Source organism: Pyrus communis, chromosome 7, assembly GCF_963583255.1.
Source record: "Pyrus communis chromosome 7, drPyrComm1.1, whole genome shotgun sequence".
NCBI lineage: Eukaryota > Viridiplantae > Streptophyta > Magnoliopsida > Rosales > Rosaceae > Pyrus > Pyrus communis.
Genome location: NC_084809.1, coordinates 27,690,457 through 27,751,179, shown reverse-complemented (window position 1 = coordinate 27,751,179; position 60,723 = coordinate 27,690,457). Strand labels below are relative to the sequence as shown.

At 38.5% G+C, this 60,723-nt stretch overlaps 2 protein-coding genes and 1 pseudogene across 6 annotated transcripts; 2 read left to right on the top strand and 1 right to left on the bottom strand.

Annotated features, from left to right (window-relative positions):
• Nucleotides 1-11,104: 11,104 nt before the first annotated feature.
• Nucleotides 11,105-15,093, top strand: LOC137739664 (phytoene synthase 2, chloroplastic). 5 transcript variants are annotated; one of them, XM_068479322.1, is made up of 8 exons: nt 11,105-11,533; nt 11,719-11,833; nt 11,919-12,496; nt 12,634-12,684; nt 13,344-13,516; nt 13,836-14,071; nt 14,427-14,619; nt 14,777-15,093. In XM_068479322.1, exons 3-8 carry the CDS (start codon nt 12,052-12,054, stop codon nt 14,960-14,962), a joined length of 1,284 nt encoding a protein of 427 aa, XP_068335423.1. In that variant the 5' UTR covers nt 11,105-11,533; nt 11,719-11,833; nt 11,919-12,051; the 3' UTR covers nt 14,963-15,093. The 5 variants fall into 5 exon arrangements, with proteins under 5 accessions (XP_068335423.1, XP_068335425.1, XP_068335421.1 ...); XM_068479324.1 differs by having other exon boundaries at nt 11,709-11,833; nt 11,960-12,496; XM_068479320.1 differs by having other exon boundaries at nt 11,709-11,833.
• Nucleotides 15,094-25,253: 10,160 nt separating this feature from the next.
• Nucleotides 25,254-26,159, top strand: LOC137740775 (F-box/kelch-repeat protein At3g06240-like). The gene has a single exon (XM_068480582.1). It carries the CDS (start codon nt 25,254-25,256, stop codon nt 26,157-26,159), a length of 906 nt encoding a protein of 301 aa, XP_068336683.1.
• An 11,093-nt stretch (nt 26,160-37,252) lies between these two features.
• Nucleotides 37,253-45,869, bottom strand: LOC137740774 (notchless protein homolog; annotated as a pseudogene).
• Between the last annotated feature and the right edge of the window lie 14,854 nt (nt 45,870-60,723).

Below are 60,723 nucleotides of genomic sequence, written 5' to 3'. Positions count from 1 at the left end.
GAAAATAAAGCTCGCGCCATCATTAGCGCCCCACCACCAACGACAAAGAAGCAGCTCCAGTCGTTACTCGGGCAGATAAATTTCCTCCGTCGCTTCATCGCCAATTCGGCGGGTAAGATGAAGGCATTCTCTACGCTCTTGAAACTTAAGGATACCGACAAATTTGAATGGCGCGAAGAACATCAAAAGGCATTTACACAAATCAAGGTGGCTCTTTCAACCCCACCCGTGCTCGTTCCACCATGTCGCAACAAACCCTTGAAATTATACATTTCGGCAGCTACTGAATCCATTGGTTGTCTCCTCGCTCAAGACAACAATGGAGGGCGTGAACAAGCGATCTTTTATCTTAGCCGAAATCTGAATTCACCAGAGCTCAATTACTCCCCTGTCGAAAAACTGTGCTTAGCTTTGTTTTTTGCTGCGTCCAAGCTTCGGCATTACATGCTCCCATCAGTAACGCAGGTCATCGCCCAAACAGACGTAATTCGGTACATGCTCACTCGGCCTATTGTCAAAGGCCGCATCGGGAAATGGACGCTCGCGTTATCCGAGTTCAGTCTTCAGTATGTACCCCAAAAGGCCGTCAAGGGGCAAGCTCTCGCCGATTTCTTGGCCCAACACCCTTCTCCTTATGGTTCTGAGGGAGACAACGTCGATATCGGTTTCATCACCACGCGTGATAGTCATTGGACTATGCATTTTGATGGTTCCAGCACTTCGACCTCGGCGGGTGTGGGAATTGCAATTCAATCGCCTGACCACTGCCGATGGTATTTTTCCCTCAAGTTGGATTTCAGCTGCACCAATAATCAGGCCGAATATGAAGCCCTCATTATCGGCCTCCACGTTTTACACGATCTACGGGCCTCCCGCGTTCTCGTCCTCGGTGATTCCGAACTGGTGATTAACCAGATAAACGGCCTGTTTCGTTGCATGAGTTGTACTTTAGCGCCCTATCACATGGTCGCCACCTACCTGGCCGAGTCGTTCGAACGGATCACATTTGAACACATTTCACGCATCCACAACACAGACGCCGACGAACTCGCCCAGATCGCCTCCGGAGCACAACTCAAGGGGGGCAAGCTAGGCCGAATTGCAGTCACAAGTCTGCGCTCATACCCAGCCTTGATTAATCGGCAAACTCTCCAGCGCGCACACGTAATACGCACAAGGGTAATGTCTCTCCCATCCTTACTAGAACGAGGAGATCCCGTGGAAATATGTGCTGTCGAAGTAGAACCAGATGATTGGAGAAGGACGATGTTACGATACCTCGATAACCCCAATGGGAAACATGACCGAAGAACGAAGGTCCACGCCACGAATTACGTGTCGTACCAAAATGAGTTATACCGCAAGGGCGAGGACGGGTTACTACTATTGTGCCTCGGCCCACAAGAGGCCACCCAAGTAATGGCCGAGGTACATGAAGGAATTTGTGGGGCACATCAGTCCGGACGAAAGATGCGTTGGTTGCTCCGACGACACGGTTATTTCTGGCCCAATATATTAAAAGATTGTATCGAATATGCACGGAGATGCGTCCCATGCCAAATTCATGGACCTGTACAGAGAGCCCCGGCCGAATTACTACACTCGGTCACTAAACCTTGGCCGTTCAGGGGTTGGGCAATGGACGTAATTGGCAAAATCACGCCATCATCAGGGGCAGCGAAACACGCGTGGATAATGGTAGCAACTGACTATTTCACCAAGTGGGTCGAGGCAAGGTCATACGCCGAATTAACTGCTAAAGAAGTATGCAACTTCGTAGAAGAGAATATTGTGACCAGATTCGGCGTGCCAGAAACGATCATAACTGATAATGGCACTATATTTACGGCCGATAGGTTTAGGGAATACGCGGCAAGTTTGAATATCCGACTGGAGCAATCTACGCCGTATTACCCACAGGCAAACGGGCAGGCCGAGGCAAGCAATAAAGTGTTGATCGGCATCCTTGAAAAAATGGTAAAAGAGAAACCAGGGTTGTGGCATTTGAAGTTAAATGAAGCATTATGGGCATACCGAACTTCACCCCGGTCGGCTACTGGAACCACTCCCTACGCGTTGACTTATGGACACGACGCTATGTTACCAGTCGAATTGAGTATAAGCTCGTTGCGAGTAATTGAGCAGAATGATTTGTGCAGTATTGAATATAGTCAAGCGATGCGACAAGAGTTAGAAGACTTGGAAGAAAGTCGAATCGACGCGGGTAACTTGTTGATAGCACAAAAGAAAATTGCCGAGCGAGCATATAATCAGCGTGTAAGACAAAAAACGTTCGGCGAGGGAGAGCTGGTTTGGCAAACTGTGTTGCCTGTTGGAATAAAAGACCCCAGATTTGGCAAATGGTCGCCAAATTGGGAAGGGCCATTCATCGTTCACAAAGTCCTCGGCAAGGGGGCATATCATCTAAGAGATCGGACGGGTTCAGTTCACAAATTACCGATTAATGGAAAGTTTTTAAAGAAGTACTATCCAATTACATGGGAAATGCAAGAGTAAGACCATTGTATTGAGAGCAAGACGACCATTGTATAGCAAAACGACCATTGTATTGATAACAGAAAATCATTACAAGTACAAATACAATGATGAACTCCTAAGGGGTCGAGGGGAGGTAAGTCTCAAGGGCAGCTTTCAGCTCCAGCCACTTCGCCTCGCTCAAAATTATCTCAGCCTGCCGCGTTTTCTTGTTGCACTGCAGTTGCTGGATACGTCGTGCGCCGGCAGCGAAGGCCGTCAGCCGAGCCTTGTTAGCCTCAAAATCCTTCTCAAGCTCGGAAGCAGCAGCCGACCTTTGACGTTGAAGGTCAGAAATCTGACGCTGGAGGTCAGAGATCTGGAGATCAAACTCGGTCAGCTTTGCTTTCTTTGCTTTGAAAGCCTCCATCTCTACTCGGCCAGCCTCATGCGCAACCTTGGCCACCTTCAAATCGTCCTCGGCCTGTAGGGCACGCTCAAAGATAAGAAAGTGTTGCCGAGTCCGCTCCAGGAGGTCGGTCAGGAAAGAGATGCCCTCCGGGCTAAGGTGACCACCGCTGGCAAGGTCATTAAGACACTCCCCAACAGAGTCAAGGCCCTTGCTCCGGAGAGCTTGGGAAGCAGTCAGAGATAGGACTTCGTGCAGCTTCACGAAGACTTCGGCGGGCGTGTCTTCTGCCGATTCGGCCGGAGCTGCAGAGGAGCCGACCTCCCCGGTCGTGCTTTGAAGCAGAGCGTCAAGTTCCACTTCCCACGATGGCTGTGCGCATAAAAGGAAAATGTGAGGGAAAGTAAGGCGTGATATGGTGCATAAAGAAAAAGGGGATTGTTTTAGACCTGCTGAGAGGAGACTTCGGCCATGCCCTCTGGGTCATTGCTCGAACCCAGGGAGCTTAATGGCCGAGCCCAGTGCCTTAGACCGCTACGCAATTCACGCGGCCGATGGAGTTTATCTACATTTGATGGCCACGACGGCGGCCAGGAAATATAGACAACGCCCCTCGGCGCGTAAAATTGCCGGTGAAATGAATGTTCAGGCACCTGACATTTAATATCGTTTCAAAAACAATGTCACAAAAACTCAAAACACAAAAGAAACAATACTTACAAAGGCCGAAGAGACTTCCTGTGGAGGAATGGGAGGGTCTTCGTCCTGCGGGTGGATCGGTGACTCAGCCGTGGCCTCAGGATCGACCATGGGTCTCTTGCCAAGTTCCGCCGCAGTAGGACGTGGTCGAGCGGTCACCTCGACTACAGGAGGAGGATGGACAGGAGAGTTGACTGGTCGACGGCGGCGTTGCAGCGGGACTTCGTCACTCTCGCTCTCGACATCCTGAACAAAAAGAGAACAGTTAGCATTACGATCAGAAACCTAAGGAAGCAAGTGAAAACAGAATTATACCTCCAAAACGACCGGTGGAGACAAGGGTGCCTCAGGTGCCGCGACCGACTCCGAAGCTAGAGCGGGTGCGGCGTCTGGATCTGCCGGGGAAACGGCTGGAGGATTCGAGGTTGGGGAGGCCGCGGCTGCCGGCACAGATGGAGAGCCGGCGGGAGCAGGCGTCCCAGTAGTATCACTGGGAACGATATGAATTTCCCGGTCACCCTTCTTCGCCAATTTCTTGACACGTTTAGAAGGGCGAGGGGTCTCCTCCGCAGGCTCGGCCTCTCGGTGGGGGCGCTTGGAAGGCACCGATCGCTTGGTGACAAGGATTGCCTTCTTGGGCACTAGCTTCTTCCCCTTTGGCACCGCAGCGACTACTTCGACCGCCTTCGACCCACGACCCCCTGGAGCAAAGTAATTAATAACAGGGACGAAAGATAAAACAAAAGGAGGAAAGAAACGGAAATACTACCTTGGGCCGACTCCTTAGGGTGAGTCGAGGATGCTGATCTGGGCCGATCGCCGAAGATTTTCTTTACCAGATCTTCGGCCGGGGCGCCGAAGAAGTCTCCGGTATATTCCTCCCACCAATCCCCGAAGGTGTCAGTTCCGAAAGACTCAGGAACCGTCGGCCGAAGCCGAAATTTCTTGCACTTCTCCTGGAACTCCTGGTCTGACGTCTTGCATTCCCTTTCAGAGGAACCAGTAAGACGTCCCCGACTTAGGAGCGACCGAGAGGCGAGCAGGGGGACTGGACAGCCTTGAAGATAGCCGAGCTGCCGGGCGAGAAAATGAGGGTGATAAACCTCCCAGCTGGCTCGGCGAGCATCGCAACCAAGAGGAAGGTCGCGAGCCAAGACAAACGACCCCCAGCGCTGGCGGATGCCCGCATCCTCAGATTCGGCCCATGCTGCCGTAGGGAGTCTAAGCGAGGATGGGTACTCCTGGCGCCGACACACCAAGAACTCGTCATCCGAGAGGACGTCGAGGCTGAGGAAGTGTTTGAAAACCTCGGCTGCCCGGTGAGGTGGCGCTGGTCGAGAGGCCAGTTGAAGGCCGAGGGCGGCCGTTCGCTGGAAGGCAGGAACCTCCGGTCGAAGGGTGGAGAAGTAGACCTGCAACCAGAGTTGGAACACCCAGAGGGGTCCGTTCTGGTGCGGGTCGATCTTGCCAATGGTCGCCTCGGCCAGGCAGCGGTAGAGGTTGGCAAGGATGGCTGGACTGAGCGCCAGCAAGCGACCATTAGCCAGTGCCTGGGCCACCGGCATATTCTCCACCAGGCATTTATTTGACCTGGTACAACAGATGAATTTGTTGTACCAGTAGAAGAGGAAGGCCTCGTGCTCTCCCTTCCTAAGACCTTCTTCGCCTCGGCCGGCGAAGTGAAGAATGAGCGTGTTATAGTTGAAGAAATTCTTGTGCAGCTTCTGAACTTCTTCCCTTGAGGGCTCCCGGTCGTCCCGGCTTAGCGTCTCGACGGCCCTTTCGTCGAATAGTGCCTTCAGGTCGAGAGGAGAAGGGTATCCGGAAAGGGCAGCGTCAATAGGAAGGCCGGTCGGGGAAGTCCCAAGGATGGCCGAGACGTCAAGGATGGTGGGGCCGAGTGGGCCGAAAGGCAGGATCATGGTGTTGGTGGCCGAACACCATAGACTCAGGGCCGCCATAAGCAGCTCCTTATCCATGGCGACCTCCATGGTCGACAGGATGATGGCATCATAAATACCCAAAGCCTTCCATTCCTTGGAGAAGAATGTGCTCATCCGGTCGACCCAGGCAGCCCAAGCCGCAGTAGTCGACGGCCAGGCTCCCTGAGGCCGCGCCAGAGTCCATTTCGACCAGTCGAACCCCTGCAGCAGGGGTGTTAGGCACTGTTCCTTGAGCAGGTTAGTGACAGACGACGGCACTGTGTCTCTGAAAAGGGGACCCAGAATTTGGTGGGTCGTGGTCATGTCTTCTTCAAATCGTAGTGTCTTGACGGCGCTCCGGTCGACGAAATCTTTGCACTTGTTGATCTCATCAGAGAACTTTGAAATGAAGGAGGCCATTTGTGGAGAAGTGATGTTTCTGGAAAAAGAAGGTATTGCAGAAGAACTGGAAGGTTTGATTTGAACGAACAAGGATGAGGAATTTGAGATTTTAGAATTTCTGAAAGCGTAAAAGGCAAATGGCAGAAATATGGGTATTTATAGGCCTTTCAGGATGAATATCAAACGTCTGGGATTCAAAAGGCACTGGTTCAAATTGGGGGGAAATTTAACCGGGAAAGGCTCAATCATTTCGGATATTTTGGGAAACTGCGAAGAGGGGATCGAGGAGTCGAAAATCCAGGACGCACGATTGCGTGCGACGCCAGTTTTAAGGCATTAATAAGGATGAGACGTTTCAGTTAGCGCACGGTTTCGAGGCCCACGATTGAAAGTTTTAAGAGCGGCGGAGAATCGACACGTGGCCACGCTTTGGGGGCAGCAAGAAAAGTGCAATCATGCTTCATAAATGCACAGGAATAACGGTCATTAAGTTCAAAAAAGCAATAAACGTTTTCGCTTCTTCAAGGTCGAGGCCCGACCAAGAGCTAACAGTCGGCGACCTCAGAAGCGAGGGGGCAATGTTTGGGCCCGAAATATTATTGCTGGGCCGAGCAGCAGGATGTGCTCGGCCCAAGGAGATGATAAATACTATGGGCCGAATAATAAGGCCCGGGCCAGCTGGCAGGGTCGGCCAGATCCCATCAGAGGTAATCCAGATAAATAGAAAGGTCGAGGAAACCTGATGCAATTAGGATTCTCGACCAGCAAGGAATGAAGTCCCGAAAAGAAGGAAAATTCAGAATCCCAGTAGGAGTAGGATTGTTCGAGGAAGAGGCGAATTGGGAAAAGGACTCCCGATCCAAATCGGAGTCAGATTCAAGGAATGGGGGACTATAAATACAAGAAAACATGCAACAGAAAAGGACCTTCAACTCAGCATACAATTGCCCTGCGCAAAACCTCTCAATCACCTTGAGATTTTTCCTTTTCTTTTTCCTGCCGACACACCTTCAGTTTGGATAAACAGCACTGTGGAAGCAACCGGCGAGCACCTTCAGTTTGGATAAACAGCACTGCTGCCGCAGGATCAGCCGACCAAGAGGCATCTTCAGTTTGGATAAACAGCACTGCGTCGAGGCCGACCGATTATCTATCCAAGTCTCGGTCGAGGAAGGTTTTCGAACCTTTGTTGGCAGAGGTCACCTTACTAAGCTTTCTCGGCATAGTTAGGTGTTACGAATTACATTGCTCGGCGTACTGGTTGCCGAGTGGTTTTATGATTGGATACTCACAGGTAAGTTTCAGGGTTCGGCATTCCGACGGCCGAACTACGTTTACCATCAAGACATATATCACGTTCGAGTACCTGTGCCCATACACCTTGGTCTCGATTCGACGTGCTTATACTCTCACGAATATAATCACAGTGACCGAATCGGGCTCCGACGGTTATTGAACTCCGCAGAATTGGCAGCCTTGTCTTCAGGCTGTAGAACTCAGAGACCGAGAGCGTTCCTTCCTCGGTCGCAATCGCAAGATACAGAAGTCAACGACGCGCTCCAAGCGATATCAACAAATTGTACTCCTCGGCCGAGCTCGGCCGACGAGTTGGCACGCCCCGCATTCAACCGAAGGACGTAGTTAGCTTACTAGTTGCTCGGCCTGCGCGCCACGTAGGTCTTGTAATTATTAGGGTCAACAGCTTCTGGTTGGACTGAGTTGTAGAGGGAGATAGAGACACAGAAGATCAGGTCAGCGAGGTGTGGGAGTCGTCCGATGTAGATGTCGGCTTTTTAGTCTGACATAATTTTTTTTCTTTTGGTACATATAACATAAGCTACGTAAAATATTATTTTACGCATTATAATAACATAATTGATGTATCTTACTTTTAAAGTATATACACGAGTTATAATTTGAGTATGAAAACTTTGATAACAAATACATCAAAAGATCACCATCCTACAAAACAATAGTTGACGTCATCAAACCATGGCAGCATCATCAAAGAAAAAGAACCCCTACAGGTTAATAAAAGAAAATAATCTGGAATAGAGAGTTCTTGATAAATGAACAAGTTCACAGAACCTGGACCATCTCAAATTTCTGTGCCTCAATTTGGATCGTGACATATCACATGACACAATCAACATTTTGCTGGTAAAAGTCATCTTCACTGGTTCCAAGTGTTTCTTCTCCAATGCCCTATTTTTAAATAGCACATAGATTAGAACCACCACATGATGACTCAATGGTTAGGACGAATTTTCGACTCATATTTCACACGATTGGTTTTTAATTCAATTTTTGACGTGTGCGAATTACACGATGGTGATAAGAAAAAGGCTAAAATACCTTTGCGATTCCTCTCAACTCCTGAAAGTATCAACTGCCGTGACTTCTCCACCGATCGATTCATTTTTAAGAAAAATACCACATAAATTAGGCACACTTCCACATGGTTGTACGACTAGTTAGCTAACATGAGATCAAATGCATGGTTATGGATGTAACTCAATACTAGTATTACGATCTTAAACGGAGTATAAACCAAATTATTATGAGTGACCGGATCTCTTCTAACAAATTCATCCATCCGAGCTCTTGAAATTTGATCAAACGGCTACAAAATAAAAGATCCCTTTAAAAGTTATAATAACTCTAACTGTTAGATCAAAATTTTAAGAATACAGATTAGTGAACTTGATGAACTTGATGAAAGACATCCGAAGAGGATGACTAATCACATCTCATCTGTTAAGCGTAAATATATGATATTATTAGGGAAAAAATGTGCATGGTGACGAATTATTGGTGGTACATATAACAATAGAAGGCCAGAGAAAGTGCAAAAGGACTACGTGTCCAAATAACCGACATTGGAACCCTCAACCGAAACTTGTGGACAATGGGCCCCCAACACCAAGCTATGTGAGTCCTTTCCGACGCAATTTTACACTCCATGTCCAATACAAATACGCAAACACTAAAAAAAAAAACGACAATCGCAATCACATCCCCGCCCTCACACTTTTTGTCTTCGAATATTTAGTTGGGCAAATAATAAACGACAATCACCCACCCAGATGACTTCACACCACAATGCTACAGTACGCCACACCGTCCCTCACACTTTCTCGCTTAATTTTTTTGAGGAATATTCTTTTTAGAGGTTTAATGAAAAGTTCACGTTACTGTTCATTTTAACGAAAAATCACATTTTTACACTAAAAGGTCAATCCTGGTACTATTCACTTTACTCTTTATTTTGTCGTTATTATTAAAACTCAAAGTTTTCAAATCATTTTCATTAGTTTTTATTATAATTAATGTATAGTCTTAGTTGCGTTGCACGCTTGATTAGAAATTTGTCACGTGTTCATGAATCGGTCCAATAGCCACTTTGCATGTGGCATCACTATTTACATGAGTCTTTCTTTTTTTTTTTTTCTTTTTTTTTTTTTTTTTTTTTTTTGGAAAATATTATGTGATGTTATCATTCACTTAGATTGTAACAAATATATTTATTTTAATTATACTTTAAAATAAATATATAAGTCATGGTAGTCTACTCAAATTATAAAATGTGAAACAAAAACACGGCACCACCATAGAAACACCTCGTGAAGGGTTTTTTTGTCAGAAATATCTCCTAGTTTTATAGCAAATTTTCAATGTACCTAAAATACAATTACGTAACGTGGTATTCTTCCATGTGGCTTATAAGATGTGAATTACAACGTGAAATGTATCAACTTAGTCGAACACTCATATTGACTCGTGAAATGTTATAATACCTAACTTGGATTCATTTACACACAACTTTTTCCTCTCCCCTAATCAAGTGAAAGGATTCAATTGCATGCTCAGCATTTGCCACGTGGACTATCCCACCCATCACCTTTCTCTTGTTTGGCATTTGATAAGGTTATCCTGCAGTGATTGGGCGGCTTTTCCGCGTTGTCATCCTTATTGGATTGCCATTTTCTTGCTTTCTGGATAAAGTCGGACTTTTACTCTCGGGTCTCTTGTCCGGGTACGGGTCCGGACCTTTCTATAAATCACCGACTTTTCAAAGTTATAAATTATTAATTTGGTCCACCTATTTGGAATATAAACAGTGTCATATGTGGCCGACATGCTATTTTTATACTTTAAAACAAAGGATTAGAATTCTCTCCTATTTTTTTTTCCATCCATTTCTCTCACACTTTTTATTTTATTTTTCTCTTTATATAAAAAAAAATTAATATAAGATATTGACGTGTTTTAACTGTGATCGTTGGGAAGGGGAGGGAAAAAAAGAGGAAAGAGAATCTTACTCCTAAAAAACAAAGCATGTCTCTAAATTGTGCTCATAACTTTGCATAGAAAACAAAGAAAACTAAAGAAAAGTCTAAAAAAACTTTAATTTTAATGAAAAATGACAAATAAAGGTGTAGTACCAGGAAAAGGTAAAAATGTAATTTTTCGTTAAAAGTGAACAGTATCGAAAGTATTTTGTTAAAACTCCCTAGAAACAAAACTTATGAAAGTAATATGTTAAATTTTTGAAATCACTAATTGCAATAACAATATATCATACAATATTGTTATTAAATGTGAAGAATTATAGAACTTAGAAATGGAGGAAGTAATGAGAATTCGATCGTTCATTTTTTTTAGGTGTTAGTAAATGTGAAGAATTCAGGTTTTTTATTTATTTTTTATTCTTTAAAAAGCATTAGTTGGTGGCTTTACGCGACAATTATTTTTTGAAGGCCACATGTATTTCAGCATACCCTCAATCAACATTGTATGATTCATCAACGCCAACAATTGAGTGTTGCAAAATAGATGTAGAGAACTCTTTAGTTGTTGCGAAGTATTTGATTATCGAGTATTTTGATTTATAGGTGTTAGTAAATGCGAAGAATTCATATATTAAAACATTCCATAGATACTTAAAAAAAAGTGCTACCATATCCACACATTTGTTTCATTAAACGGACTTATGTAAATGTTCATGATAAATGCCTATGAGGTAGTTGGAAAAATAAATCAAGCAGCGGAACTAGCAGCACTCTAAAAAAAATAAATTTCCAAGTCAACCCGAACTTGCAAACGGGTCGAGTTGAAATTGAAGGAAACTTTAAAGGGATGGAACATTTGCAGCATTTTATTTCATGCCCCCTCTCGTATGATAAAAGGTTGCAACTGGCATACCAAAAAAAAAAACCAAATCCAAAAAACCAAGATTTGAGGGAGTGAACAAGAAACAAATGAATCAGCAAAATCTCAGTTTTAGGGTTAAAAATATATAAACAAAAATTAGAAAACCAGAAGAAAAGACATTTTTGTAGGAAATTGGAAAACAGAGAAACAAGTCAAGAACCAAACGCATTGTAGTTGGAGAGAGAGAATCTAGAGAGAGAGAGAGTCTGGAAGAGTGGAGAGGTGAGGTGTCGGGTTATGGAGGAAAACGTCTTAATGGCCGTTGTTAGTTTGTATTTTTTAGGGGAAGATGGTGACGCTTTGAACTTGGTTTTTTGGAAGCTGCTGCTGCTGCCTTTTCTTTAAGTAGACAGTGGAAGTGGGTCTCTAAGCAAAAGCAGCAACCAACAAACCCAACAAACCCAACAAACAGGTAAAGAACCCATAGTTCTACTTCCCCTCCTTGATGCCACAAAAGTGGGCACATTTTTTGCTTACAAATATTTGTTTCAGGCATTCAGTGATTATTTGCTTGTCAAGTTGTCGACCATTTTAGTTTCAATTTATGTTGTTGTTGTTGTTGTTGTTAATGCTTTTTTATTTACAAGTGAAACAAAGATCGAGTTACAGGAGTTAAGTGGCGAAGTTTGAGTTTTAAGGGAGAAAGTGAGATTAAAATCGAGTTACAGGGATTCGGGAGCCTAATAAGAAAGCCTTTGTTTTTGTGTTTTGGGTGAGTGAGGAATCAAGTGGTTAGAGCTTGTTTGGCTGTTTTTTTTTTCTCCATTTTTGTGGGCTTATACCTTGCTTTCAAACAGGATGATGAAACTGAATGAAATGAGTTTTTGTGTGAATTAAGGTTTGAGAAACAAGTGTAAGACGACAAGACATATCTGGCTAGAGTTTGTTTGGTTGGTGGGCTGAGGTTGGTGTTTCCAAGTTGAAACAAACATGTCTGTGGCATTAGTTTGGGTTGTTTCCCCCAACACCGAGGTGTTCAAATTCTATGGGATTTTAGATTCATCGAGGTTTGTTTTGGGGAATCGAAGTTCGATTAGAGCAAAGATGGGTGGGAAACAGGATTGGAAATCTTGCTCTCTCAGCACAGATGTGAAGTATTCATCAGTAGGAGGGTCTGGTTTAGGGAGTGAAGCCAAATTTCCAGTTTTATTAAGCATGGTGGCCAACCCGCTTGGAGAATCAGCTGTCTCGTCGGAACAGAAGGTGTATGACGTGGTGCTGAAGCAGGCATCCTTGGTTAAGAAGCAGTTGAGGTCTAATGGATATCTTGATGTGAAGCCGGATATTATTCTTCCCGGGAATCTGAGCTTGTTGAGTAAAGCTTATGATCGATGTGGAGAAGTATGTGCAGAGTATGCCAAGACCTTTTACCTCGGTTGGTCCTCTCTTGCATAATTTTTATTTTGGCCGTTTAAAGGCATATTGGTTGAACTTTGCAGCTAAAGTAGTGGTCTGACTGCGATTACTAATCTTTTGGAGTTACCTAATTCTTTTTCGCTTTACACTTTTCAGGTACTCTCCTTATGACGCCCGAAAGAAGAAGGGCCATCTGGGCAATATATGGTGAGTGACTATAACCGTTATTCTGATACTGTGGACTGAATCCTAAATGAAGCGTTTATTCCTTTTGGTAGCACAATATATTCCATATATTTGGTAGATAGATTACCTTTACCAGAGAGCGAAACTGTGAGATCATAAAAGTCATACTTGTCCGCTGAATCTGTGTTTACGAAGAATGATTTGATTATCTTCAACTTGTCTGAATTCAAATTCAATATAAGGACAAGAGGTCTTGAAAATTCATCGTCTTCTAAATATTGAAGACCAGCCTTCACATGTCCTATCTGAATGATCCATGAAAACATGTAATGTTCTTCTTTTCTCCTTAAATGAATAATTTGCTTGCGACATGTGAACGCCTGCATTGCTACAAAAATTTCTTCTCAAACTTCGAAAACACCATGCACCACCATCGATGTGAAACGAAGTTAATGTACTTCCTGTCTGTGAGGAGAGAGGGACAGAAAAGAGGTTGAGAGGAGAAATGGGAGGAGTAGAAATTGTACTGCAGCATATGACAGAGGCGGTCAGGAGATTAGTCGTTTCTGTTCTTCTCAGATAATACATTTTCTATGAAACATATATTTGCCATGGATGCTTACTCTTCATTTCAGCACAAGTGACAAAACATATTGCCTTATGATCTCTTGCACATACAGTGTGGTGCAGGAGGACGGATGAGCTTGTTGATGGGCCTAATGCTTCACACATAACACCCACAGCTTTAGATAGGTGGGAATCGAGATTGGACGATCTGTTCCAAGGCCGTCCATTTGATATGCTCGATGCTGCTTTGTCAGATACGGTCACCAAATTTCCGGTTGACATTCAGGTTAGAATTACTGCTCAAAGATTATATAAAGTCAAAAGGCCTAAGTTTTTTGCTTTCATCTTTACAGACTTCGTTTTTGCATGTGTGATACAAATTTTGTCTTTTTATCTTTCTTCTTTTGAAACTGTATCTTGAAATGTGAAAAGGAACTAAGAAACATTTAAGTTTAATACATATCCATTTTCATCCACCGAAAAGTTCCCTTTCCAATTTGATTGATAGTTAAATCAAAACAACAGGAAAGCTTGTGAATTTAATTGAAAGCTTTGCTTTTTGATTAACTTCTGAGTTCTGACTCCACCTTGTGCTCTTTCTGTAGCCATTCAAAGATATGATAGAAGGAATGAGAATGGACCTCAGGAAGTCAAGATACCAAAACTTCGATGAACTATATCTTTACTGCTATTATGTTGCTGGAACTGTTGGATTAATGAGTGTTCCAGTTATGGGCATTTCAACTGAATCGCAAGCAACAACGGAGAGTGTATATAATGCTGCCTTGGCGTTAGGAATTGCGAATCAGCTAACAAACATACTCCGTGATGTTGGGGAGGAGTAAGCATACAACATTAACGATTTATAACTGAACATTTTAGTCATGTTAGCAACATTGTTGAAACAAAAATGCCCAAAGCTATAGAGTAAGCTGGTATATTCAATTGAAGATAGCTCTGACAAAGTCTGATACTTCAGCTGCTTGCTTTCGAAAGTCACATAAGACTGCAAGACACGATTCTCTAACTTTAGTTGAATTAGAGCGAGAGAAGAGACAGAGATGCAAATGGAATCTTATAACAGACTTCATTCTCTTACTCTCTCTTGATCTCTTACTCTCAATATTAGTAGTAGGAGCTCTCACTTTCATTAATGTTGTAGTTTGTATCCCACTGACAAACATTCTCTTGAGCAGTGCAAGGAGAGGAAGAATTTATTTACCCCAAGATGAGCTTGCAGAAGCAGGACTCTCCGATGCTGATATATATGCTGGAAAGGTCACAGACAAATGGAGGAGTTTCATGAAGGATCAAATAAAGAGGGCAAGGATGTTCTTCGATGAGGCAGAGAAGGGAGTGACAGAGTTGAGTGAAGCCAGCAGATGGCCGGTAAGCCTCACAAGTTTAGTAAATATGAAACAAAAACTGACAAAGATATTAGATCCTACTTGGTTCTAGTTAACCTTTCACGAAAAATTATTGTGTCTATCCGATCAACCGTCCAAGTTTTTCTAAAACATCTGATCAAAACATTCAACCGTTGCAGGTCTTGGCGTCGCTACTCCTATATCGCCAAATACTGGACGAGATAGAAGCTAACGATTACAACAACTTCACAAGAAGGGCTTATGTAAGCAAAGCTAAGAAACTACTTGCTTTGCCTATTGCATATACTAAATCGATAATTCGCCCCTCAAGAACCTCTCCAGAGCTTAGTAAATACAATCTTTGACAACAAAATGCTGGAGTTGCCTATATATGTATAGAGATTGAAAAGCAGAATCTGTATATTATAAATTGTATTGTTGCAGCCTGTATTTATAAAACTGAAGGGTTATATTTATTCCAGTTCAAAGCTATGCACCCGTTGATGTTTGGTGGTAAATTAACATCTTGATGACCCCTTCAAGGGGGGGAATTCTTGTTTTTGCCTAGAGGATCACGTCACGTGTATGCCCATACAATCAAGTGGATCTTTGTGAAAGTAGACCCGTGATGGACTAAGGACTCTCTTTGGTTGTGTGTTTGGGAGATTACGTGATCTTTTGCGTGACCACACAAATCTCTTCTATTATATCCATAGAAGCATAAAGATCCAAGTTGCCGTACGACCCATATTGACGTTAAAATAGTGAAGGGTGTGGGCAATGAGCATAAGACTTGTAACTTGTGCGGTTAAGAAGCTTTATTTTTTGCAAAGTAAGGTATGTATTTTAGTCCACCTATGCCACACTCGTCAAAAGATTAAAAAAAAAAAAAAAAAAAAAAAAAAAACCTAACCAAAAAGGAAGGATAAAAAAATAGTAAAATACCAACAAGGGAGAAAAATTGAATTAAAAGGGCCAATAAGGTGTGGGTGGGTAAATGGGAACTGTACCGTCTTAAAAGGTTGGAAGGGAAGTGCATGAACAACACAAACCCCGAAATGAAATTGAAGAACTAAAATATAAACACGCGCTAAAGAATCATAGAAACAAAAACTCAGAGAAAAACCCAACCCAGAGCAAAAACGAGACTCTAACTCCATAGCTAAATTAAGGTCGGATGTGGTTCAAATTTGTCTTTAGCGAAAATCGAATGTAAGACATTTAAATTACAACTGAAGAAAAATACTACTAAATTGTAGTACTAAGCAGTTGTTATTGCTCAATGTCGATCTTTCATCAATTGGATGCTCCAAAAGCTTTTACTCATGGAGATAATAGCTTTTACAAGTGATACATGTTACCTCCACTTGAAAGGTCATCAGAACAATATCCCTTCTATGGTTTGAAGTAGGCTTCTCAAAATTAATTTCCCAAAGCCATTCACGATACGAATTATTTCATCTAACCCAAAATCCGACACCTCATTTTTTTACCCGACAATGTTATTTTGTTAGGTTTTTGGTTCATGTTGGACAATATTTATTTTGACAGACATTGCTAATATTACCGAAAACTTTAAGCTTATAATTCTTTCTTTTTTTTTTTAATTTGTTTTTAATTTTATTTTTGTTAATATTCTAAACGATATGTCTACTCTAAATACTTCAGTAAGGAGAGGGAGAGGGAAATAGTTGGAACTTCGGACATAGTAAAGTTAAGAGAAAGACCGTATACACTAAGATAATTTACAAATTGCTAAGCTTACAAATATTACACTTAGTACTATAGTTTAATGGTATTCCTCTTCACATGTAAATGAGAGGTCTTAGGTTCAATTCTCGTCAAAGGTGGATTTGAACAACATTATTGTTAGCTCATTATGAGGTGAAGCCTAACCCCTCTCACTTAGTGTAAATAATATCGTTTGTTTAAAAAAAAAAAAAATATTACACCTAACAGTATCACATATATATCGTTTTTTTTTTTTTTGGGTTAACACTATCGCATATATTTTCAAAGTTGGATGATGGTTACATAAGGATTTTGTATTGTTTATAAAGAAAAATGGATTTTGTACTTTGCTTAATTACTGCTACCTTTTCTTTGGTTGTTTGAATTTGTTCCCTTTTTGATTGGAACTTTGCGTATTGATTTTGTTCCTCTCCACGTCGCATCATCTCTTACTTTGGGTTTTTGCCTTTCCTCTCTTTAATGAAGTTCGAATAAGCCCTCATTGTGAAGGTGTATATCAGTCACCAACATAAACTCACGGGACGATTTTGAAGTACAATTATGGTTAATTAGTGATTTTAATATCCCTTTTAGCCTCACACACTCCTATATAAGAGCGCAATAAAAAAAAAAAAGAAAAAAAGAAAAGTATTCGATTTGGAGTATAGATTGCTATAAAATGGAATGCATAAATTGCAAGACAAAAATAGTCATAAGTACTATTTCTTTTAGTGTATCAGCAGGAAATTTCATTTTTATTAAAATATTCGAGTCGATTGCATAGCACCAAACCAAACGTACATTTTGCTAAAGGTTCGCAATAGTCTACAAAGATATGCATGCATGTATAATGTAACTCAGGACCAAAGTCAAAATTAGACTTCAGCTGAGTAAAATTAGACTCTCAGTATAGACACCAACATAGGCTAAGTACTCGCAATTCAACCCCATTTCAGTAGCCCTAATTTGGATAGACTCGGGATCAAATAAAACCAATTTCTGGGTGATCTGGATTGTCGCCTTTTATAGCCAAATGAAGTCTTCCATTTGCTTCCATCTCTAATGGCCATGCTAGTTTAGAGTATGGAAAAATAATTGTCTGCATCATTTTCCAAGTATCCACTTCCAATACGCTTATGTCACAGTACAAGCCAAGCATATCTGTTCTTACTTGGAACAAGGAGATTGAGTTCTCAACCGCTTGAATGCCGACGTCAGTGGACACTTCGACCGTTGTCTCAGGAAGCAAAATCTTTTGAAAAACCTCGCTGCCAAGATCAAAAGTAAGGATGGAAGGGCTATGTTGAGATGGCTCCTGTTCGGGCGAAGATTTCTTTGGAGAAGGATCCTCAGACCTCAGTACAGCTCCCCAAGGGATTGGCACTATGGATGTGTAGTCAGGCTCTTGGTTGTTGAAGTGCTACAAGAAGAGGACAAAGTTAGTTCTGAAAGGTGCCTTTGTGGGGCCTTAGGTGTAGGCCTTGAGGCTCGCAATCAAAACTAACTGAGAGCTAGGCATGCCACTGCTATCTCAGTATAGCAGATGTAGAACAAGAGTGTTTTAAGTCGATTACTTGCGCCCCAAGTTACTCGGACTTCTTGTTATCAAAAAATTGTCGTGGATGGGTTAAGTCCACATTAAATTCTTTTTCTTGCCTTGCGAACAAGGACTTTTAGTTCGTAGTCTTGTATGTTCGAATGAAGGGAGTCCAGATCCCCTTAAGTCATTTGCTTGGTTCTTGATTGATTTTAATGATAACATATCCATTAATCTAACCAGATCCAAATGCAAATAAGACTCTTAAAGTAGGAAAACAGGTGGATATGACTTGAATACATACTAAAGAAGGCATTAAGTAATAGATCTACAAATTTAGAAAACAAACAAAGAGCTTCGGGCAAGATTTCACCTTGTCTGTCAAGGTTAAACCTCTTGCAATCACTTCTCTTTGAATTAACAGGGGTTTATATGCTAAAAAGGGATGGATGGTAAACAAGTTTATACAAGGGAATCGATATTACACCACTGAGGGAGATAACAGAGCTTTTAAACTAGACAAGAGATAGCTTGTCGCTAAAAAAAACTGAATTTGGATTGATTTCAGCTTTTGAATGCAAATCTGGCTTGAGAGCAGAGTTTGTATGTTTGTTTGTTTGATTGGTTGAGTGTCGTTGTCTCTGGGGCCTCTTCCTCCTATTATAGGCAAATTAGTCCTATTGCTGTAACTTTGTTCTTGCCCGAAAGCACTTGGAGGGTAGTGAGTCATCAACTTTTTACTTGGAATGCCACTAGAAAGTATTCTTTGGCTGGTAGTAGGTTAGTCTTCATCCATTGTCACTTCAATAGTAAGCACGTGGCTTGCATTTTGGCTGAGAAGGCCTCAATTTGCCTCTGGGCTTGATACTAGGCTTCAGGCAAGTCCTCTTTAATTTGGCACCCCTGTGCTTTCCTTCATCTAAGTCCAATGTTCAAATATTAACCTAAATAGCTCCTTTGTGATCCAATAGACAACTCTGTTCAGGAAAACGCACACAGATTGCAAAGTTTTGACATCATTTGAAACAGCAGACACCGCGATAATTGTCCTCCAACGATTCAGTCTAAGATTGTAAACCTCAATCCCAAAGATAATTTTGTTGCATAGAAACCTCGCAACCCTCACAACCCTGTAGTCGTCAACCTCACCATGAAACCCAAACCCTAGATGAACGAAAACAGTTGTATGTTGAAGGCTATTGGGAAGTCTTTTCAATTTTCTGATTGATGGGTTCCAAAGATATACCGGATTCAAGATGTAGAAGCATACCTGATTCAATTATTCCAATATTTGAACCCAAACAAATGCGTGAATCAAAGATCCCTAAAACCATTCCTTAGCTTCATGTGGAATTTGCCGCAAATCAAAGAGAATGGTCGTCTTTTGTATAGCGTTTTTGTTCTCAGAGCCGAAAGGGTTTGTTGTTCCAATGGTGATGGTGGTTTCGGCTGCATCTAGAGTTTTTTTTTTTTATTTTATTATATAGAGTTTCAGTTCTTAGGGTTTTCTTTTCTTTATATACCCTGGGAGTGCAGTAGCTAGCTGCTGTTTTTTACTTGCTTCTTCCACTGTGTCCGTATTAATTTGTAATTTAAAAAAAAAGAAAAATTATTACCATTATAGAGGTAAAAAACTAATATTTCTTTTAGTGAAAAGCTCCATGTCAGAGCGCAGTGTAAGAGAAAAATGTTGAAGTGTCCTATGGAGACAAATCTGTGAAAGGAGGAGATTTCTTTGGTGGGGTAAGAGTTCTAAAAGTAAGCATTTAAAGAGAAGGGAATGGTGAAATTATAAAATAGTTGTTTAATGTTTTTCGATTTTTCTTTTTTGTGAATGATATTAACGGGAAGGAGATTTAAACTTAGAACCTAAACAATTTAAAAATGCCTGCTAAAAAGCTAAACCAACGGGCTCTTAATTTTTCATAATTATGACAATTTTTGAAAATCAATTTTAGAAAACATTACAAAACATGCAAGTACGTGAATCAGGATGGCAAAATAGCGTGTTGATGGTGATGGTGAGTCATGTGTAAATATTTTTAGTTTTTAGTTTTCATTATTTTTTAATATTTGAGAAAAATTATAGAGTGCTACATATAATGGAGTGTCGTTGTTGTTATTCAAGGTTTGATTGTTCGTCAACTAAATATTCAAACGCTTTTTACTCATGAAGATCTGAATGAAGAACACATGTTACCTTTACTTAGTTACAACAGTTTTTTAAAGCTCTCAAACTTGCAAAATGATTCTCATGAACCAAACAACTATTGGAATTTTTTTGTAACATGTGGGTATGGTTAAGATGAAGGATGAAATATTGCTTCAAAGCACGTAGTAACTACACTATCTTTCAGACTTTATTCGGCTCCACATCTAATGTTTCTCAAAGTCTAATTTATCAGACTTTATTCGACTCCACATCTAATATTTCAGACTTTATTCGGCTCCACAATGAAACCCAGCCTTACACTTATTGTTTCTCAAAGTTTTGCACATTCTTAAGACAAGCCCCAAACTCACAGAGATTATAGGAAACACTCAAGTTTATACCAAGAACAAAATTTGCATAGAATTATCCTTAGTACTCTAGTTTTTCAATGACAAGGTGGACGTATTAGAAGGCTAATATTTCTAATACTTGTTGGGGATTTTGTAGTGTATTTACTCTTATTTTCTTTTAGAATTTGTCCTCTATTTATAGTGACATGCCCCAACCTCGATATCCTCACATACCAGGGTAGGCACGTGCTGACCGACATTTGAGGGTGACGGCCATTTTAAACATGCATGCAAATAAAGAATAAGTAATTAGAACGATTATGCCAAAGGATGAACGTGTTCAGAGCATACACTTACTAAAAATAATATGGAAGAAGTACTAGAAAAATATACGAACAAGGGAATGATACCTATACTGACGAGACTCAAGGATACCTATGCTATAGAGTCTTGACGCCGGGATCGATGCCTCAATTCTAACTCCTGAGGGGGCGCAAAACAGAAAAAGTGAGTGGACCTCTTTATAACTTATATATATTTTTTTATAAAATATTGGCCTAGCATGCACTGCATATTTTATGAATGGAGCATGATTTATAATATGTTTTATGGATTTTCATACTTATGATTTATTTAGATTTCTTTTACGGAATAATTATGATTTATCGGATTTTTATAATACGTACTAAAGGTTATGAATCATTGGATTTTTGGTTGTGAAATTTTATGGATTCACGTAGATGTTTGTTATAGAATTATGATTATCGTTTATCATGGATTTATGAGACGAGGTTTGAGCTTTTGAGCTCTAATGTTTGATACGAGAGTTTAAAATACAACATTCACATAGAAGAAGCTAAACATGAGATAGAGGAGATGGATGTATGCTATTTTATACAGCTTCACCTTTGGGTGATAGAGAGGTTATTCAGCTTCACCTTCAGGTGATGGACAGGTACTGCCTTCAGGCGACTATGATACCCCTAGTAGAGTACTTCACGGATACGATTTACAGATGTTTTACGAATGTTTTACATGGCATGCTAGGGTTTTTATAAAACCTATATGTAGTATTATATATGTGTTTTCAAAACAGGGGGTTAGTATGTTCTGAAATAAATTGGTTTTTCGTATTATTAGTATTATTATAAACTTTGGTCCACTCACCTTTTTGGTTTTTGCACCCCCTCAGGACATAGCGACGAAGAGTACAACCCGAGCTTCGAGGCGTTTCCCTACTAGTGACTTGCCTCCCTCCATTTGAGTATGACTTCCTTTTATGATCATTTTTCACTTGATGCCTTACTTTCTCTCGCATTTTCATGTTGTGGTATGCTCTGGACATATTCGTACATATTTATTCAGATTTGTGAACATTGGATACTTGGTTTCTTTCGTGTTTAGGTTGGATTTCAATTACTTCTATTTTAGTTTGTGTTGCATCTTCCATATGAATGTTAGTTCTGGCATATTTTTGAATTGATTGTCCCTTGATTCGCTCATAGTTTCACACTCATGGCTTTAGTCATCCTTGGGTGGCGGCCAACACATGCCATCTAGGTGCCATTTGGATATTTGGGTTGGGATGTGTCATATAGAGGTACCATAAGTGTGTCATTATGAAATGGTTAAACAATCATTCAAAGGCTCATATTACTTGGTTTGTAATCAAGAGGCACCACTTCAAAGTTTCATATTACTTGGTTACACAATCATTCAAAGGCTCACATTACTTTGGTTTGAAATCAAGAGGCATCACTTCAAAGGCCCATACTACTTGGTTGAAAAATCATACAAAGACTCATATTACGAAGTGTGGCTCTAATCTATGCCACCAAATTCCAACATAATTTGCATTCTGAAGATATATCTCACCTTTTTCGTTAATGTTCTTTAATTTGCTTCATTTTTAGGGAACGGTCTTACTAATATTGGAATTACAAAACCACCTAATGATATAAATTTGGTTTCTTGGATCATGTAAATTTGGAAATGTTTTACAGTCTGTTGAAAAATATGGGTTTTTTTTTGTAATAAAGTAATATCCACAAATTAATAACCTAATTGAACCGTCAAATTGAACAAATTGGGTGCTATCGTATATGTAGTTTTGTTCAATTAAACTTGCGAGTTGAAGATAAGCAGACTCAAACTGCTGACATCCACCACAGGATAAATTACCACTTCTCAGGCCCCATGCTTTTGTTCTACACATTAAGAAAAATTTATTTGATTACTGGCAAGCAAATAAAATCACTCTTAAAAATTGGTCATGCTGTTGTAGGTAATTTGTTGGAAATTGTCTTGGACAAACTAATCTTGTATTTCTCACTGGGGCAGTTCGACTTCAGGTGAAATATGTCGCTCTGGAAGGGGACTCTTAAATCTTAGTCCAAAATCTGCAGAGACAAGTGCAAATTTTATGGCAAATTCAGTCTCTTATACAAGACATATGAAATCTTTCAAGACAAATACATGGCTTAGCTAATTTAGGTCATGTATTTGATATGTACGGTTTAAAGATCCGTAGAGAACTTCTTTGTAATGTTTTTCCTTTTTAAAAAGAATTAAAATAATCTATAGCCTAAAAAAGGCAATTAAAAGTCCAAACAGCGTGAACCAGTTCAAACTCATTACCTTAAAAATCAAGGAGATCGAGAATTCACAGAGAGAGAACATGTATTTTTAGAGAGAGAAATCGCAAGTTCTGTAATGCACAAATAGTACACAAATGAGTATTTATACAAAATTATTGTTTTTACCATCTATTTATCCCATCTCTACCTCTATAAAGAGATGACACAAACATATGGTAAGTAAAACACTACTCGTCTCTATAGGTTTGTATGGTAGCTTAACAATTAAGCAGATCCCTACCAACTATAGGCCCTGTTTGGTATAGTCTTTGCAATAGAAAAATGTTTAGTAAAGCTAAAATATCTTGTTTATTAAAAGCAGTGGTCTTTAGATAGCACCGTTTAAAAGCAGCATGTAGATTGCTTTTAACAACTGTTTTAATAAAAACTGGAGTTAATTAAGCCCTTAGGGAACCTTTTCAATTCCTAGAATACCTTCATTAGTTTTATAAATTACATTATTCTATCCTTTACACGTACATTTTAGCCCTCGGAGAATACAGTGACCACCAGTACCAACCACTATAAACACTAACCTTATACCACCATTGTTGCCACCACCACCACAACAACCGTAACTACCACCACTACAATCACAATCACCACCAAAACCACAACCACAACCACCATCACCAACATTGCCACCACCATTGTTGCCGACACTGCCATCACCACCACTATAACTACAATCATAACCACAAATGCCACCACCGTCGCCTCTATCACCATATTTACCTCTACGCCCAACCATCACACCCCATTAATGGCACTACCACCATACCCCCACCATAAATGCTACCATTGTCACCATTGTCATTGCCACCACCCCCACTACAACTTTCATATTTGTCATTATATACAATTATATCACTTTCACATTAAAAATATATCAAATGCTTTTACTATGCTTTTCATAATCACAACACTTTTAAAAATATAGTTTACCAAATGCTAATCTTTTCTATTTTACATTTAATTATTCTTAAAACACAACAAAAATAGTTTTTTCTTAAAAAGCATGTCAATATCAAACTGACCCATATATAAGCTGACATGGCCAACTAAACTAATCCAAAGATGACACCCATACAGCTATTACAAATCGGTCCAATTCGTTGGTATTCAAACCAAAATAACGCTAGAAAAATTAATTTTTCAAAACCAAATTTTGTAAACAATATGACGTGATTGTTGATGCTTAGATTATTAATAAGTGTTGATTAACGTGCTTATTTTTTATTAGTGACATATTACATATTTTACAAATTTGATCTAAAAAATTGGTCACCTAGCACTACTCATTCAGACAATCTCCATCTTCTTCAAAACTATAAATAAAGACGAGAAAAACATGAAGATATGAACAAAAATGGCAGCAGCGGCAGAGACAAAGAAAATCAGAGCAGCAATAGCTTTTCACGAAGAGACATTTATTTAGATTGATCTTTTTTGGAATTCTCCCAATACTTGGGACAACTCCTACGACCATAGGGCAACAACATAACAACTGATCTGAGCCGTACATGTGGCAGAACATCTCATGATCCAAAATATTGCAAATTACATAAACGAACTTCAAACTTGACAGCAAAAATAGAAGCAGAGTATTAACTTTTAACACGATTCAGCAACCAAGGCAAGCTGACAACCGATACAAAATCAAAGGAAAAAGACCCCGCCCGAACGAAAAGGCAAACAAAGGTTGAATGTGAAGGAAGCCACCAAGGGAAGACGGTGAAGCCGATCAGCTCCTGAAAACCAAGAAGTGGGGTTCGGGGTTCTTTCAGTCTGGGCGCGGATTCGATCATTCAGTGTCTCTTGGATGCCCGCATTTGCATGATTGATCAACAAGTAACAGTTAGGGTTTCGAATTGAAACTCCGTAGGCATACTTGAGGTATGATATACTTCTCGGGCATTTATCTGATTACTTTGTTCGACTGGATCATCCAAGAACTGTTGCGTCTTTCATGAGCTTTTCTTGATTTGGGTTTCTCGTAATGGTGCATGGAATTTTCGTTCCAAAATGCTTTGTATGTTCTGGTAATTAGGCCTTTTGTTTAGCTTCATCATGTTTGTCCTTAAGTATGAAAGAAGACGAAGAAAAAAACATATTCCGGAAGAAATCTTGTTTAAAATCCTTGCAAGATTACCTGTGAAATCTCTTTTACGGTTCAAATGTGTCTGCAAATCTTGGAACGTTTTAATTAGCAGCCCTGACTTCAAAACCGCCCATCTTGGAAAAAATATAATGCGAGATTCATACGATTATCTTCTTCTCCGCACTGCAAATTATCGCTTTTCGCTCTGCTGTCGGGATACAGTTGCTAAGTGTTTGGATTTAGAGCTTCCGGAGCAGGAGAATATAAGTTTACGCATTAATGGTTCTTGCAATGGATTGCTTTGCCTCTCTAATCATGTAGGTCGGTGTTTGAGGAATCCTATATATCTATGGAACCCATCAATCAGAAAATTCAAGAGGCTACCGAAAGGCCTTATTCAGCACACAATCCGTTTCGATGCAACTGGATTTGGGTTTCACAGTGGGGAAAATGACTATAAGGTTGTGAGGATTGTGAGCTTTCTGGGGAAGAAATGTATCTTCGAAGTTGAGGTTTACAGCGTTAGATTGGATGCCTGGAAAAGAATTAGCGCAGTTCCTCCTCTTTCACCTAATGTCTCGTCTTTCAACACTAACTCATTTGCATACATTGATGGTGTTGTGTACTGGATTGTATTGGACCATTCTCAGCAGTGCACTTCCATCCTTTCTTTTGATTTCGTCGGTGAGGTTTTTCAAAAGATTGTGCTTCCTGATAAGATGGGCAAAGGCATAGAGTTTTTTCACACCAGTATTGGCGTGTTTGAGAAATTAGTTTCTATGTTCCATTACAGACAAGATGGGAAGGATTACTACTGTGACATATGGGTTCTGGAAATGGAGACTTGGAAAACGATCCGCACGATTGTTCTTCCAGAACGTGGATGGATAACGTGGCCATTGGGTTTTAGAGCAACTGGTGGAGTTCATATTGCTATGCTAAATGGAGATTTCGTTTTGTATAATCCAGAACCACGCCAAGTCAAACCCCTTGGAATTAAACTTCATGACGGGTACGTCGGTTCTTATAGTGAGAGTCTGATTCTTGTCGATTGAATTCTTATTTCTGTGTCGTGAATTCTGTTTTCGGGTGTTGTAAGTCGTAATGTGCCTTCGGAAGAATATGTTTTAACACTCTTTTCTCGCAGACTCTGTCTTTGTTGTGATGTAATCCAGGATTAGAGTGTCCAACTGATGGGTCCTTTCCATGGTAGTCTAACTTTTACTCGTCTAATTGTGAGTTTGCAATGGAAACTTGAAGCAATAAAATACAGTGTATAACGAACTGTTCCTTGTAAGAGTAAGTGGGAGTCAGTACTGTGACATATATATGGGTTGTGGAAGCGCCAATGATCTGTAGCATGATCGTTGGGGATTAGAAAAAATGACATTCCGTTGGGTTTTTAGTGCACGGTGGACAATATTTATTTTTGTGAGCTATTATTAGAAAATTTCATTTTTTTTTTTTAAAACAGGTCCAATAACTATTATCTTTTTGTTAAGTTTTTAATAACATTGAAAATTTTAAAGTATGTAATATACTAAATCATAAGATTTAATCCCATCAACTATGTTGTATTCCGTCTTTTTACTTATTTAATATACCTATATCATAAAAAAAAATCAACAATTTACCTATATTACAGATAAATCATTTTTAGCTACCTATATTATAGATATTTTTTGCTTGTAATATACCTTTTCAAAATTAGTTGTATTCAGTTCTATCTTAAATATGTTTCACTTGAAATTTTTTATAGTATTCTTATGATATAGGTATTTTAAAATTGGACTCAATTTAAAATATAGGTTGAATTTAAACCTAAATCTAACATTGCTAATAGTATTGAAAACTTTAAGCTTATAACTTTTTATTATTATTATATACGGTAGAGCAGATGAGGAAGAACAGAGATGGTTTGAACTTCAGATATAGTGAGATTAAAGTATCACGCTTATGTCTTTTTATTTAATTTTTTTTTCGTTTTGGAAATTGTGTATTGACTTTGTTGCATCATCTCTTGCTTTTGGGGTTTTGCCTGAACATTTCTCTTTAATGAAGTTCGAACTTTCTTTGGATTGCTTACATTGTGAATGTGTATTTCAGTCACCAACATAAACTCACGATTTTGAAGTTAAACTATGGTTTGTAATTTTAAATTATTACTTCTTTTAGCCCCATAAACTCCCGATTGAAAAAAAGAAAAAGAAAATATTCGATGTGTGGTGTAGATTGCTAAAAATGGAACGCGTAAATAGTAATATAAAAATAATCATAAGTATTATTTTTTTGTCATTAATGCAAAGTATCATTATGACCAAAAAACATTACTAAGTAATATTAATGGGAACTGGATCCCCTTCTGAGCATAGGGACCGAAGCCAGCTGAGCAGCCCATCTAGGCCTTTGAAATTTGTTTCAACGGCTACAAACACAGAATCCCTCTAAAAGTTATAATAATTACAGCCGTTGGATCAAATTTCTAGAGTCCGGATGGGCTGCTCAAGAGGCTCCGGTCCCCATGCTCAAGAGGGGATCCGATTCCATATTAATGTATCAACAAGACAATATTCATTTTTTATTAAAACATGTTACTCGTGATTACACAACACCAAACCAAATCTAAATTTTGCTAATGAAGCGTTCAAGATAGTCTACCAAACATATGCATGCGTACATAATGTGACTTGGAACCAAAGTCAAAATTAGACTTCAGTTGAGTAAAATTAGGCTCTCAGTTTAGACATCAGCGTAGGCTAAGTACTCGCAATTCAACCCGATTCCAGTAACCCTAATTTCGATAGACTTGGGATCAAATAAAGCCAATTCTGGGTGTATGATCTAGATTGTCGCCTTTTATAGCCAAATGAATGGCTGGTTTGGTATTGCTGTGATTTGAAAAAAAATCACTTATGTTGTGTTGTGAGAATAAGCAGCTGTGAAATAAAGTAGCAGAGTATTTGGTAAACTTTTTTGTAAAAGTGCTTTTAAAAAAAAAAAAAAAAAGCAGTATTATAGTGTTTGATAAACTTTTATGTAAAACAGATGTGAAAAAAAACCGGTTTTTCAAAGCTGGGTTTTGCAGCTTCTTGTTTTTGGCTTTTTTCACCTAAAATTGTGAAAAAAAATTGAAGCTAAATGTTTACCAAACACAAAAACAGCTTCCAGCTTTTTTTTATACCATCTTTTTTCAGAATCACCTCAGTACCAAACCAGGCCGAAGTCTGCCATCTGCTTCCATCCCTAATGGCCATGCTAATTTAGAGTATGGAAAAATAATTGTCTGCATCATTTTCCAAGTATTCACTTCCAACACGCTTATGTCACAGTACAAGCCAAGCAGTCTGTCTGTTCTTACTTAGAACAAGGAGATTGAGTTCTCAACCACTTGAATACCGACGTCAGTGGGCACTTCGACCGTTGTCTCAGGAAGCAGAATCTTTTGAAAAACCTCGCTGCCGAGATCAAAAGTAAGGATGGAAGGGCTATGTTTATGGCTCCTTTGTGATCCAATAGACAACTCCGTTCAGGAAAACGCACGCAAACTGCAAAAAATTGACATCATTTGAAACAGGAGGCAGCGCGGTAATTGTCCTCCAACAATTCAGTCTAAGATTGTAAACCTCAATCCCAAAGATACTTTTGTTGCATAGAAACCTCGAAACCCTCACAACCCTATAGTCATCAACCTCACCATGAAACCCAAACCCTAGATGAACGAAAACAGTTGTATGTTGAAGGCTATATTGATGGGTTCCATTGATATACCGGACTCTCCAAGGTCATAAATGCAGAATTAGAGATGCAAACCAATCCATTACACGAACCGTGAACGACGAAACCAAAATCATGACCAGGAAGCTCTAAATCCAAACGCTTGGAAAATGTTTCAGCATCAAAGAGTGACAAGCAATTGCTCATGTCAGTGTGGATGAGTAGATGATCACAAGAATTTTGCACGACATTCGTTTTAAGATGGGCTTTTATGAAACTAGGGCTAATAATTAAATTGTTCCAAGATCTGTAAACGCATCTGAACCGCAAAAGAGATTTCACGGGTAATCTTGCAAGGATGTCAAACAAGATTTCTTCCGTTAATAAACTGGATCTCATCAACAAAGGTTGAGCATCTCTTCTATGCCCTTTTACATTCTTACGGGTAGACATGATGAATACTCAAATGAATAATCAAAGAATTCAAAGAAGCAAATTCCAAGATTACAATTCTGGATATCGTAAGCACAAACAAACCCAGCTCACCAAAACGCAACATAAACAGATCGATATCCAAGATGTAGAAGCATACCTGATTCAATTATTCCAACATTTGAACCCAAACAAATGCGTGAATCAAAGATCCCTAAAACCATTCCTTAGCTTCATTTGAAATTCGCTGCAAATCAAAGAGAAAGGTTCATCCTTTGTATCGTGTTTTTGTTCTCAGAGCCGATATAGGGGTTTGTTGTTCTAATGGATGGTGGCTTCGGCTGCTTCTAGAGTATTTTTTTTTTATATAGAGTTTGAGTTCTTAGGGTTTTCTTTTCTTTATATACACTGGGTGTGCAGTAGCTAGCTGCTGTTTTTCATTTACTTCATTCTTTCACTGTGTCGGTATTTGTAATTAGCTAAAAAGAAAAATTATTACCATTAGAGAGAGGTGAAAAACTTATTTTCTTTTAGTGGAAAGTTGCATGTCTAAGCGCAGTGCAAGAGGAAAATGTTGAAGTGATTCTATGGAGAAAAATCTGTGCAAGAAGCAGATTTCCGTGGAGGGGCAAGAATTCTAAAAGTAAGCATTTAAAAGAGAAGGAAATGGTGAAATTAAAAAATAGTTGTTTAATGTTTTTCGATTTTTTTTAGTGAACGATATTGATGGGAGGGAGATTTAAATTTGGAACGTCGGAAATTTGAAAATACCCTTTAAAAATCTAAACCAACGGGCTGTTAATTTTCATATTTATGACAACTTTTGAAGGTTAGTTTTAGAAAGCATTACCAAACATGCACGTACGTGAACTATGACAGCGAAAACGGGTATGTTGATGGTCATGGTTAGGTGTAAATGTTTTTGTTCTAATTTTCATTATCTTTTAATTATTTGAAGAAAATTGTAGAGTTGTACATATAATGGAGTGTCATTGTTGCTACTCAAGGTTTGTCTCTTCGTCAATTAAATATTCGTAACGCTTTTACTCATGAAGGTCTAAATGAATAACACATGTCACCTTCACTTAATTACAGCAATTTTTTAAATCTCTCGAACTCACAAACTGATTCTCACCAAACTACTGATGGAGGAATTTTGTAACATGTGGGTTATAGTTATGATAAATGATGAAATATTGCTTCAAAGCATGTAGTAACTACGCCATCTTTTAGACTTTATTCGCCTCCACATCTAGTGTACTAAGGATATGTGAATAAGCATATGAATACAATGAAACTCGGCCTTACACCTATTGTTTGTCAAAATTTTGCACATTCCTAAGACAAACCCCAACACGAGAGATAATAAGAAACACTAAAGTTTATACCAAGAACAAAATTTGCATAAAATTGTTCTTAGTACTTTGGTTTTCCAATGAAAAGGTGGACGTAGTAGAAGGCTATTTTTTCCTAATAATTGTTGGAGATTTTGTAATGTATTTCACTCTTGTTTTCTTCTATAATTCGTCCTCTATTTATGGAGGTATAAACAATCATTCATATTACTTGGTTTGCAATTAAGAGGCCCCACTTCAAGAAACTCATTTGTATCCATTCTCAAATTTCTAGAACGTGTTTCATGAGTGATTTTGATACCATATACAAAGTGTTGGAAGACTATAAATAAATTTGAAAGGATGTGTGTACCTTTTATGTGGAAACTTGAATCTCAACACGCTCCTACAAACACGAACAACTGCATTGACCCTCCATGCACGTCTAAAACCTCGTAGGTCATTGGGTTGGCTATGATATGTCAAGTTGCCCCTTGGTTTTTGTCTCCCAAGACCTAGAGCTGAAAATGATAGATCTAAAGACCTAACTAGAATATTTGAACTGTGGAAAAACTTGTGTTTCTTGTGTTTTCTCTCTTCCCCAAAGTTTCCTTATATAGTGGTTGGGAACAATGTACAAAGACTGAAAAGCCCATCAAAATCCCAAGTATATTCTAATATGAATATCTCTTGATTTTCATCTAATTATCACATAGATAATTAGAAGGTTAATATCCTCATGTGGGTGGAATATCCTTTGATATTTATTTATCCCATAAGATAATCATACATCTCCCTCTCTCCCACATAGGGTGTGGCATAGTCTCAATCAACACACTTAGTTCACATCCATTCTAGTCTATCTCCTCATACAGGAAATGGGATGCGCGACCTCTCTAGAAAGAACGTACATAACCACAAGCACTGCCATTAAGCTATCACTACACTAACAACAGTGCATCACTCGGATGTTCATCGCTTTATGCCCCAAACTGTTTGTCACACACCAAACTTGACATTCTTTATCCCTCGTTATGAAATAGAAAACAATGTCATATCTTACAATTATCATGTATCCTTGTCTTAGTTTGGTAACAAATATCAAAAGACGCCGCACAGCTAATGAATCACATGACATGGTGTTATCTTCGAATTGTCTTCCTTAAGCTCTCATGTCAGTCTAATTAGATTTAACTGCTTGCCTAGACACGTCTCTTTGGATAGTAGCTAACTTGACCGTCTTAGATAAACGTGCTAAAGTAGCGATCATTAAACCTTATCTTTCTAACATAGACTTTAGTTCAAAAGGCATAAAGGTGGAATCGTATAGATTCCTTGTGGTTCACACAGTGATTGAAGCAGGGATCAATTTATCACTCCCACTTTCAGTCGGTTATAGCACATACAATATGATTTGTATGTTATGGTGTACCCTTATTTGAATGAGTGTGTCACATGTCCATTGGACACCATACGAATCTTAGTCTAGTCGTTACACAAGCGCCTAACCTAAGTCTTCTAGCCTAGTCGCCTTCTAGACGCCCACTTAGATACTCATATCCTGCTTTACAAGCTTTAGCATGAAACAAATCTCATGTTCGATTTCTGTTAAGTTTCATCTTAGACATTTCTAAGGTGATGTTTACCTTGTGCATATTGGTACGTTCAACATACACGTGTCCGGTCTTGCAGTCCAATGCATTGAGGACACAAATGTCTCATCCTATTCGTTATCTCAGCGTCAAGGTGAATCGTTCGTGTGAAAAACCGATTCTAGCTTGGTGACACTCATAAAGATGTGTGAACAATCATTTCAAAAATAAATAAATATGAAATGAAAAACTTCAATGCCTTTTTATTCAATAATAAAGTCAAATACAAAAGAAAAACACATCAAACCCTACATAAACCCATATTCTTTACATGAGTTAGAAACGAGTTTCTAATCATGGATTTAGTCATAGGATCAGCGAGCATATTGCTGGTCGAGATGTTTCAACACTACTTCAACCTTGGTAACCTTGTTCCTAAAGAAATGATATCGTATATCTATGTTCTTAGATTTGCCATGATATTTAAGATCTTTAGTGTATGCTAAGGCCGAAGTACTATCACAGTAGACAAGTACAGCTTCTTGAGCATAAGCCTTAACTCCCATCTGTCGTAGAAACCTCTTAAGCCAAACAGCTTCTTGAACAGCTGATCCAATGGTAACATATTCTGACTTCATTGTGGACAGAGCAATACAAGTTTGCTTCTTGCTACACTAAGAAACAATTCCACCTCCAAGGACAAAAGCATAACCTAAGGTGGATTTGCGTTCATCTATATCGCTTGCTCTCTGTATCACTATATCTTCTCAACTTCATATCCGTTCCTTGGTAACATATGGCTAAATCTTTTGTTCTTTGCAGGTATCTCATAACCTTCTTGACGGCTTGCCATTAAGCTTGTCTAGGATTACTTTGATAGTAGCTTACCATGCCCACGACATGGCAAATGTCCGGACGCGTGCAAAGCATCACATACATCAGACTTCCTACTGCAGAGGCTTATGGGACGTTTGCCGCTTGTTCTTTCTCTTTCTTAGTCTTTGGACACAGTTCTAAGGACAATATCGTGCCTCTTTCCATAGGAGTGTTTATGGGTTTGGAGTTCTCCATCTTAAATCATTCAAGTACCTTCTTAATGTAAGTCTTTTGAGACAAACTTAGAACTTTCCTTGATTGATCTCTTGTGATTTTAACTCCAAGCGCATAATGTGCTTCACCCATATATGTCATCTCAAAATGGGATGACAACCACGCTTTCGTGGTTTCTATGGAGGTTTTGTCATTTCCTGCTATTAGGATGTCGTCAACATACTGAGAAAGTATGATAATACTTTTCCCAGATTTCTTAAGATACTCACAGTGGTCTTCCTCAATCATCTTAATACCAAATGAAGTGATTGAATTGTGGAATCTAATGTTCCACTGTCTACACGCTTGCTTGAGGCCATATATGGAACATTTTAGGCGGTAAACTTTGCGTTCTTGTCGCTTGGCCTCGAAGCCAAGAAATTGATCCATGTATATCTCCTCTTCTAGTTCTCCATTGAGAAATGTTGTCTTAACATCCATTTGGTAAAGTTCCAAATCTAGTTGAGCAACAATAGCTAAAATAAGGCGAATAGAGGCAAACCTCACCACAGGGGAGAATGTTTCTTCATAGTCTACACCCAATTGTTGAGTGTATCCTTTCACCACAATGTGTGCCTTATATTTGTCAATTGAACCATCCGTCGTGTGTTTGATTTTTAAAACCCACTTGTTTCGATGCCCAGGCGGAATGTCAACTAACTCCCAGATAGTACTTTTGTCCATGGAGCTCATCTTTTCCTCCATTACAGTTATTCACTTTTCTTTGGCCGCTGAAGACAACACTTCTTTGTAAGAAAAAGGTTCGTGTTCCTCTGAAGGTATGCAAATGTAGGTCTCTTCATCAACCTCAAAATGACATTTGGGAATGTGGCCTCTCTTGCTTATTCGAACTATGTGACCTTCAATTTCAGAGGGTACGCTCCCATCATTGGGCGTATTCTCTTGAGTGTTTATGGATACATTACACCCACTAGGTTGTGTACTCTCACCCGGATCAAGTCCTCCTACATCATATTCAATGACCATTAGATTGGAAATTAATTATCCTCCTTCGCTCGAAGATGTTACGAGTTCTTCATCTTTCCCTAACTCATGGAGATCAAGGTTTTTGACAGTATCACTAAGTTTTGGGAAGTCATTCTCTATGAATTCCACATCACGTGAATCAATCTCGGTTCTCCCTCCAACTAGATGTTCACCATACATCACATAACCTTTCGAGTTTTCACAATATCTTATAAAGATATGTTTATTTGCTCTAAGACCCAACTTTCCAAACTTATGTGATTGATTATGAACAAATCCAGCACAATCCCAAGGATGCAAATTACCCATATTGGGTTTTACCCATATTGGATATGGTTCAATAAAGAATGATTTTATTTGCTTAGATTTGATTGATTCTTGCTCTTCTACTTCTTTAGTAACTATTATTAAACATGTTAATTCTGAAACATGGCATGCTAGACTAGGGTATATAGGGCAAGATATAATGACAAGGTTAGTTAGAGAAGGCTTGTTGGTGTCACTCACTATTGTCAATCAGCCTGTATGTGAGCCTTATTTAGCTGGCAAAACAGTTAGAAAGCCTTTTGGAAAGGTTGTTCAAGCTACTCAACCGTTAGAGTTAATCCACTCTACATCTGTGGACCAATAAGTGTGAAGGCCCATCATGGCGCCTCTTATTTTCTAACTTTGATTAAAGATTACACGCGATATGGTTATGTGTACTTGATCATTCATCGGTATGAAGCTTTAGATTGTTTGAAATGTGGTATCAGAGCGTGCTTAATGCGACCTCACACCCCATACGATGGTTTGTGAACAGATTTCAAACACTTTTACCCACCTGGGTCGAGCTCCACTTCCATCAACCACCTTAATGCCGAGCTTAGTAGCGTGAGCAGGGCATTAAGGTGGTCAATGTTAATACAAAGTGTTTTGGAAAATTAAATGTACGGATGACAATTTAACAGCCAAAATCGCTTCCCGCGAGTAACTGCACCAAATAGGGAAAATTTTAAGATGAAAATTCGAGTATTTAATGGATATGGGTAACTGCGGGGTAGATAATTATTCAAGGGTAAAGTACAAAAAACTACTTCAACTATTGGTGTCACGACACTCTCATACCTCATCTTTTAAAATTGACAATGTCATACCTCATCTTTAGAATTTGGTCCGATGTTATACCTTTCGTTACTCAACCGTTTACTTTTCAATTAAATGCTGACGTGGCTTGATTCAGGGCCCACTTTCTATTAAAAATCATTAAAATATTATTAAAAACTAAAAAACTTTATTCAATATTTTTTAAATATTAAAATCATAAAGAAAAGTAAGGAAAAAAAAAAAACAACCCTCAGTTCGTCCCTCCCCCTCCCCCCCTCCTCTCTCTTCTCCCCCATCTTCATCTTCTTCCCCCCACCTGCAACCCCACCGCAACAAAAAAAAAAAAAAAAAAAAAAAAATTCCAATTTGTCTTCCCCCCACACCCACCCTCAGTTTGTCTTCCCCCCTCCCCACCACCCCCCCCCCCCCCCACCACCCCCCTCTTCTCCCTCCTGCAACCTAGAAAAAAAAAACTCAGATCCCGTCGGCGGGAAAATGGGTGCGCGGAGAAGGTGGAGGATGGGTGTGGAAGAGGAAGTGGAGAATGGATGTCCCTCCCCCTCCCCCCCTCCTTTCTCTTCTCCCCCATCTTCATCTTCTTCCCCACACCTGCAACCCCTAAAAAATAAAAAAATTCCAATTTGTCTTCCCCCCGCACCCACCCTCAGTTTGTCTTCCCCCCTCCCCACCACCCCCCACACCCACCCCCTATTCTCCCTCCTACAACCCAAAAAAAAAACAAAAAAACCCAGAACCTGTCGGCGTGAAGATGGGTGCAGAAGAGGATGTGGAGAATGGTTGAGAGTGGTGGATTTGGCGGCAAGGGGTTGAGTTTGTTTTTTTTTTGGGGGGGGGGGGGGGGGGAAGATGAACTAGGTTCGCTTTGGATATTTTGTTTTTTTTTTTTTCCTTCTTCTTCTTCTTCCTCCTTCTTTCTAGGTTGCAGGGGGTTGTGTTTTTTTTTTTTTTCCCCGGGGGGGGGGGGGGGGGGGACTGCGTTGGGTTTGGGATTTTTTTTATTTTTATCCTTCTTCTTCTTCTTCTTCCCTCGAGGGGGGCGGGGGGGGGGGGGGTGGGTTAGGGGGTTAATGGGTTTTCAAATTTTTTTTTTTTTTTTTTTTTGCTTGAAGATTAAGCAGGGAAGAAGATGAAGATGGCGAGAGAGAGAGAGGGGGGTGTGACGAACAGAGGGATTTTTTTTTTGTTTAATACTTTTCTTTATTATTTTAAAAATATTTAATAATTTTTTTTAGTTTTTAATAATATTTTAATGATTTTTTAATAGAAAATGGATCCCAAATCAAGCCACGTCAGCATTTAACTGAAAAGTAAATGGCCAAGTAACGGAAGGTATAACATTAGACCAAATTCTAAATATGAGGTATAACATTGTCAATGTTAAAAGATGAGGTATGAAAATATTGCGACATCAATAGTTGAGGTAGTCTTTTGTACTTCATTATTCAATTTTGGTATTGGTGATGGTGATCGGGATACTGCCCCGCTTTTATTTAAAATATATAATAAAATGCAAGCTAACTGATACATATGATGCGACGGCGAAAATCTTTGTGGCCTGTCTGTGGCACAAATACTCTATAATTTGCCGGAGCCCCCAATCTCAAGCCCCTCATATCTAGTTGCTCGGCGGTAAAATTCGCCGGCGACTGTGAGGCCCTATTGTCTTCAAATTATTCCGGCATCATCTCCACCACGGAACAGCAGCCAAGTTCTAGATTTCCCACCGTGACGGGCTACAGCCACCAAAGCCCCGCAAAAAACCAATCCAGCCCACCCTTTCTCCTCACTGCAGAAGCCTTCTTACAGTCGCCGCCACCTTATCCCTTTCAAATCTCCCGCACCTAATATTCTTGATGCGTATGTAAGAAACAACAAAATTCATGTTGCATGTAATTACTAATTGCACTTTCTTTTTATTTTTCAGTTTTAGCGAGAGTTATTATTTCAACAAAAATGAGCATCGAATCGAGCATGAGAGCTACAAAATGAGATAAGCATCTATTGGCATGACAGCAGAAGACAGGAATCAGCTGCAGGTATACATTTCCAGAGTACGAACGTAAAATATTAGTTCAGGGTTCGTTTCCCTCCAATATAACCAAAAACAAATATTAGTTCAGGAAAGAAATATATAAACTACTTTATGGCACAACTCTAATGAAGAAAACTTAGCTGCCTAGCTAGTCCACATCAGACAGCTCCGAAAATGCTCAACCAAGCAGAATGCTTGCACCCAATGCATCAAAAACTTTAATGCTGATTTAGGAGCTTTTCATGTCAACCTTTCTTGTGACTGATACTTAGATTCCCAAATCCTTGTTCGTATCCCTGTAGTCGTATATTATACATTATGTATACGGTGCCAAATACTTCAACGCACAATTACTACCATTGTGTATTTCAATCATGTAGTTGCTCATACTACGGCCTACCATTAATCTAGCCCATCCATAGCTTCAGAACTCTATCCTTACCACCAGAAGCAACCTTCCCCACCATCTGGACTCCAATCGACAGCAAAAAACCTTTCAAAAACAAATTCAACATTCAAAAATGGGTCTTACCATAGGTCAATATAAAGAGGGCACGTTTACTCTGTGCATAAATCTTATCACGGGTGCATTTATCTTCCTTCATTCGTGGCATTAACTGCTGTGTCCTTACATAACAGGTGAAATGAATATAAAGGCCAGCAGACAATAAAACACAGGAGGCCTTGGGTTCCCTCAAAGTAGCCCAACTTGTCTTTGTGAATATTCAGAGGAGTACAATTAGAAGACTTGCGTAAGTACACATGCATTGATGTACGTTAGGGTCAATGATTTAGTTGATGTCTTCCTACAGTTTGGAATTGGTATCTGTTTTTGGGAATCTTCCTATATCTCTATGTTTCCATCCTCCTCCAAGCATGCTTCAGTAACCGAAACAGTGTATCAGTGCCTTTGAGGTGAAGGGAAAATATATACCTCATCTGCATGACCTGGAAGGTCTTGTTTTAGTGCCCGTGCCCTGATATCCCAAACCTATATGATTGAAAGAAAAGAATCAATCCCAAAAAACTCCACCACAACCAAAAAGGGCATAGCACGCAGGCAAAGGTACACAATAACAAAACAAGCGTAAGGAATCTGAAGTTAGTTGCTCAAAAATTGGTGTTCATACGTGATGGAAATATTCAGTAATCAGGAAACTGAAAATAGAAATCAAGGTTATACCAATGTACATAACCACAAACTACCAGGTCAAAGCTAATAATCTGCCTTGCAGTGGTGAAATCATTAACAGAAATTAAAAGATAACATTTTATTTTTTGGATGTATGAAAACAATATCAGGGGTTGATAGGGTTTGGTATCAAACTCAAGTTATTTGAACGTCATATGGAAACTAATATCTAGTTTACCAGAACTGGGATTTAAACCATTAGTAAAATTTGAGATGATTCTTTTCGTGACATGGAGAATTATCAAAATACGAAGAAACCACATGTCAATTATTTTTTCCACTTACACCACATTACATTTCGTGACGTGTTTCTAATGCAATGTGAAATCTTACAGTCTCACTCTTTTTAATAGGAATCCTTATCACCACCAAACAATAAAAAGTTCATAACCAGTAAATGGTTTACCTTGAGAGTTGAATCTTTGCTGCCACTTAAATGTAGCCTACTGTCTGCCGACCAGCTGTGAGGCAACATGTAATAATTAGCCATACAACATAAGCATTCGAAAAACAGAAAGAATTGATATCAATTCAGACCTGATCTGGTAGACAGGTCCAACATGGCCTCGCAAAGCTGCAACAAATTTTCCAGTAGTACCGTTCCATAACTTGACAGACCTATCAAATGAGGTACTTGCTATCCATTGCCCATCAGGTGAAAAGCAGACGTGGTTTACAAACTGATACCAAGAAAACATTTTCATAGATCCATTATAAAGCTTAAATGAAAAAAACCTCCAACTACAGTAATTATAGCTCTAAGTTTAAGGCTTGTGCTGCAACATAGATGCATTGTGCGTATTTTGGTGACTCAAAATTGCATCAGTTCATCCACTATGAAATAAAACATCTGACTGAAAGATGAAAATTGGAAAATTGATCCGAATTAACTTGCAGAACTAAAGATGAAATCAATAGTCTGTTGATTGGCATGTTTTTTAAGTTGTAGTAAGAGGCGGTGAGGAATAAAAGAAATTGCATGTTTGGTTCCTCAGAAAATAGCTTCGTGTTCCATAATAATGAAAAATATGTTTGCCCAAAAAAAAAAAACAGAAATATGTTACCAAACAAGCTCTCACAATTTGACCAATAAAAAAGCTCTCACAACTGGCTAAAACATAATAATGTATAGATAGCTGCAGACCCTGCAGGAAATGCTTTAAAACAATGTAAGATTTGCCTTTCATTTAACCAACTAAATTCACGTAAAATGCAGTTTAAAAAGACTCAACTTTACAAGTGTGGGATGGGAACTGGGATGAAGCACTGAATATGTGAGCATCAAGGATAACATTCTTCTCAGGAGGTTAAAAGTTGACAGTTCATCATTGAAATCTTTTCAAAGGATGGAATCCTAAATTCATGGCCCAAGTAGCTAACTCTCAATGATTGTATAGTAACTCACCACAGGAGAGTTAGGAGGATGGACCATTATGATTTACAAACAAAGAAGATGTAACTGTCAGACCACGCCTAAAGCTAAAATTTGACACCCCAAAAAGAGGAATGGAACTTAAGTAAGCCTTCATTAACGAAAAAAACTCAGGTAAGCTGACAAACAAGATTATTTTAAGTCATAACTCATAAGCAAATTGATACAGAAACACAAATTGAAAAATTAAGGTAGCATTGCAATCCAAATAAAAATTATCAGGAACTTGGACTACAGTTAACAACCGAGCATAGCATTCAAAAATATTTTACCTGTTGGTGACCTGTCATGCAAGTTTTAGGTTGTTTGCTGACAAAAGGTTCCCATAGAAACATTGTAAAATCATCAGATTCAGAAACCAATCTTTCAGGGGCATTGCCTTTCATTTTGTTATATCTTTCCAAAGCTGCCTATATGTCAGAAATTGAAAATATAATTAGTTTCATGGATGGGGAATAGTGGTGGAGACACAGAGAGAGAGAGAGAGAGAGAGAGAGAGAGAGAGAGAGAGCATATATCAGGAGAGGTTATCACTTTTAGTCAGCTAACTGTAACCTAATCACAACACTGACATGTGGCAATCAATGTTATTAAAACTCTCAAAAGAAAAGCTTCAAAAAATCTGTCTTCAAGCTTTAGTGAGTTCTGAAAGAATCAGCACCGTAAAATCCATAGTATACACTTCTTCAAAACTAGTATTCCACCATAAGATTGTTCAATCAAAGGTCAAGACCTTGCAGTTCCCAATTGAAAAAGAATGCAATACGGAGATTCAAAGGAAACATTTCTCAAAGAAAACAGATCTTGTCCTCCCCAACATTAATGTCAAAGATAAAAACAAATGCCTGAGTGGCAGGCCTGAATCCTTAAAATTAGTGAAAGGGGTACCGAATTTGTTCTCTTTTGATACTAAAGTATCGCTATGAAAAAAATATAAAACCAAATTACTCGTTATAAATGAAACATATGAGACCTGAACAAAATAAACAATATCAAACCAAACAAGATTAATGCAACAACTAAAGCAGATGATAAACAATTACCTTCTTCATTTCCTCTGGAGACAAATATTGCTTGCCAGTGTGATCAAATGCTCCAGTACGAAGAACATATTCAGTACTAAATGTAAGAGAGTTAACCCAATGACCGTGACCCTAAACAAACCATACAAAATATCAAAGGTCATGAAATGTAAAATACAGATATTAAGATGCAAGAGCGTCAACAAGCACCATTCCACGGACAAGGCATATTAAATTAGACAAATAAGCATATTACTAACCATCAGTGACTTAAAGGGTATAACGAACAACAGAACAATCGAATTACCAAATTATAAACTAGAATTAGAAATTCAAATTACTAATAAAAAAGACGCACACTAAGAAATCCAGAAAACGATTGATAAACAAAATAAGGAATACGAATAGTCTATATGCCCTCACAAAGAAAGGCCTGAAAGATGAGATGGAGTTAAAATCCGTAAAAGAAAACCACTATATTTAAGTCAAGAAGCACTTATCAGTATCTAAAACATCTACGAAATTAACACATCCACACATAACAATAAAGCATATAGAAATAAGTTATAGGGTATGGACAATAAACAACAATTTACAAGAAAACTATGACATGAGACTACACCAAACAACTGACTGGAGAGGAAAATAAATGAGGTGATCACAATGTCAATAACTAAATTACATATTTACAAAGGGAATGAGCAATGATGCAAAAAAAAGAGGTTCCAGACTAGCACGACCTCTAGATGTAATACCTACCTTCAGTTCACGAATTAGTTTTCCTTGAGTGGTCTCCCATACTTTGATAGTACAATCCTGGGAGCTGTGACAGTTAAGATAGAGATAGTTGTTATAAATCTGTAGCCAACTTCAGCTCAATGATATCGAAAATATAAGAGCTACTTGTATTGTCTCAGAAGTCTTGGCCAACAATTCTTTTCAAATAAAGAATGTCAATAATCTTTTCAAGGGCATCCAATCAGTTTTCTTTTGTTTCTAAGTAGAAGGGGTTTAGAGAAAGGCTATTGACAAGATCTAGAATTATAAGAAAATTCAAGGTCTTCTTACAACACAAGGGAACAAGGTGTAAATGGATGTATGCGTAAGTGGAACATTTAAATTGATGAACATCATTATTATCCAAAAAGTCTATGTAATTCGTATAAACATGTTGAACATAACTAACAAATATTTCATTTAGTTTTATTGAAAGAAATAGGAAAAATAATATACCCTGTATATATGACACCATCTCCACCCCATTTAACACAAGTTACTGCAAGGGTGTGGCCACTAAGACATATAACAGATTTCCTCAATGTAACATCCCATATGCGTGCATCGCCATCCTTGCTAGCACTTACAAAGCGTCAACACAGAGCGCTAAGGTGGACTGGTTCCCGAGAAATTCCAGTAATCCATTTCTTGTGGCCCTAACAAATGAATAAAATAATACTTTCATCAAACAATTATCATAGAAAACACATACTTCCCAGTAAGGGATTGTCAAGGAAAAGGCAATTTTCAGGAACCCTCTTCTTTATTTAGTTGTTCTCATATAGTTGTCATCATGGCATCATGTTGATGGACCCTAAATGGGCATACAGACAGCCTTATATGTTGATTTAATCTAAATTTCAAATAGTAAATTTCTACATCCAAACCCAAGGCAGAAGATGTCAACTTTCATGTTATAAAGATGTCAAAATTCATGACACATAAAACCATTAATTACAAATGACAATATGTTACAGGGTATTTATTATGTATTAAAAAAGTATACTGGCACTCTTTGCTTCACTCTTTATGGGAATTGGAACTCATTACTTTATAACATGCACAGAGAAAAAGATAAGGCATGTATTCCTGTTAGTTTAGCTTTTGAGCATTTAAGTATAGCAAGTTCCTGAATGTAGAAGAGTTTCTCCATATATGCATCACAAGCAACAGATTACAATGTGAAACAAACAACAGAGAAGTTTATAATGATCAGTGATTGAAGCATAGAGACATACAACAAGTGGATTGCCTGATGGCTTCCCTGTCTGTGGATCCCAACATTGAAGTTCTCCAGACTTGCTGCCACTAACAAGATGCTTACCATCAGGTGACCATGCAATAGATAGGACCCAATTCTTATGTCCTTAATAAAACAAGGTCCACTGTTAGTGCAAGTAATAGAACGACAAGTTATGAGAATGACTACCCTCTTAACTTATAATTTATTATTTTTATGGGAAAAAAGTTTGAAACTTATAACTCATAAAATGTAATAAACTTTAATCTAATGTGAACCGTCAAGTGAAAAAAGAGTTAAAAGAAAAAAAAAATTGAAAGAACTTTATTCTCACTAAGTATGCAGCGCACCACAGCAAGGATATGAACTACAGTCTATGTGACAAAGCCTAACTATAAGTAATTGCATTATCAATCCCTAATCCCTACTGTAATCCAGAAAAGTGTTCTCAGATATCCAAATCATCTGTAATTCTTTTTCCTTTTTTTTTTTATATGAAAATTTTATCCGCTGTTTCATATTACTTTTCAAAGTTTTCGTAGTGTACAAACATAATGTAATGTTCAAAAGGTATAAAAACTAGGAATGTGAAATAAAACTTCGACTCTGAACCTGTACATGTGTGCAATGGCGTCTGAGTATTAAGGTCCCATAGTCGGACAGTTGTATCACCAGAACCGCTAGCCAACTGTTGGCCATCAGGACTAAAAGCAACTGAGACTACAGCTTCTTTGTGACCTATAGTGACAAAACATAGCTTTGATACAATAATAAACAAAATTATATTCTCAACGGCATAGTAGTAGCCAAAATTGGCATTCTGTGAGCCAATCCAGAAAAGGTTGATAGCATAAATTACCAGCAATTGTTGCCGAACAATGATGAACAGGACGAATTCGGAAAACAGCTTGTGGTTGATAAACTATGTTGAGTACCTTCTCCACAGAAACTGCCAAGGTTTTTCACCAGAAAAGAGTATCAAATGAAAAAGCGGCCCCAAAATCTTTCAGTTGCCGTTGTTTAAGATATACACAATCATGGCAGCTGAAATGCTGACTAAAAATTTTGCCAATATCTAACTCACTTTTCTTCTTCTCTGCATATTTTCCAAGTGACTCAAGAAGTTCCTGATCTTGTATATAGAAAGCATAAGGTACCCTATCCTCCTGAACGAACCCGAAACACAGACTTCATTACTTGCATGAGCGTGGAAAACCACAACACATGAAGCAGGATCCAAAAAAATATCGCAAATCACTTCTTGCTAAAATATGCTAAATTTGGAAAAACATACTCATACAGGGATTCAAAGATTCAAATTTATATATAATAACGCCCACGAAAATTTTGTAAATTTCAAAAGTCAGCACCCACTATTGTTAGTTGTGTTCAACTATTCGTACCATACAAAATTATATTTTTGCGATCAAAACGTAAATTGCTACAATCCCATCAGCCCAAGAGACATGCTTCTTCAGTTTTTCATACAAAATTTAAATTACAAATTGAAATTCTGCAACTTTAATGAGGGGAAGTACAAAAAATTAACAGCACGATGCAAAATTTGTAAAGTAGTAAAAAATGATTATACATTTTTAAGAAGCTGATTGACGATTTGTTGAAGGTGTTGCGGCTCAGTGTTCAGAGGAAGGTAGACGGAGCTTCCTAATGGAGTCCCATCTGGGTCCGTCAGAAGGCACAACAGTCTTCCCCTCTGCTTCTTCCAGCTCCATGGCCATTGCTGATGAAATGTCCAAGTTGGAGAATCGTTCTTTTGTAAAAGTTGAGATTTTGGGGACTATATATAGCTATCGGTTCTGCGAGTTCAGAAATTGGGGGCGAGGGGTTTAGGGTTTTAGGGATTAGGGTTCGTCAGATGCAGCGGTGATAGCGGCTTATTGGTTTCACGTCGGTGTCTTGAGTTCGACTCCTCCAACCAACAAATTAGCTGGGTTGTTCATAATTCATTGCTCCTACACTCAACAATATGATTTTTTTATTATTATTATTTATAAAAATTATATTGAAGAGAGGGTATTCGAACTCCATATCTGATGTAAATTTAATCTCTTATTACAAGCCAATTTCAGGAAATTTTTTATGAGGCCCTATGTTTGTAAAGTTTTCTTTTTTTAATTTTTTTTTTTAGAGAGAAGTACAATTTTTATTGAAATAAGGCAAATATGTACATCAATATGGAGGATGGGGTGCACTATGGACTTCAATAAAACCTTGCCGAGAATTTCAATCCGGACAAAAGGAAAAGAATGTTCCGCATAATTAACAATATAACCATCCTACATACAATACAATCATCACAAATTAATTAAGTAACACCCTCAGTTGAAGCATCTTGGACTAAAATTGGTGGGTATCCACACCAAAGCATCTCAGCCACACATCCAAGTCCAGCACACATGAGTTTATCCGCTACTTGATTTGCATCCCGACGAACATGCAGTAACATTGTCTGATGAAGGGAACCTAGAAAATGATTGATGTCATTAATTAAAGGCCCCATGTTTAATGTATCTACACCCCGATGTTGCATAGCTGCCAAAGCTATTGCAGAATCTCTTTCAAAACAAAAAGGCCTCCCATCTGGAAATATTTCCAACATGAACAATACAGCCCTTCCAGCTGCCAAAAATTCCACCTGAAGAGGAGATGTAGCGTGATCAACAGAAGCCGAGAACCCAACTAAAAAATTTCCATTGTGATCCCAAATGACGACTCCAACACCACCCTTGCTTGAGTTTTTTTTACCAAGCCATCGAAATTACACTTTAATAACTCCAAGGGTGGAGGACTCCATTTTTATCGGTCATAAGACCGTGATACCTTTGGTTGTTTATGAAACTGCTGGAAAGCAACCATCCACTCCTCTACTCGCAGCCCCACCTCCCTTGGTGCACTCTTAACTCCTCTTCATATCAGGTCGTTCCGTACCTTCTACAAGCTCCAACACGATAGGGGAGGGTCAAGGCCGTCTGTGACACCCATGCCTTCAAATTAAGTTCATGAACTTGATGCACATGTAGGCCCAGGGCTGCAAACCAAACTGCAGCTACTAAAGGGCAATCCCTGACGACATGTTCGACTAATTCCGAGTGTCCTCCACACACCAAACATTCCTCCTTATTGATGATTCTCCTTGTTTATAGGAATTCCTTTTGAATTATTCCTCTAACTGAAACCAGTTATAATCTTTGTAGATTTTAGTTTGTATCTTTTGAATTTTGAACTTCTATGTAAGTAGGGTTAATTCAAACCCTGATTGTAATCTGTAAGTGGTTATAAATACATGCATCCCACGTATTCAAGGTGTATGCAACTGAAGTGAAATCTCTGTGTTCTTAAGTTTACATGGTATTGAGCCTTACCATCTAATGACAATGATCCTTGTTTTTTTTTTTCCTCGCTTCCAATGGCTGAAAACAATGGTGCTTCTTCTTAACCATTCAATCCCGTTTCCCCAAACAATCTCACCCATCCTTTTTCCTCCATGACTACTATGGTAAACATTAAGCTAAACAGGACCAACTACCTATTGTGGTTGGCCCAAATCCTTCCTATTCTCAACCGTCGAGATTTAATGGGGTATGTTGATGGCACTCTGGTGTGTCCCCCGAAGCACATGCCTGGTGTGGCAACTGTTAATCCTGCCTATATCTCCTAGATGTAGCAGGATCAAATGATCCTAAGTTGGATCAATGGCTCACTTACTGCATCGGTTTTGTTTGTTGTGGCCACAAGAGAAGTGCTAAAGCAACCTGGGAAGTGCTCGAGCAACGGTATGCTTCTTCTTCACAAAATAGGATTTTATTTTTGAGGAATGAATTACTGCAGACAAAGAAGGGTGATCTTTCGGTAACAGATAATTTGGATCGCATAAATATGATTGCTGAGAACCTTGCCCTCAAGGCAACCTGTGAGTGACGATGAATTAGTACAGATTGTGTTGAACAATCTTGGACCAGCTTTTGAGATGACAGTCAGTGCTGCTCAAGCTCGTGATACACCTATCACGTATTCGATTCTTGAGGCGCTATTTTTGACCACTGAAGGAAGAATGCTAGGGCATGTTGCTCATGTGGTGGAGCAAGCTTCTGTTACGGCCTTTGTTGCTGCAAGAGGAATAGGTGGAGGTCGCGGTCATGGTGTTGGGCGTTGTGTTTCTCCCTCCAATCGTGGTGGAACGTTGAATCAACGAGGCTTTAACCCTCGTAAAAACAACAATCAGCGCTATGCTTCTAGAAATGGGGAACGATGTGCGTCCACTGGTAAGCACATTGTCTGCCAAATATGTGGCAAACCTAGTCATCTGGCTCTGGATTGCTATCAGTGAATGAACGCTGCTTTTGAGGGCCGCATTCCTGCCAAGCGTCTCTCTGCAATGGTATCATCTCCTATTACTCTCAACAAACAACAAAATGGTAATTGGTTACTAGACACAGGAGCCAATGCGCACATTACTCCGAATCTGCAAAACCTGGTAAACCAGAAAGAGTATAATGGTAATGATGGTGTTGGTGGTGTAGGTAAAGACTCTAATATTTTGATTGCACATTATGGTTCTAATAAAATTAATACTGATGCTTGCTCATTTAATTTACAAGACATCCTACACCGCCCTAAAGCCTCAACTAGCATCATTTCTGCCCACAAGTTTACATTAGACAATGACTGTTATTTATTAATCTTCCCACATTTTTTTCTTGTTAAGGACCTCAAGACTCGGAAGACGTTTTTCCGAGGGAGATGTGAGAACAGCTTATACCCGTTTTCAGGTGGCGGTGGACAACTTCCAAATCCAGTTAAAGTCTTTGTAGAGTTTCGAGTTTCTGTTCAAAAATGGCATGCCCGTCTTGGTCATCCAGCCAGTTCAATAATAAAGTTTTTAATTGCAAATAAATTGGTTCCAGTTCATGGTACCTCCAATGTAACCTTTTGTCAGTCTTGTCCATTAGGAAAGAGCACCAAGTTGCCTTTCAAAGTGTCAGTGTCTGTTTCCAATTGTCCTTTGCAGCTTTTACATTTTGATGTTTGGTGTTCTCCGATTATTTCCAATGAAGATTTTCGTTATTATGTCTTGTTTATTGATGATTACTCAAGATATTCCTGGATTTTCCCCATGAAAAATAAATCTCAAGTCTTTGAAATATTTATCCAGTTTAAGGCCAAACTTGAAAATATGTTCAATTTAAAAATAAAAGCCCTTTAATGTGATGAAGGTGGTGAATACAAAAACATTGCCTTTCAAAAGTTTTTAGCACTTCATAGGATTTCTCAAAGATTTTCGTGCCCTAAACATCCAGAACAAAATGGACTTGCGGAGTGTAAACACCGACACATTATTGAAACCAGTATTGTGATGTTTTCTCAGTCATACATGCCTACTAAAATTTGGTTTGATGCTTGTTGTACGGCAACATATTTGATAAATAGGTTACCAACCTGTGTGTTGTCTAACAAATCACCTTATGAGAAGTTATTTCATAAACCACCAAACTATGATACACTAAAAATTTTTGGTTGTCAATGTTTTCTGTGGTTAATGCCTTATACAAAAATAAACTTCAACAAAAATCCAAATCATGTGTTTTCTTAGGTTATTCATTGACTCATCAAGCCTATAAATGTATGGCTTTGTCCACGAGAAAAGTTTATTTGTCTCACCATGTCCTGTTCAATGATGACTTTTATCCTTTTCAAGGACTCACATCTTATTCTGAAAGCGTTCAAACACAAGGTACTTCTTCTTCACCAGATCTCTTATTTAATTTTCCTTTACACATGTCTCCTTCTTTGACCACGATACCTACTCCCATACAAACACTCACTATCCCTCCACCACAAATTTCAACCACATCTTCCATTCCACACCAAATAGTGACCCAACCTAATCCTACATCTTCACCTAGTCAAACTGACACCACATATGTGACACAACCTAATCTTACACCTTCACCCATTCAAGCTGACAACACCTATATGACCCCACCTAATCCTACTCCTTCACCAATTTAACCAGACAACACCCATGTGACTTTACAGCCTATTCTTGTAAGTTCTTCTCCAATGTTGAATGAACAAGCTACAGTAATTCAAGAACTCATGCTAGTGCCTCACGTGACTCCTATTGAACCACCACACTCCATGACCACACATTCCAAGTCGGGAATACACAAACCAAACCCTAAGTATGCTATACATGTGGCTATTAATGATGTTCTTGTTGAGCCTACTTGTTTTACTCAGGCAGTCAAATATCCAGAATGGAGACATGTTATGGTCCAAGAGTTTAATGCCTTGCAGCATTGTTGAACATGGAGCTTGGTTCCATACCGGTCAAACATGAATCTTTTGCCCAAGAAGTGGGTGTTCAAAATAAAGAGGAATGTCGATGGTACCATTGAAAGACATAAAGCACGTTTGGTTGCGAATGGTTTCCATTAACAGCCTGATGTGGATTACACCGAGACCTTCAGTCCTGTTGTTAAACACAGTACCATAAAACTTGTTCTAAGTCTTGCAGTATCGAAAAATTGGCATGTTCGACAACTTGATGTGCAGAATGCATTTTTGCATGGATATTTAAGTGAAGAAGTATACATGAGACAACCTGCAGGGTTTGTTGACAAGCAGTTTCCTCACCATGTTTGCAAACTGCAGCGTTCCATTTACTGGTTAAAGTAAGCTCCTAGGGCTTGGTTTCAACATTTTTCAGAATTTTTGCTTCAACTCAGCTTTCAAGAATCAACATGTGATTACAGTCTCTTTGTATTTAATCAGAAAGGTGTGTATCTCATCCTATTAATCTATGTCGATGATATTCTACTTACTGGGAATAGTCCACGACAGATGGCACATTTAATTACCAAGCTACAGACCTTGTTTTCCATGAAAGATTTGGGACCACTCCACTATTTTTTGGGTGTTGAGGTGAAGTATTTTGGGAATTGCATGCATCTCAGTCAGTCCAAGTATGCTTTGGATCTTCTCACATGCACAAAGTTCACTAAAGCTAAGCTTATATCAACTCCAGTTTCCTATGGCCAGAAGCTATACGTATGATGGTGAGGCATATCAAAATCCAGCACACTATAGTAGTGTTGTTGGAGCATTGCAGTACATTACTATTACTTGTCCTGATTTATCCTACTCAGTTAATCAAGTATGCCAGTTTATGCATGCACCTAAACTTGCTCACTGGAAGGCTGTCAAATGTATTCTTTGTTTGCTTGAAAGCCACACATACTCATGGACTTCTCTACAAACCTAGAAATGTTAGGCTGTCTGTGTTTTCTAATGCTGATTACGCTGGTAATCCAGATACCAGACATTCCACGAGTGGCTACTGCATTTATTTGGGTCCCAATCTTGTTTCTTGGAGTTCAAAGAAACAAAAGACAGTGTCCAGGTCTAGTACAGAGGCTGAGTACAGACAGTTGGCTTATACTGCAGCTGAGTTATCGTGGCTTCGATATCTTTTTAAGGATCTACATTTGCATCTTAGTCAACCAACGATTTGGTGTGACAATGTTTCTTCTATTGCACTTGCCTCCAATCTTGTCTTCCATTAGCACACAAAACATCTTGAGGTTGATTATCATTATGTTCGAGAAAAGGTTGTTCGTGCTAAATTAATAGTCAATTACATTTGTTCTCAAGATCAGCTAGTTGATCTGTTTACCAAAGGACTGTCATTGTTGCGCTTCAAGTTGCTGGTATCCAAGCTTTCTGTTCTTCCACCCCTAGTTAGCTTGCGGAGGTCTGTTCGACGAAGTCAGCCGTTGGTGGTAACCAATGCTTCTTGAAGAGTCGTGCTATGCTTAGGAGTCTTATGTCCTTGTTTATAGGACTTCCTTTTGAATTATTCCTCTAACTGAAATTGGTTGTAATCTTTGTATATTTTAGTTTGTATCTTTTGAATTTTGAACTTCCGTGTAAGTAGGGTTAATTCAAACCCTGATTGTAATCTATAAGTAGTTATAAATACATGCATCCCACGCATTCAAGGTGTATGCAACTGAAGTGAAATCTCTGTGTTCTTAAGTTTTACAGATGGAATAATCAAATCACATATAAAGGGGAATGTCCCTGCTCTCATATTCTAAGTTCTGATATACACCAAACCATATTCCTTGGCAAAGAACATATCGTATACTGAGAGTAGAAGACTTCCCTTTCTTCCATTCCATCATGTTTTCATCTAAAAGTAAGTGTTCTCGACATCACTGTGGTATTGGTTGTTAACATATGTGTAGAATCATGCGAGTATAACTCATTTACATATGCATGCATGTACATGCTTATATATATATATATATACACACACACACATATATGTAACCCTAATAACATATTGATCTAAACGATATTCTTACAATCTCATCGCTTCAGCCCGCAGGTATAAGACTTATAACCTTGAAGAAATTATCTCGAGGCAACCAACCATCTTTCCATACCCTTATCGACGCCCCATCGCCGACTTGCCAGCGCACACCTTTGGAGATCACCTTCCTTGCTGCTGCAATGCTACACCAGCAATAAGAAGTGTTTGTAGTCACACCGGCATCCAAAAAATATGTATTTGGAAAGTATCATGCCTTAAACACTCTATATGCAAAAGAATCAATCTTAGAAGTGAATCTCCAAGCTTGTTTAGCTAATAGTGCAAATTAAAGGCATATAAGTCCCTAAAGCCCAACCCGCCTTCAAATTTAGGCTTGCAAAGCGTCTACCAGTTAGTCCAATGAACCTTCCTTCTCCCTACATCGCCATGCCACCAAAACCGAGCAACCAATTTATTTAAATCTTCACAAAGAAATTTTGGAAGAAGGAAACACAACATAGAGAGTACACCAACAGTGCTTGGGCAACGATCTTGACTAGTATTTCTCATCCCGCATTGCTTAATAATCCTCCTCTCCATCCATTCAACTTATTCCACACCTTTTCCTTCACATAAGCAAATGTTGCTTTTTTTTACTTTTGTATGAACACAGGTGACCCCAGATATTTGTCGTGGACCTCAACTTTATAAGTTGAATCTCTTACACCAATATGCATTTAGATGGTACAAGGAGTAAAGTAGTTGAAAACGTTAAATTGCGGGGTGACAAAAAAAATGGGATAAATTTTGGGGTAAAGCGATAAGTTATGTTTGATTGGGAAGATTTCTTATAGTTATTTATTTTCTCTTTTGGGCCCTAAGTTGATATGTCATGGTTATTTATTTTCTCTTTTGGGCCCTAAGTTTGATATGTCATGGACTAAGTATAGTCTAATAAATAAATACTTCTACTATAACATGAGTGGAACATCCAATTTTTGATAACTAAATATATGCTTTATGACATTTGAAAGTGGTTATATTTGGAAGAAAAACCTGCTTTTAGAGTCATTAGAGAAACACATGTCGCTTGCTTATTCATGATATTTAAACTTTAAATCTATCATAGTAAAAATGAACATTACTAAACCAAACCGTAGCATTAATTGGAAACCCCAAATCAACCGTAAGTTAGTGTAGTTAGTAAACTATGGATTTAAGCATGCAAAATTATATAATTAAATCGGTCCACCATCCCTAACACATTTTAGGCCCAATTTTCATAGAAGCGGATGAATAGATTCGTATTAGTTGAGGCCTATAAGTTGGGGGCTTCTTAAGGCCCGCCAGGCACAAAGAAGAAAAGTTCATGCAGGCCTACAGGCCCATTAAGGAGTTGAGGTTGAAAGAAATTGATTTGGTTCTAAAGATGTTAGATGATTGTCATCAGAGTCACAAACGGAGGCTCTCATTTCTTAATATTTTATTATTTCACTCTATCTCCATTTTCCATGCGGCATAAACTACAACAATGAAACGGCTGCATTTTTATTCACTATCCTCAAGTAGTGATAATACTAACCACCTATTTAACATTATTGGGTGTGAATTTTGAGATTTGTGTCTATCTATTATAGATCTTGAAATTTAAACTCATCTGTCGGTTATAAATAAGGGTAAGCATCACTATCACTTGAGGGTGGTGAGCAAAAATATTCCCATACTGAAACTTTAGAGACGTGTGTGTGTGTGTGTGTGTATAAATATACCAAGCAATGGATGTGTTAACTCTCTGGACTCAAGTTCGAATCCTTCTTCCTTAGAGCATGTTTATTTACTAGGAATATAAATTGATTTCATTTTATTTCTTGAGTCCCATACATTTATAAAAACATAGGAATGAAAATCAGTTCACTTCTAAAACTCTCGCATACGTTGAATTACTAACAACTAAGGAATCACAAAGGTGTTAACTTCCTAAAATCCATGATCAAATAACTAAATAAGAAATACATGAAATGTGATAAATGAGGGGAAAGGAATAATCCACTTAATTCCAAGGTTTTGGCTAAAACAACGTCCACCCTTCTTCCAAGCTTTTAGGCACGATTGAATATCATGGTCAATGTTTCTTTTAGACACGAAAACAGTCTAAATTTGACTCGACTTTCACCAACCAATTATAATGTTTATCATTTGTTGATACATGTATATATCAGAAGACAAATCACCATATTTTATTTAGAGTCATACAAAACACACACAGGTGATTGTCAAATAAGAAAGAGCTTCATGAAATAAAGTTCGAAACATCAAATATCGCAATCCATTAAGTTCAACATAAAGGAACTCGCTAAGTTTTTTCTGCGATTTTTTCATGAATCCATTTCATAGTTAAGTAGTGTGCCCTATACAAGTGATATTGCAACCAGCAGATTAGTTGAGTTGTTCATAATTCATTGCTCTTATATACAAAATAGTGACTGGATAATATGGATTTTTTTTTAAATTTATAAAAGCGATGTTGTAGAGAGGGTATTCGAACTTATGATATCAAATGTAAATTGAATCTCTTAACCAACTAAGCTACAAGCCATGAGACCCTATGTTTGTAAAGTTGAATCTCTTACACCAATATGCATTTAGATGGTACAAGGAGTAAAGTAGCTCAAAACTTTAAATTACAGGGTGGCAAATAAACAGGATAAATCTTGGGGGTAAAGCGATAAGTTATGTTCGATTTGGTGGTGGTTTTTCTTATAGTTATTTGTTTTCTCTTTTGGGCCCTAAGTTGATGTGTCATGGATATATAGTCTAATAAATAAATACTCTTATTATAATATGAGTGGCACAACAAAAAGTGTTTTTTTGATAACTTTTTTTTCAAACAATAAATTTGTTAGATTAGATATGCTTTATGACAATTGAAAGTAATTATATTTGAAAGAAAAACTTGCTTTTAGAGTTGTTAGAGAAACATGTCACATGTTTATTCACAAGATTTGAAACTGAAATCTATTACTTACAAGTAAAAATGAATATCCTAAACCACTTCTAAACTGTCACATGTGTTTAATTACGAACAAATAAGGAATAAAAAAGGTGTTAACTTCCTAAAATCCATGCTCAAATAACTAATAAGATATACATGAATTGTGATTAATGAGAGGAAAGGAATAATCCACTTAATTCCAAGCTTTTGGCCAAAACGACGTCTTCCCGATTTCCAAATTCCAAGCTTTTGGCTAAATCGACGTCCACCCAATTTTCAAGCTTTTAGGCACGACAGAATTGTCATGGGTCAATGTTTCTTTTAGTCTCGGAAACAATCTAAGTTTGACTCGACTTTCAACAACCAATTATATCATGTTTATTACCTGCTGCTATTCGTACATGTCAGTACACAAATCACCATGTCTTATTTAGAGTCGTGCAAGACACACGCAGGTGGTTGTCAAATACGAAGGAGCTTCATGAAATACTAAAGTTCGAAACATCAAATATCGCAATCCATTAATTTCAACAAAAAGGAACTCGCTAAGTTTTTCCATAGTGTTTTTGAAGCACTGTAAAAAAATTGTTGTGTTATTTTGAAACACCCTGTTATGAATATAATGCATGACTTTTTCCATTGCTATTATTTTATCAGAAAATGCCATGAGTAAACATGATTTTGAGACTTGTTGTAGGTTCGATCCTCCTTGAACCTTGTCGGCCGATTCTCCAATTTGTGGTTCTTCGTGAGACTCCAAAATAGAGGTCCTCTAATTCTCGACACCTCTAAGATCTTGAGGTTGTGGTGATTTGAGAGAGTTTGATGAGAGGCTAGTACAAAGTTTCTCACTCTAATGGAGAGAGTAAAGGGTATATGCTTTGATAGGACAAAATTAATCTCCATTCGAAGTCTAGGCTTAAAATCAATGCAGCCAACCACGCCAAAACATGGCCAATGGACCATCGGGCTACCCGAGTTTGGCCTAATACCCAGCCCGTTTGTTGGGGTCCAACAAATGCAGCTACAGTTTGTAGTTTAAATCTTTAAAAGCTAGCTGACGTTAGCTAGCCGTTATATATATTAGGCAGATATTTTTTTTCTTAAAAAGATTCAAAAGAATTCTAATTTTTCCTATAAATACCTATCTCATTTCTACACCATTTCTCACATCCTGTTCACCCTAACATATTAGCTTACCTCATTTTAATCCAATTTTTCACATTCTACTAGCCTTAAACACTCTTTTCATACACACACCTCTCTTACCTCTTCCAATAATCTAAATTTACATTTTTCATTTTTTTTTAAATGGCAACATCTTGAGATTACATAAAGATACAAAATTTGGAGAGCACTTAAAAGCCATATCTAGATAACCATATTTTGATATGGTAGTTTAATTAATTAATTAGTATATTTACAAAATAAACTTAAAACTAATCAATTATTAAAAGGGTTATGTTTAGCCTATTCGGTTGAAGATGGTATATGAATATGGTTTAACATTGTTCATTGAAAGATTTCTTATAGGGCTATAATTATAGTAATTTCTTGCAGACCATAATTCTAAGACGGAGTTATGTTTAATCCATTTAGTTAAAAATGGCCTAAAAGAGGGGACGACAAGAAAAAGAGGAAAGAGATGGTGACTTCTAACAATCTCGCTAAGTGAATGGTTATATTCAACTCATGAAAACCATTTATTTTTCTTTTTTCTTTTTATCACTCTTTTCTCTCTTGGATTCTCAAGTGGTTTTGGCTTTAGGTTTTCTCTAAAATTGGTGAGAAAACCAAACGAACTCCAACCTTTTTCAAGAGAGGAGGATGGAGTACTTCAATAGACAAAAGATTCTCTATTAAAATGACCAATTCCTCTCCCATTTGGAGAGAACTGGCCAATAGAGCCATTGGATTCGTTTTTGGGCCTTGTTACTTATTTGACTTGAATGGTGAAAAGTGATAAAAGTGGAACTTACTTTGTGATATATTTTAACGACTCATTTTATTTATTTTTTAATAGTTTTAGATTTGCCTAATTTTTTACAAAGATGATCAATTAATAATGTAATGAAATATAAATGGTTTGTATTGTAGTAATATATTACAAAGTGACCCAACAAAATAAGTATCAAAATGTGTGTCAAAATTATGTGCCCTAAATTCTAAAAGGGAATTATTATTAGCACTCTAAAAATTTCATTTAGCACTCAAAAAATTTTATTTTACACTCCTCACAAGTGTATTTTTTTTTCTAATTATAAAAAGTTTGGAATGTCAACTGAGATTTTTGAAGTGCTAATAACAATTCTCATTCTAAAATCATATACATACATACATACATACATACATACATACATACATACATATATATATATACATACATATATATATATACATATATATATATATATATATATAGAGAGAGAGAGAGAGAGAGAGTATTACCTTTAACTTTCTTTGCATAGGCCCCGCAAAATAAAGTAATATTCAACTTTGAAAACTCAACGGAATGGATCGTCCCCATCAAAGAAGCGAGGAAATTCTGTTTTCACAAATTACTGCTGAAACCATTGTAACTCTCATCTTTATAATTGTTTTGGAAATTCACTCTTATGAAAAACAATTTATGACATCAATCAAGAAGGAATGCTTGAACTCTTAGGCTTCGTTTGTTATAGAGAATCATGCATAGAAAGAATAACTCCTTTATAGAAATTATAGCTTTAATTTGTGATGTATATTTCATATGTGCATTGTACAAAGGTTCGGGTATATATGAGGAAGGAGACTAAGAAAAAACAAAAAAACATTCCCCTTAAAACAAGGAATAAAACAAGGAGTAAAACAAGGAGTAAAACATGGAATAAAACAAGGAATAAAACATTCCTTAAATCAAGGAATAAAACATTCCTTAAATCAAGGAACTCATTATTTTCAACACTCCCCCTCAAGCTGGATCGAGGAGGTTCACTGAGCCAAGCTTGCCCAATAACCGATGAAACTGAGATGATGCTAGTGCCTTTGTAAAAAGATCTGCTAGTTGATCATGGCTTCGTGTGAACATGGTCCGGATGATTTGCGTTTGAACTTGAGCTCTGATGAAATGACAATCCACTTCAATATGTTTGGTTCTTTCATGGAACACAGGATTGGCAGCAATGTGCATGGCTGCCTGATTATCACACATAAGCATCATAGGGGTAGAACTAGGAAACCCTAAGTCTGAAAGAAGCCCTTTAAGCCAAATGAGTTCACAAGCAGTGGCTGCCATGGCTCGATACTCAGCCTCTGCGCTGGAACGAGCAATTACCTGTTGCTTCTTACTCTTCCATGTGACAAGGTTTCCACCAACAAATGTACAATAGCCTGTGATTGATTTCCTATCAATTGCATTACCTGCCCAGTCTGCATCTGTGTAGCCACTAATGACAGTGGACTGATTGTTATGCATTGTAATTCCTTGCCCAATTGAACCCTTAAGATAACGAAGGATTCTCTTAACAAGGTTAAGGTGATCAACAGTGGGAGAGTGCATGAACTGACTAGCCAAGCTCACTGCATATGTGATATCTGGACGAGTGATAGTAAGGTATATGAGCTTGCCTACTAATCGTTGATAGTAGCTTACATCATGCATGGCTTCTCCATCTATGCTGAGCTTCAGTTTACAATCAACGGGAGTGATAGCAGGCTTGCAGTCAAGCATTTTTGCTTCTTGAAGGAGGTCCAATACATATTTCCGTTGATGTAGAAACAGTCCTTTTGAAGATGTTGCCATTTCGATCCCCAAAAAATACTTTAACCTTCCCAAATCTTTGATAGCGAAAACTTGATGTAGTGAGAGTTTTAGTGCCTCAATCTCCACGGTATTATCTCCAGTGATGATAAGATCATCAACATAGATGAGGACCACCAACTTCCCCCTGGTGCCAGTTCTTACAAATAGTGAAGAATCAGCATTACTTCGCATGAATCCAGCCTTTTCCAGAACAGAACTGAGCTTGGCATACCAAGCTCTTGGTGATTGTTTCAATCCGTATATTGCCTTGTGCAATTTACAAACCATGTTGCCTTTAATACCATCATAGCCTGGAGGAGGTTGCATATACACTTCTTCCTGCAGCTCGCCGTGAAGGAAAACATTCTTCACGTCCATTTGGTAGAGTGACCACCCACAATTGATTGCAACTGACAGTAAAACCCTGACTGAGTTCATCTTGGCCACCGGTGCAAATGTTTCCTTATAATCTACACCAAAGGTTTGGGTGAAACCTCGAGCAACAAGTCTAGCCTTGTGTCTCTCGATAGATCCATCAGCTTTGAATTTAGTCTTGTAAATCCAACGACTTCCAACAGCCTTCTTTCCTGGTGGTAGGTGAACTAGGCTCCAGGTGCAATTCTCTTCCAGTGCACGAAGCTCTTCTTTCATGGCTTGGTTCCATTGTGGGAGAAGAAATGCTTCTTGAAAGCTTCTTGGTTCATAGTGCTTATCAATTTCACTGAGAAATGTAGCATGAGATGTTGAGAACTTACTAAAGCTGATACATTCATTGATTGGATGTCGTGAGGCATATGTAACATAGTCCTGCAACCTGACTGGAGGTTTTCTGATTCGAGGAGGATTTCTTTTAATCACCTGAGACTCTGTAGAGGGCGGAGAATGATCAGAGTAGAACTCGTCTTCACTCTCACTGGCAGTAATTTGGTCAGTTTGAACTTCTTCACAATCTGGACTTACAATGACTGATCTATTTTCCAACATCGGATAATTAAAGTTTTGAGGGAGTGGGAACATGTCAACTAAATCCTCCCCCTGACTTGTAAAATAGGGATAGTCTTCTTCGAACTTCACATCTCTTGAAACTGTGCACTTCTTAGTGACTGGATTGAAGCACTTGTATCCCTTTTGAGTGGTCGAGTATCCCATAAACACACACTTGGTTGCCCTGGCATCTAGTTTGTCACGGTTCAAGGTTTGGATGTGAACAAAACATACACAACCAAACACCTTGAGATGTGTCAAATCTATTTTCCTCCCCTTAAGAACTTCATATGGAGATTTAAACCCTAGCACACGACTTGGAAGTCGATTGATGAGATAAGTGGCAGTAAGGATGGCAAACGACCAAAATTTCTTTGGAACGTGCATGTGAATCATGAGAGCACGAGTTTTTTCCAAGAGATCTCTATTTTTCCTCTCGGCTACTCCATTTTGTTGGGGAGTCCCCACACAGCTGGTTTGATGTATGATACCTTGAGAACTTATGTATTGAAGCATGTTGTTGGATAGAAATTCAATGCCATTATCTGACCTTAAAACCTTAATGTTTGATTGAAATTGCGTTTTAACATGCATGTGAAAGTCTTTGAAAATGGTAGGGACTTCACTTTTTGATTTCATAAGATATAGAAAACTTGTTCGAGAGAAATCATCAACAAATAGAACAAAATATTTAAAACCTTCCATTGATTCAGTTGCAGGTCCCCATACATCGGTGTGTACCATTTCAAAAGGTTTACTTGTCCTAGACATTGAATTACCAAAAGGTAGCCTAGTAAACTTAGAAAATTGACAAGTATCACAAGTAGGATAAGGGTTACAAAAAATTGGAAACAGTTTCGACAAGACAAGTTCAGAGGGGTGAGCTAATCTCCTATGCCAAAGTTGATTTTCATCTATGGACTTTGATTGAGCTTGAAGAGCCTGAGTGAAACATGCATTCTTGCACAGGTAGTAAAGTCCATTTATGAAGACCCCTTCACCAATCATCTTCATGGTGAGAACATCCTGAAACATCACTTTATTTGGTGAGAAAATAGCACGGCAGTTTAGGGTGTTGGTGATCTTTCCAATTGACAAAAGTTGGAAGGGAAAGGTTGGTACATAGAGGGCAGTGGAAGGTGTTTTTTGAGAGAGTAAGTTTATTTCTCCTTTTCCCAAAACTAAGACATTTTTTCCATTTGCAACAGACACATGTGAGGGGCTTGAAATTTTTTTAAAATGATGTAAATTTGTAACTTTGTTTGTCATATGATCTGTGGCGCCTGAATCAATTATCCAACAATCAGTTTCAGTACTAGTTAATAGGGCAGTAGTAAAGGCTTTGAGTATACCTGATGCTTCTCCCTTTGGAACTTTCTCATTTCCAGCAAGAAATCCGGCAAATTGTCCCAACATAGCTGTGTGACTACCCTCTTCATTGCCTTGACCATGTGTGCCTCCTCCGTGTCCCTTACTTTGTAGGTAAGCTACAAATTCATTGATCAATGACAATGGATTGGCAGTGAACTCCATGGATCCTTGTGAGATAGTAGGAGCGTGAGCATTAGCAAGTT

Excerpts from the sequence above, each read along its gene's own strand:
- LOC137739664 (XM_068479323.1), top strand. The coding sequence starts at position 12,052 with ATGTCTGTGGCATTAGTTTGGGTTGTTTCCCCCAACACCGAGGTGTTC. Across the intron at positions 12,685-13,343 it reads GGCCATCTGGGCAATATATG|TGTGGTGCAGGAGGACGGAT; the intron begins GTGAGTGACTAT and ends TTGCACATACAG. Across the intron at positions 13,517-13,835 it reads AATTTCCGGTTGACATTCAG|CCATTCAAAGATATGATAGA; the intron begins GTTAGAATTACT and ends CTCTTTCTGTAG.
- LOC137740775 (XM_068480582.1), top strand. The coding sequence starts at position 25,254 with ATGCGAGATTCATACGATTATCTTCTTCTCCGCACTGCAAATTATCGC.